General features: G+C 38.9%; 3 protein-coding genes across 7 annotated transcripts; 1 reads left to right on the forward strand and 2 right to left on the reverse strand.

Moving 5' to 3' along the window:
- Positions 1-27,595: 27,595 nt before the first annotated feature.
- Positions 27,596-36,114, forward strand: LOC130738848 (uncharacterized). Of its 4 annotated transcripts, none has more exons than XM_057591016.1 (12): positions 27,596-27,769; positions 28,019-28,213; positions 28,909-29,076; positions 29,859-30,039; positions 30,173-30,226; positions 30,315-30,386; positions 30,470-30,541; positions 31,174-31,227; positions 31,312-31,383; positions 31,467-31,538; positions 33,400-34,605; positions 34,724-36,114. In XM_057591016.1, the coding sequence occupies exons 4-12, from the start codon at positions 30,021-30,023 to the stop codon at positions 34,924-34,926; spliced, it is 1,824 nt and encodes a 607-aa protein (XP_057446999.1). In that variant the 5' UTR covers positions 27,596-27,769; positions 28,019-28,213; positions 28,909-29,076; positions 29,859-30,020; the 3' UTR covers positions 34,927-36,114. The 4 variants fall into 4 exon arrangements, with proteins under 4 accessions (XP_057446999.1, XP_057447000.1, XP_057447001.1 ...); XM_057591017.1 differs by having other exon boundaries at positions 28,049-28,213; XM_057591018.1 differs by lacking the exons at positions 27,596-27,769; positions 34,724-36,114 and adding exons at positions 31,794-32,232; positions 32,351-33,287 and having other exon boundaries at positions 27,776-28,213; positions 33,400-33,537.
- Positions 36,115-36,263: 149 nt separating this feature from the next.
- LOC130738849 (uncharacterized) lies at positions 36,264-42,057 on the reverse strand. Of its 2 annotated transcripts, none has more exons than XM_057591020.1 (5): positions 41,357-42,057; positions 40,879-41,093; positions 39,255-39,707; positions 39,093-39,182; positions 36,264-37,198 (listed from the first exon to the last, which is right to left on the reverse strand). In XM_057591020.1, exons 1-5 carry the CDS (start codon positions 41,642-41,644, stop codon positions 37,078-37,080), a joined length of 1,167 nt encoding a protein of 388 aa, XP_057447003.1. In that variant the 5' UTR covers positions 41,645-42,057; the 3' UTR covers positions 36,264-37,077. The 2 variants fall into 2 exon arrangements, with proteins under 2 accessions (XP_057447003.1, XP_057447002.1); XM_057591019.1 differs by having other exon boundaries at positions 36,264-37,212.
- A 466-nt stretch (positions 42,058-42,523) lies between these two features.
- Positions 42,524-43,833, reverse strand: LOC130736838 (uncharacterized). The gene is made up of 2 exons (XM_057588618.1): positions 43,084-43,833; positions 42,524-42,988 (listed from the first exon to the last, which is right to left on the reverse strand). Exons 1-2 carry the CDS (start codon positions 43,831-43,833, stop codon positions 42,524-42,526), a joined length of 1,215 nt encoding a protein of 404 aa, XP_057444601.1.
- Between the last annotated feature and the right edge of the window lie 28,256 nt (positions 43,834-72,089).

Raw genomic sequence — 72,089 nt, forward strand, 5'->3', positions numbered from 1 at the left:
CAGAAGTGCTATTGAATTTGTTGATGAAGAAGTGTCCATGGATGATGTTGCCAAGGAGCTTACTGCAGGTCATGTGAAGAAGTGGCCCAACAAGAAGTTGTTGTCTACTGGAAATCTCAGTGTGAAGTATGCTATCCTTAACAGGATTGGTGCTGTGAATTGGGTTCCTACTCAGCATACCTCTGGTGTTTCTGCAACGCTTGCCAAGTTGATCTACAGGATTGGCAAGTCTATTGCTTTTGATTTTGGAACTTTTGTGTTTGAGCAGACATTGAAGCATGCTGATACTTGTGCTGTGAAGCTGCCTATTTCATTTCCTTCACTTTTTACTGAGATCATTCTGAAGCAACATCCTCAGATTCTCAGGGCTGATGATGTGGCTATGTCTCGTGGTGTTCCAATCACTTTGGATCAACGTTTGTTTATGGAGCCACATGTTCTAGACATTGCTTTACCAACCAGCAGAACATCTGCTCCTCCTGTGACTGAATCTGGTACTAAGGCCATAATTGCTGAATTACAGGAAGTTTCCAAGGCTTTGGAGGAGACAATCAGGGTGAGCACAGCTAGGAAGCTTAAAGTTGATGCGTTGCTACACAAGCTTCAAGAAGAAGAACGTCAAGGTGGTGAGCACAGTGCTGCTGCTACAGCTACTCAGAAAGCGAGGAATGAAGAGGAGGAAGGATCTGAAGAAAGAGCAGAAGGGTCTGGGGAGGAGTCAAGTTCTGAAGACTAGTTTGCTCTGATCGTATGCTATTTTCCTTTGTTTTTGGATGCACCCTTTGCAAATTTGTGCTAAAAAGGGGGAGTAGTTGTAGTTGAGATTGAAGATTCTTCTGCTATGTGTGTTCTGATCGTGTTAACTCTGATTGTGTTAGCTTTGGTTTGTTTAATTTGAAGACAAGTTCAGGATCATGGCTATGTTTGTTTCAAGAGGCATTTTCTGATAGCAGGATTTCTGATAGCTTATGTGTTGCTAACTTCTGATAGCAGTAGTTCTGAAACGTTGCATCTGATTAGCAGTATTTCTGACAGCTTATGTGTTGCCAACTTCTGAAGGCAGTATTTCTGAAACGTTGATGTATTAAGCTGATTTATTTTGGTGTCATCATATGCTAAGGCCTGATTGTACTTCTGGTTGTGTGTTTGTGCAGCTAAGCGTTTTTGTTCCAACTATGTCTTCTGAAGAATGGTAGTTGGTTGTGTAGTTGCATCAGTTGAGGGGGAGATCTGACTAAGGGGGAGAATTGTTTCTCTAGTTTTTATCCTCTCTAATTGTGAGTTGTTTTAGACAAAATTTGACAAAGGGGGAGATTGTTAGAACATGTTGCCATGCATTTTGTCAAAACAACCGATTGTCGAAGCAGATGCCGTGGCATCTGACCTCGTGAAGCTAGGGCATCAGTCGTCAGCTTGTGTTTCTGTTGTGGGCCTTCTGAAGATTTACTGAAGATATGCTTTTGAGTTACTTGAGGAGCAAGTAGCTATTCCATAAGGGTTTATTTGTTGGGTTGTTATTTGTTGAAACAATCTTTGTTAAAAGATTGGTTTCTATCTTTACTTGTGCAATAAGAAACCGAATCTATCAAGATTGCGTTTTGAATTGCTGTTACTGCAATCTGTTTCTTCAGCCCGTGCCAACCCTAAAGCCCATGCTACCGCAGCTGAAGTCTATAAGAGGATGAAGACCTAAAACATGAAGGCGTCGAAGCTGATAGAGAGAGATCGAGTGTTTTAGGATTTGTTAATTGTGCTTTGTCCTTGTTAGTTGTGAATCTGTCTTTGTTCACTGATTCTATAAAGCAAAGAGAGATTCTGTGTGTTTGATTGCGTTCAAACTCTACTTGTTCATTGTGTTCACCAATCACTGTGGCAGTGATTGAGAGAAAGTGAGAGGGGCTCTCACACTTAGGTTGAGATTCTAAGTAGAAATACACTGGGTAGATTAGGAAGTGAACTATGAACTGAGTTGTTCATGAGTGTCTGTAATTCCTGAATCTTGAGATAGTGGATTTCCTTTCTTTGGGTGCAAACCCTCCAGACGTAGGTGAAAGTTTTCACTGAACTGGGTTAACAATCACTGTGTGTTATTGTTTCTGTTGTTAAGTTTTGTTTTATTGTTAAGCGATTGTCGAACCTCTTGTCCCAGCATCGTGCAGGACAATCGTATCAGAGGGAACCTGAATTACACAAACAAATACCAGTGGTAAAATATCTACCAAGAAAGTATACTGATGTTGGGATGAGATATTTTGAATTCAGTAGAAAGGGAACATATAATGATGTAGTGTTTTCCTGAAAAGTTGACATCAATGTACTCAAACACAACACCAACTGTCAATCTTGCATTTTTCTCCTAACTGTATTTGCAAGGAATTGTTCAAAGAGGGTACATTATAACTCCAACATGAGAACTATTTCAAGGGTGTGTGGTAGCTTAGAGTTGGTGAAACCTTGAGTCCTTGACTATACTATCCTTATTACCTTCACAAATTCTACTTCAACACTTCAAAATCAGAATGAACAAAAACGACATCTTGGGCTTAACCATACCTTATACCATCATTTACTCACATTTAGAAAATGAGAGCTTCGAACTATATTGTGAACTGTTTTGGTTTTTTTTTTCTTTTCAGCTTGGAATTGCATCATAGATATCCCAGTAAACATTTCCAAAATTGATTATGATAATTCAACAAAAGCAAGTAATTTGTGAGTTACCAAATTGGGTGTGCATTCACACACCCAATTTCCGAAGACAATCATAACCATAATGTTACTTCAATATCATAAAAAACTAAGTCATCAAAATGCTAAAATAAAACCTTTTCTAATGTCACAGATCTCAGTGTATCATTATCTGCATAAACATTACCTGCAGTGTTTAGAACTCAACATGTCAGTAAAATGCTTCTCAAATATAAATTAGAAATTTAGAACTACACATATCACATATTAGGCAAGAAAAACAATTAAAATTACTCAATTGAGTTGAAGTTTAAATTTTACCATTTATGTCAACCTTGCAGGTTTTTTTTTATTCCATTGAAGTAAATAAATAGTGATTCTTGCTGGATTCCTTGAGAAGACCTACAACCAAACATTCAAAAGCAAGAAATAAGACATGAATGGAAGCAGAAAGAAACCAGTAGACACAAAATGAAGAAAGTTAGCCAAAATTCTGAGGCTTGACTACGACAATGAGCATGAGGCTGAGCATCTAATTGATATTTGAATACACAACTAATGCAAACTTGACAGATAAAATAACTCCAATATTAACAGTAATCAATTAATCCTTGTTGGTTCAAATTCCTTTTTAAATGATAGAGTCGGTCCACCTTTAACAACTTTATATTACAACTTCCTAAAAATTAAAATATCTGAAAAGGGAACGAATTTTCTTCTTCATTTTCTGTTCTTCAACAGGGTTACATGAACAGACCTTATATTGAACCTATATGTATCTTTTCGTACAATACCATAAATGTCATATAGTATATTTACCCTTTTGGATGCAAATCAAAGAGCACTTAATGAAGCTTATTTAGTTCTTTTCATAGAGGACCTTGGGGTAATACAAACAAAAAAACAAATAAAAAGAAGGAAGGTAACAACAAATAGAACCTCCACTTTAAATTACATCAGACCCTTGAGAAGTCAAACCCCAACCCAGAATTATTTGCATCAGATCCTAGTCACAAATTGAATAACAACCTGTTAGCTAATTAAGGAGCAAAGCAACTCCCCACCATCCTAACACCCCGCTAGCTAACAGAGGGATAACAGCTAGAGGAGCTTCAACATAAAACACTCAGACCAGGTGATTAATTTAGGGACCAATGTTGCGATAATAAGGATAAAGTATTGACAACAATCACTCCTTTTTTCTTATATACAGAATGCTATCCACAACCACAACCCTTTATTAACAGTCCCCACCCTCAATCTCTTTACCACCTTATGGCCTTGATTACGAATTTAAGACTGTAAAAAGTGCAACCTTGTGCTTAACAATAATTCATATTGTCCCATAAATTTTTTTTAAACCAACATAGTTTACGTTAAAAACTTTGGCAAGTAAAACACATACACTTCTTCAAAACATTATTACTTTACCAGATTAGGTTTAAGATACTAATAAATTATAAAACTGGTTGGAAACAATAGTGTTCAACCTAACATGTTTTACCAATATCTTAACCAGTTATGAAGAAAAACTGGATATGTTCAGTAATAAAAAAATCATGTGGAAAAGAAGTCAACCCACATGCATGGAAGCGAATGCATAGCTGTGTTCCTTGCACTATGCTATTGGATGGAAGAGATATTTTCATACTTGATTGGTTCTCTTCAGCCTGATCTTGCTTAACTATGATATTCTTCCAGCCCTGTTTAGTCAAGCTAAAATGAGCAACCTTCTAGATTAAAGACTATAAGATATTGGTAACAACAACAACAAAAGTATACTTCGATTCGATGACACATACTCCCCTCCAAATAGGCAAACAAAAATCTTTGAATTAAGATAAAATAATTGAAATGAACACTCAGTTGATCAGAACCCAAATCAACAAAGATGAAGCATAAGAGGAGCAAAAGTTAAGTAGCAGAAAGAAAAATATAAAGTAATGAAGAACACTACAGTTATACTTATTAATGAAGACCCATAAAACAACAAAATATACTCATTTTTGAATGACATTGAAATAAAACATACCATCATTGATCTCTCAGTCTTGAAATATATAGATCTTCAGGCTGCCGAAGCATATGCAAGATGATTAGCATTAGACAAAGCTAACTATAGTTAGGAGTTGCAACAAAAGAATTTAGCAGATCTGAATATTAGCAGATTAAATAAAACTATGCTTAAGATTGAAAATCCAAACAACTTGTGTTAGGGAAGGAAATCATAATACAAACCCCTAAATTCAACAAAAGTTCAGTTTCAGAAAGCATGAACTGACCATATATGATGGAGTCCATAGTGCCATGTTCGAGATCCCTCCTTATCACAGTTCATTGATCTGCAATGTTCTATTACAGTGCTTTCAATCTGCCCATCTCCTATGGAAAACCCTGCAAAAATGAGAACAAAGAAATTAGCAAGTTTGAGAACAAAAAAAAAAGAAAAAAATGCATTGTTCAATAACAAAGAGGACATTGGAGTTCATGGGAAGGTTTAAGATAACAATCGTCAACAATTATATGTCACGGTTCTCATTCATAGTCATAAGAGAATAAAAAGGCTCACAAATTAAATGCTAAAGCTGAGGCTTACAAATTAAATGATAAAGCTCTGTGAATGACATAGGTAGCATTAAATTCAGGGTACAATATTGATAGAACTCACCTTCCATAGCTACGGTCATAATCTGGATCACTTCGATCCTTTTCCCTGTCTCTGAAAATGGAAACTCGAGTAGCATTTGCATCCTTGATACTCATGATTCTTTCTGAATCAACCATGAGAAAAATGGATTGTTCAAAAATAAAGAGGACATCTTACAGTTCATGGGAAGGTTTCACAATTCACCCCATTAAGAACCCAACACAGAGAAAACATGAAAAATCTTATTCTGGCCAACCGAAAGAGAAGATGGTGCAATGAAAAGAAGGAAAGCTAATACTTACTCGAGGAGGGGGGCAGAGGAGATCCAGAGTGAGGAGCGGCGGCAGAGGAGTAGGCAAGCGAGCGTTTCTACGGCCTCCATTTTATCGATGTAAAATGGTCTGAAAAGAAATCAGAGAACCGCGAGAAATTCAAAATTCAAAATCATCTCACAAAATTGGAGAATATCGCGCCATAGATCTAGCACCTCAGCGGATTCGAGCAAAACGCGTGTGCTTTTTGCAGGTGGTTGGGATAAAGCACACACTTTATCAGTTCTGTGATCCTTCCAAAGGGGAAATGGTCGATATCGTGGCTTATCGTTGAATAGGGTGTGTAGAAGAAAGGGGAAGGAAAGTGAGAAAAGGGTGTGTAGAAGGATTTGCTTGAACTTTGACACGTGGAAATGCTCTTAGAAGATGAGACCTCAGATTTTCGTCGTCCTTAAGCACTTGTGCTTTGTATCTAGTATAGATAGATGCTATCAACGTCACCATGTGGCGTAAGCATCTACATTTGGCCGTGATAACAAAAGTCCTTGGAATCCTCTCTTTTATTCACTCATCATATTCTGTTAGTAAGAAACTGTTAGAGAGAGTGCATCAGGAGAAGGCCCACAGGAGACTCTAGCCCAACATGAGCTGGTTGGGCCTAAGATATGGCGGGTTTATTCTAGAAGAGGTAGCAAGGGGAATTCTAAGGGGAATACTATGTAACTACCTAACAGCTAAGTGAGAGAAAGAGTGATTGTAATAGTCATCAATATAAGGTTAGTTAGAAAGGTTGAGAGAGCTTCTTAGATCATTGCTGAATAGAGATATGCGTAGGGAGCAATGAGCTTCCTATAGGAGCCTAGCTCTGGGTAGAATTCCGGGAACCATTTCTGTAACACCCCGATTTCGGTGGCGTCACTTTAGTAACCAAAAGTAAACTTAATGCGGAAAAACGTGAATATTTTTTTTTTTTTGATAATAACTAAGACAAGACTGAATTAAATAAAACCCAACACTAACAATAATCAGAACTAATATGCAATATATAAACAGCCCCCGCTGTAGTAGTAACCTCGTCACGAGTAAACCTCCAGTGACGGAAAGAAAAGTGTAACGCCCGAAGGCAATATGTACAGACTGAAAATGAAGGTGAAGTGTCCGCAACACCATCCCTCAAAACTGAGAATCAGCTGGCCCATCGGCCTGAAGCAAGACCTCCTAAGTCCAACCAACTCTCTGTGATTCCTGTAAAGAAACCACACAAAAAGCTATAGGTGGGAAGCTACCCTGTCCCAAAAGAAACAAATGATGTTCAGAGCTAAGACTCTACTCCTACACTAATCCCATCTTGAGGAGTTCACACCAGCACTAAAACCTACATGCTAGCATGATCGTCGTCCGAATTCGAAATCCAGAACGACCTAGTCTATGTACACCATCCGTCATCCTCTCGCTATCGCGACGCGCTCCTGTTCCAGCATCCCAACCTAGTTTCCCCCGAAGGGTGGACCATGGTGAACCAGTCCGCAATACTCATCTGACAAAAGGCGTTGTCCGCCAAAACACACACAGAAGACGCGAGGGTCAACTCTAAAGAACTATGTAGATAATAAACCCAATAGGTACAAGTAATAGATAGCCACTTAGGCTTATAGCTAGAGATGTCATTCCTAGGGTTGCATGTTCCACAATAACATAAACGCAATAATAACAATTAGCATGTTCCAAGTAAGTTTATCAAATAGCAACCACACTCATCAACTAAGTCAGTATGCATGTTGCGTGATATGTATGCAGGTTAACCCAGTCAACCAATATGCAATCCGGAACGGATGGGCATCAAACGGATCAATCCTAGCACCAGCAACGGTGGGACCATTTCTGCCCGCGTGCCTCTTACACCAAGCAAAGGTATGGACAACAACGAGTCAATCCTAGCACCAGCAACGGTGGGACCATTTCCGCTCGCGTGCCTCTGGGATGGACATCAACGGGTCAATCCTAGCACCAGCAACGGTGGGACCATTTCTGCCCGCGTATCTCTTACACCAAACCAAGGTAGCCAGATCAGCCGTAACCCGTAGGTCTGCCATTTCGGTCTGCTACAAGAGACGTTTACAAACGCTCTTTCACGGAAATCCGGGTCTTATGACCATTTTGGAATCCGACGAGGTCCAGAGTACGTCCTGTGTTAATACCCCATTAATGTTGCATGAATGCAGGATGATTAGTCAAACAACGTCTCCGTCCTCACTCGACACGTCGCCACGTGTTCTAGGTAAATTAAAGTCTCTCAAAGCTTACCCTAAGGTAAAGTCGATTCTGCGACAAAAGACACACTTCACAACACACATCGCTGCTCCAACAGCACAAGAGTATCACATACTCGGGAACTAACGGTTCCCCGGACTTATCCCCAGGATAGCCCAACAACATCGCTGCTCCAACAGCACGACAACAAACGCTGCTCCAACAGCACAACAACAAACGCTGCTCCAACAGCACAACAACAACAGACTCAACACTTGGATCCGACGACACTTCTCGTTTTTCCAAAACTATGATCTTCATCCAAAGCCTCCTTTCGAGATTATTACCCTTACTTAAAGATTTAGAGGTTGTTTAATGTCTTATGAATTTTCTTGTCAAAATAATATCCTTTTTAGTCTTATCGCAATTCCTATAAGTTCTCGGGATCTTCGAATCCCCAAATGACTCCAGAGAATGTCTCGATCCATAAACCCTATACAAGGCCCGAACCTCGTTCGTCCTATCAAACTTTCTCAAAACTCTCAAAATAAAATCGGCATGACCTGCCCGCTATTCTCACCATTCAGAATCTCAGATTCCAGTACAGAGCATATTTAAATCATCACAATCAACAACATGTCATATATCAAGAAATCTCAACATTAACACTTAGCACTTAGCATATAAAGCATGCACCACACATCCTAGATTACCCACATAGCACATAGCATGTAAGTCAATCTTCAAAAACATTCAGTAGATGAATCATCTACATTGTCAGCCGAAGCCTCAGAAAACATTTTCAATCACACACAATCTCAGTGCATAAACAGTAAACAATGTCGAAATATCGACCCTAAGCATTAACTAGAGATTCAGTGAGAAGCCCTCACCTGAAGGTTCTCCAGCAAAAACTTCAAACTCTTCTTCACAAGCAAGGTGTTGATCCTCAGGAAATTCCTCAAAATCACCTTTAGAACAAAACCACAAAAATCAATCAGAATCTATCGGAAACTAAGCTATCGATACTTACTAAGGTTACTCGAAGTAATCTATACTCTAAGGTACGATAATCTAGCGCGAAAAGACAAGTTTTCGGAAAAGGGAAATTTCCTCCTCCCCCCTTATAGCTCTCGGCCACTATAGGTAATTGTAGGGTTCGATTTTTCTTCGATCAAACTTGGTTCCTATGCTTTCATAAGCCGTAACTAAGGGTATTCTGAACTCGGAAAAATTATCGGGTCGAAAACTGTCGCAGGGGTATTTTGGTCATGATTTTTAACTTAGGATTTTCAAAACTGAAATCCCAAAAATAAAATTTTGCAGGGACGTCACCAACGACGTTTATGACAACTAATCCTACTAGCACTAAGCTAAGGCGATAGTTTACAGCCTAAAGATTGGAACTTTACTCAAAAACTACATAAATGGGTATTTTAGGCTCAAATTGATTCCGGCGGAATTCCGGCGACATAACGGAAAATCTAATCCGGCAGAAGTGATCTTGGGCATACATAGAAGAGGTTTGGAATCAGAAATGAAAGATTCAGGATAGTTTTGCAAAAACCCATAAACTATCCGCTCAGAAAACTCTACATAAAAGCTATGGAAAAAGCGATCAGAGGTAAGGATTAGCGACTATACCTCGAAGCCTTGAAGTAGCAACTAACGGATCAACGATCAAGCAAACGATGAAGAAAAACTCTTCTTCCTTCTTCCTTGTTCTTGGCCGCGGTTTAGAGGAGAGAAAATGGAGGAAAATTGTGTTTTTTCTTCCTTTATTTGCTATATATAGAAGGTGGAAATTCGCGGGAAAATGAAAGTTTCGCGAATCCGATTTTTCCGGCGTCATTCTCCATGAATTGTAAGATAGGTTTTGGCAAAGGAATTCCTAAGCTAAGAAGATGTCTCCTTGTATTTTTGGCAACTAATGCAAAGTCGGTGCAAAGTCGGTGTAAAACTATTTTACCCGATAAGTTGCTTTTTGCATCGAATGTCGGAATGGAAAACTTCCTTCGGAAGAAAGATTGAAATCATCAAGAGAAATAGGTGTACGCGTGTAGAATATCCATTTGAAGCTCTGAATAGATAAAGTCTTCATTGTCGAGAAATTCTAGGGTTTTGAAATACCAGGGATTCGGTTTCGGCAAACTTCCGATGATTGGAATCGGACGTTCGTAGATCCTAGAGTTTCGCCTCGAAACGATTGTGATAAATGGAAAAAGAGAAGTTCTAACATTTCTCTGAAGATTTTTGGAATTAACTGCCATCGTGCCTAAAAGTGAAAATTAGCTATATACTAGGGTTTCTGACCTAGGTTTAAGCGTATAACGATCGTGCTATAACTTTTATCGACTTCGATACGATCCTTTGACTTTTCCTGAACTTCCTCCTTCATAAATTTATTTCATTTAATAAACTTTCGTTCAGGTTTCCCTTCACATTACATCAACCCTAATCGTGAATAAGAAGTTTATTCACTTAGCATGAACTTAAAAACTCGGGCCTTACAATTTCCCTTTCTGTAAATCTTCCATTGACATTAATAAACAATCACAGTTACTACTCTTGAGCTATTCATTACATTTCTGAGGATTACATTGTTGCGGATCCCAACAATTTGGTCCGACCTACCAGATCATCGTGACAGAACTAGTGAATGCCTAACCAGAAAACCAAACAAGCGGCGACCCACATGGAGGCGAAGATTGATGCGATGGAAAATGAGCTTGCGGAGATGCGTTCTTCGCTAGTAGCGATCACGACGGCCGTCAAGGACTTACCAACGTCGCTGGTGGCGTTGATGGAGCGCTCGTTGGGGAAAACACTACAATCGGAAGATGCCAGTGTTAATCGCGACAAGGGTGAAGCTTCAGGAGCGAAATCAGGCACAACCGAGAAGACTCCATGGTCTTCTGAGGGAGACGACGGCGTACGCCGTACCCATTTGCTACAGGGTGAAGCGCTAACGGAGTTCCGCCATTCAGTCAAAAAGGTGGAACTTCCGCTTTTCGATGGCAGAGACCCTGCAGGGTGGATCTCGCGAGCGGAAGTGTACTTCCGGGTACAGGAGATTTCGCCGGAGGTGAAGGTCAGCTTAGCTCAGCTTATATGGATGGTCCAACCATTCATTTCTACAATGCTCTCTTGGAATCAGAGGAATCGCTCACGTGGGAACATCTTCGCGATGCCTTACTAGAGCGTTATGGAGGTCACGACGATGGAGATGTGTATGAGCAATTGACAGAGCTACGCCAGCGTGGTACCGTGGAATAGTACATAACATAATTTGAATACCTTAATGCTCAGATACCCAGGTTACCCGATAAGCAATTCCAGGGGTATTTCTTACACGGACTGAAGGAGGAGATTAGGGGAAAAGTGAGGAGCCTGGAGGCGATGGGGGGCGTTAACCGCTCCAAGTTATTGGTCGTGGCACGCGCAGTTGAGAAGGAGGTGAAAGGGGACTCTGGATCGGGTTACAACCGGAGTTTCCGGGCTGGAGGTTCGGGTTTCAAAAACGGGCCAAACGGGTCGGGTCGGACTGGTGGAACCGATTGGGCTTGGGTCAAGGGGTCGAAGGATACTGGGCCAGCGACCAAACCAGTTTTTAACAGCCCAAAAGGTGAACAAAAAAAACAAAACGAGCCAAGGAGGGTTGGGCCTCGTGAACGAGGTTTCTCACACCTCACTTACCTACAATTGCTGGAAAGGAGGCAGAAAGGACAGTGTTTCAAATGTGGTGGCCCGTACCATCCATTGCATCAGTGTCCTGACAAACAATTAAGGGTATTGATAGTAGAGGAAGGTGATGAAGATCCAGAAGAGGGAAACATCCTTTCCGATGGATGAGAAGGATGACGAGCTCCAAGGCGAGATGAGCATGATGAGCCTCAACAACATCACCAACCAACCTCAGGAGCATCCTCAAACCATGCGACTTCGAGGTTCCATCCAAGGAGTTCCGGTGCTTGTGTTGGTCGATAGCGGGGCAACGCACAACTTCATAGATCAGAGGTTGGTGCACCGAATGGGTTGGGCGGTGGAGGGCACTCCACGAATGTCCATTAAATTGGGCGATGGTTTCCAAACCTATGCCAGGGGGCGGTGCCGGCAAGTCGAATTGCAGATTGATGAATACCAGCTGAAGTGTTCCACACACCTCTTTGATTTGGGAGGCCCCGACGTTGTTCTTGGAACCGAGTGGCTCAAGACCTTGGGTGACACCTTAGTGAACTGGCAAGCGCACACGATGCGTTTCTGGAGCGACCAACGGTGGGTCAAATTACAAGGGCTCCAAGACTGCAAGGAATCAATGGAGGCGCTGCAAAGCATCCTATGCAAGGCTAGAGGAAGAAGTGAGGGAATTTTCTTGTCCATAGTCGATATCGGGCAGAAGAAGGCAGGAAATGCAGGTCTCTCCATGGAACAATAGGATGAATTGTAAGGGCTGTTGACGAAATATGGAGAAGTGTTTGAGGAAATGAGTGGATTACCCCCAAGTAGAGGTAGAGAGCACTGCATAAACATCAAATTGGGGCAGGGACCAATCAATGTACGTCCTTATAGGTACCCACATCTACACAAAAACGAGATTGAGAAGCAAGTCAAGGAGATGTTGGCTTCGAGGATCGTTCGCCAGAGCACAAGTGATTACTCCAGCCCTGTAATTCTGGTTAAAAAGAAAGATCAAACCTGGCGTATGTGCGTTGACTATCGAGCTCTGAATAAAGCCACGATTCAAGACAAATTCCCCATATCCGTGATAGAAGAGCTTCTAGATGAGCTGCATGGAGCACGGTATTTCTCCAAGCTTGACTTGAAATCGGGGTACCATCAGGTACGAGTCCGAGCTGAGCATGTGCACAAGACCGCTTTCCGCACCCATGAGGGCATTATGAGTTCATGATCATGCCCTTTGGGCTCATGAATGCCCCATCAACTTTCCAAAGTCTCATGAATGAGGTGTTTAGGACTATGTTGTGAAAAAGGGTTCTCGTATTTTTTGATGATATACTTGTGTACAACAAGGACTGGGAATCACACCTTTGGCACTTATAACAAGTTCTGCAAGTGCTCAAGCAACACGAGCTGACAACAAACAAGAAAAAGTGTCACTTCGCTCAATCAACCGTGGAATATCTGGGTCATTTAATATCTGGACAGGGTGTAGCCGTAGATCCTAGTAAGGTTGCAAGTGTAGTGAATTGGCCTGTCCCCAAGAACGTAAAAGGGGTAACGGGTTTCCTTGGCTTGATAGGCTATTACCGCAAATTTATTCGGGATTATGGTAAAGTGGCAAGGTCTTTAACTGAATTAACCAAGAAGGACGCGTTTAAGTGGGGATCTGAGGCACAGCAAGCATTCGACATCCTCAAGAGAAAGCTCACCACTGCTCCAGTCCTAACGTTACTAGATTTTGATAAGGAATTTGTGCTGGAATGTGACGCGTATGGGACTGGAATTGGCCTCATCTTGATGCAAGGGAGGAATCTGATCGCTTACTTCAGCTAAGCCTTCGGTGTGCGAAATTTAACCAAATTAGCCTACGAAAAAAAGCTGATGGCAGTTGCACTTGCAATCCATCACTGGAGGCCATATCTTTTGGGTCGGAAATTCGTGGTTTCCACAGATCAATGAAGCCTTAAAGAGTTACTCCATCAGAAAATCGTCACTGGAGGGCAGCAGTATTGGGTTGCAAAACTCTTGGGGTACAACTTTGAGATTGTGTATAAACCAGGAAAATTGAATAACGGCGTTGATGCTTTGTCGCGGGTAGATGAGGATGGAAAACTAATGGCCATAATGTCATACCCACAATGGAAAGACCACGCAGTAGTGGCTGAGGAAATCCGTGCGGATGCCAAACTCCAAGCAATTGTCACAGCACTCCAGCAAGATTCCACTGCGTATCCTGATTTCCACTACCACAAAGGAATACTCATGTACAAAAACATGTACGTTCTTTCCCAAACTTCTACTCTCATCCCTCAAATGTTGGAGGAGTTCCATACCACTCCGCAAGGTGGACATTCTGGGTTCTTGCGCACCTATCATCGGTTGGCTGCCAATCTCTATTGGATTGAAATGAAAAATTATATGCAGGAATTTGTTCGCCGTTGCGACATCTGCCAACGGCATAAATATCTAGCTTCATCCCCTGCTGGCCTCTTGCAACCTCTGCCGATTCCAGACCAAGTGTGGGAAGATGTGTCTATCGACTTCATCACCGGGTTGCCTAAATCTAGAGGCTATGAAGCAATTTTGGTTGTTGTGGATCGTTTATCCAAATACAACCATTTTCTTCCTCTAAAGCACCCTTACACCACGCGGAGCATTGCAGACCTATTTGCCAAAGAAATTATACGTTTGCACGGCATCCCGTCTTCCATTGTCAGCGACCGCGACCTGGTGTTCATGAGCCATTTTTGGAAGGAGCTCTTTCGTTTGAAAGGAACACACCTCAAGATGAGCTCCGCGTACCACCCTGAATCAGATGGGCAGACGGAGGTGGTGAACCGCTGCTTAGAAACCTATTTACGGTGCTTCTCCGGGGACCAACCCAAGACAAGGGTCATGTGGCTCCATTGGGCGGAGTATTGGTTCAATACTACGTTCCACTCCGCCACAAACCAGACCCCTTTTGAGGTAGTATACGGTCGCAAAACACCGGTGATGGCTCGCTGGAGCATGGGGGAAACAAGAGTGGACGATGTCCAAAGATAGTTGCTTGACAGAGACGAAGCTCTCCGCCAGCTTAAGGCTCAGTTGTTGCGTGCCCAGGACCGAATGTGAGTTCAAGCAAATGCAAAACGGGTCGACAAGTCTTTTGAAGTTGGGGAATGGGTGTTCGTTAAGCTGCGAGCCCATCGTCAACAATCGGTTGTGACTCGTGTCCATGCTAAATTGGCAGCACGCTATTATGGTCCCTATCCAATTTTAGCACGCATTGGTGTCGTGGCCTATCGTTTGAAACTACCAGAAGGGTGCGGGTGCACCCAGTTTTCAATGTCTCATTGCTCAAAAAGGAAGTCGGGGAATATGATGTGGCAGAAGAGTTACCCGAGCAATTGGAAGGGGACGATTCTACGACCCTCAATCCTGTAACAGTTCTGGCTACGCGTGTAGTATCTTCTCAGGGTGACAACATCCAACAGCTCTTAATTCAATGGCAAGGGAAGCCTGCGGAGGAAGCTAATTGGGAGGAAGCTACTTGCGATCTTACCGCAGATTAGCGGGTACTTCACCGCCAGATGAGCTGTTGATATCACAGCGCAGAGACGATTTAGCGTATTCCGGCCAATGAGGACGTTGTATGACGCCATGACCTGCAAAACCAAATACCTTACACGCAAAAGCCTAACGTTCTCATCAATACCAAAAACCGTGTCCAAATCCAGGTAGTCGTGCACCCAGACCTGTTCCCCTGAGAAGCCTACCAAAGTCCCGGAGTACGGCATCAGGTCTTTATCTTATAACCCCAACTGGTCAAATGCGTCACCATAGATGATATCCGCAGAACTTCTCTAGTCCAAGAGCACTCTTCGCACATTGAAACTATTGATCCTTACCATTACTACGACAGGATCGTCCTTATGTGTCTTAATCCCCTCAAAGTCTGCCGACGATATCACTATGTCTAGGTGCTGAAAACCGAATGGGGTTGAAAATTCTTGTACTGACGTCACCGCCCTCACATGCCTGCGTCTCGCCGAGGGCGTGTCACCGCCCTCCCGCTTGCGATCATCCTGTTGACGGTTTCCCTTATGTCGATTCCCCTATTGTCGATCGCATTGCCAGCGATCACCTCGACCATTCAGCTGTGAGCGACCCGCCCTGATTAGCCTTTCAATCTCGTTTTTCAACGTGAAGCAGTCTCCGGTGTCATGACCCGCCGAGCGATGATACTCACACCACTTGGTTTTATCTATTGCCGCCCGAGGCGGGTTGACTTCCCTCTCGCCCTCTTCGACTGCGTGCGTTGCCTTGACCTCCCGGAGTAGCTCTGTCAAATGTGCGCTCAGACTTTTGCCCGACTCCTCTCGCCGACGAGAATCGGCTTGATGCCACGGGCGCCGACGCTCAAAACTTTCATTCTTTGGATAGAGTTGCTCCTTTGCAAACTTTTCCACTTGCTTTGCTTTCTTGTCCCTTCGCTTACTACTTTCTCCTTTCTCCTGACTTCGTTTGCTTGCTGGTGATACGTCCCTCTGACCTCCATCTTTTTCCGCTTTTGCACGCTTTCTCTTGAAAGCGTCATCCTCCTCATCTCAGATGTAGGTGTTCGCCCGAGCGCGGACTTCCGCCATCGATCGAGCTGGCTTGCGACTCAGCTTACTGTTCAGCTTTCCCGGCAGCAGTCCATTCTTGAAAGCGCGCGCACAGGCATGTGGTTCCGACTCTTCGATCTTAACAGATGCTGTACTGAACTGCCTGACATACTGTTTCAGAGTTTCACCTTCTGATTGGCGAGTGTTGTACAGATCGTCGATCGTTACTTGCTTGATCTTGCTCGCGGATAACTGAACAAGGAACTTCGACGAGAAGTCGCGAAAATTTGTAATGGATCCACGAGGAAAAGTCGTGAACCAAGCCATCGCCGTGCCTTTGAACGTTGATGGAAACATCCTGCATTTCACCGCATCAGAAGCTGCACTTATCACCATTTTCGTGTTGAAGTAAAGCAGATGATCTTTCGGATCAGTCTTTCCACTATATGTCTCTAGAACTAGATTCTTCATATTGTCCGGTATGGCTACTTCCCTCACCGCCGCCGAAAACGGCTCAAACTCTGCTACGGCCTCTGCTTCCCGCTCTCCTTCGTCTTGCTGATCAAGGTGATAGTATTCTAACTGCTCCTGCAAGTAATCATTCCGCTGTCGTATGTCGTCAACGTTGCGGATCAAACGTCTCCAATCTCTTTGACTGATCGGAGCTTACGGCAACAACGGTCCACCTCCTGAGACCTCCGACGAGCGTGTTGGAGATCCTTGCTGCGAAGGTGAAGACGGTGAAGAAGGTAATGGAGGTGTCGGAGAAGGAGGAGGAGGAGGCGGCGGAGGCGGAGGAGGAGTTGGTTGCTCGGGTTGCTCGCGACGAACCTCCTCACAGCGCGACCTTCCCCTCACGCGGCGCGGTGGAGAACCGCGCCTCTGCTCCTGCGTCTCGTTGCGTCTACGACGGCGAGTTTCCATCGGATTTCGTTCGCAAACCAGAATTTCAAACCAAAACTCGAAAATCAGAGAAAATTGCACAAGATTTCAAACTTCTCTCAACCAAAATCACAATCCAAGTAGTTCGGGAAACGAAATCTGCCGATCCCCACAGACGGCGCCAAATGTTCCAGGCAAGAACATATAGATAAGGTATAGTACCTAGAGTGAGAGGATTGCAATGTGAGAATCTAGAGAGAGAGAAAGTGTGTAACCACTTAGAGAGAGAATGTAACTGATTTCCAAGTTTGTTATTTCTTAAATGAGCTAAGAGTCCCTTACAATTGGTAACTGCCTCTATTTATAGGCTCGGGGTTTGGACCTAATGTCCCTAACCGCCCTTAATGGGCCAGTTGAGCCTCTCGGGAAAAGGCCCAATTCCTGGCTCCTGCGCCGCCCTGAGGCCAGCGTCCCTGGGCGAGGGCCCCAGGGGTCTCGCCTAGTCCAACGTTCCTCAAGTTCCGAAAACCACCCAAACCCACGAACCCATTTTCACCTGCATCCCAAACTCCTCCTTCACCCTCCCCAAAATCCTAGAATCGGAGCCTGAGAACGGCGTGCTTTGAGGAGAGCTCGAAGGCGGAGCCGTCAAAGAAGAGGTTGTGAGGGTGGTGACTTGGCGGTGAGCTTCAGCGTTTGGGAGGCGGAGCTTGACCTCGACCTCCATTTCGGAAGGGGAGAGAGAAAGGGAGCGGAGGGAGAAGGGTTTATGGAGAGGAGAGGCCAATTCGATGCGCTTTGGAAGAGGGATCCTCGGCACGATCGAACTGACGAAATGTTTCGTGCTCTGTTTCTCCTATGTTTTCCTCGGTTTCTCTCGTCGTTCTTCTATGCTCCTTCGTCCATAGGGCTGGTGGATGAAGCTCGTCGGAACAGAGGAGGCTGTGGTGGTAGTGTGGCCGGTGGTGGCTCTGTTTTGTGCTTGCCGAAGACAGCAAAACTGCATCCTTAAGCTCTGCAGCGTTTCGGCTATGGAAGAAACTATGGTTAAGGTTGGGAACTGTGTGATGGTGCTTGTGTTTGGGAGATTCCAGTTTCAGAGAGAGAGAAATTATTTTTTTCTGCTTAAATAAATGAGTTGGAATTAAAAAATAAAATTTTCTAATTTTTCTAATTAAAAATGCCACGTGGAATTGCTGACTAGGAAAAAATTGAAGGCTGACATCATTTGGCCTTAATTGAATTAAAAAATTTAAAGAGACCCAATTTGATGTAAAAAAAATTTTAGGTTCTGAAACTGATTCCCTTTGTAATTTTAGGGTTCATTTGACCTTTAAGCCTAACTAAAAAGCCTAGATAAAATATTTTGGAACCATCTATTCTTTATATTATTGCCTTTTAATCTCAACTAAGACTATAAAGCCAACATAACATAGTTTATGATCTAAATCTTCAGTTACCCTCTCTATAATTGTACATGGATCAATATAGGTCATCTGCAATTTCGAAGTACTATAAGATTAAAAAAAAAAAACATGAATTCTATAACTAATCGGAAACCCCAAATAACACATTTTCTTGTGTGCAAAAATTATATAAATCAACTCAGATAGGCAATAAAATCCTTGTGCTCATGATAAGATAGAGAAACCTACATGTCTCTTGTTCTAATTAATCATATTTGTACTCTCCAACAGGGTGTAAGTATGCTTAAATGATCAATAGTTAGAATGAGCTCGAGATACATTCCTTCTTTCAAATAAATGGTTGTATAGATGACATCAAGATAAATAAATTAAAACTTCATACATCAAACTTTTAAAAGCCCGCACATGCACAGAAGAGTAATAGGGGTGTTAGCTCACAAAAAAATTTACACAAAATTGCTTGTTTACGATTCTTTTGCCATTGAATTAAAAATATGATGATTAGAATAGGTAAATGATACTACCTCTCTATACATGATTTGATAGCGTCGAAAATTTTATCAAATATATGTCTTCTCTGATTCAAAGGATCTCCAATGAATTAAGAAGTGATTTATAAACAATACAAGAAACTGCTGGTATGATTTTCTCAAATCACATATCTTCTATGCTATGACGCATAAATTTCCTGTTTGGAAGAGAAGAGATAGATACTACAATATCTTTTTGCTTTTGGTAGCAGAAGTTTAAAAAACACGTAAAAAGTATTGTCAAAAAATGTTTTAAGAATCGGTTCATGATTGTTGTCATAAAGGACTCATTTTAGACATGTATTTTACAACACTAAATAAGTGTTATGAATTTAATAATATGATACAATTATTACGTGATAATTGTTGCAATTTTTTCACAATAGACTATATTTTCTCATAGTGCTACCATCGAGTACGAAAAACTATTTCCAAAGGGAATAGATGACGTGGGAACATCAGACCATCGAAAACTATAGCATAAAGTATAGGAAACATTTTTTTATATCTATGGCTATGCTTTTGAACTGCTGCGGGAAAAAAAATTGTAGTGAAATATATGAAAACTGTAAAATACCATTTAATTTTAGTGTGCAATTTCTGCCTCACATAGTTGTGCCATGAGATGAGAACATACCTGTTTCCTAACTATGAGATATCTTTGTTTTCTAAGAAAAGAGACATGTGATCTAGATTCTTGAAAATATATATTTTCCCAAATTAACTTTATATACTTTTTTAATATAATTTGTCTTATCTAAAAAAACTACCCACCCTTAAAATTCTTGCAGAACAAATGTGAGTAAGTTGGAAGGACCTTTCTACTGCCACTCTTCCTCTTTATGATTTCTATTAATTATCATAGTTCTTCATCATCATAAAGATAATTGTCACATAATAAAATAACATCATGGAAAGCTTAGGGTAGTCCACCTTGATTCGATAAGTCATATTATCTACAGTAACTCTACTAGACACCAAACGACAAGAAACTTCATTCTCTGATTCTAGATTTGCTATCTAACCCTTGAGGCTAGAGATGGCATAAAAGTTGAAGTACTTTACAAGAGTTTCACACTTAGTAAAAGAAGTAAAAGAATTAGAAGTAGATATAATTCTTCTTACAAAGCATATTTTCATTCAACATTGCATTATCGCAAAGTCATTACAAAAGTCAAAGTATATATATTGGTCAATAATAAATTACAACAATATAAAAAACAAGTATACAACTAAAATAGTCAGCAGAGTACTCATTCCTATTCAGATAACGATTAAACCTTGAAATATGAAGTTAAATATATAAGATTTTTTAAGACTTGTTCTTCTCCCTTGACTCCAACCCTAGGGTTGTCCATAAAAAGCCAAACTGAGCGAACTCGCTCAAATCATGGTTTTTTGTGAACCAGGCGGTTCGGTTCAGTTCGCAGGTTGTTTGGGTGTAAAAACTCGGTTCTTGATGGTTTATACCGGTCAGTTTCGGTAGATGGACTCTATCTTGAAAGAACAAGGTATGAGGCGGTTAAAAAAACAACGCATGACCAATCCTTTTAACCCTAATATCCAGAACATATAAATACTTTAGCCTTCAGCCATCAACCTCTCTAACCCAACTCTAGGACGCGAGTTAGAATTGAGAGGGTGATGGCTAGAGTATTTGTATGGTATAGAGATTAGGGTTAGAAGGAATGGGCCTGGGCTGTTTTTTTCCTCAAACCTGGTTCGGTGGGGCTAGAGCCCAAACTGAAACCGACCAGTCGAAACCACCAAGAATCAAATAAGATTCAAAGTGAGTAAGAAGATGTTTTATACATGTCTGAAAGGGACACCCTAAATTTACACAGTGAAACTCTACAAAGCATATAAGATTTTCTTAACTAGGAATTGATAGCTTTCCACTTATATTCTCTTAGTTACACTCATTTAATTGTCGAGGCCTCTATTATTTTCTGTATCATTCTCCTCTTAATATTGTTGTTTGTAAAAACCAAGTTTAGTATTTTTTTCTTTTTCCTTTGTGAGGGAGGATAAATGTGAAATTTTACGTTGTGAAGTAATCATTTGAGCTTATCTTTGTCATGCACACATAAGTTCCTATTTTATAAACCTGAAAGCCGATGTTTATTCATCATTATTTTGTAACAATGAATGCAAGTAATTGAAGCTAATTCAAACATATACAGAAGATGCTTCGTACTTGCTTGAAACCTGTTACCCAAAATTTAGACAATGAAACTATATAAAGTATTTGAGAATCACATAAACCAAAAATGAGTAATTTCCTCTTCTATTTTCTTCGTTCCTACTCTCATTTGTTGCATGGATCCTATGTCTTTGTTTGCAACTTTCTCTTTTTATTTTACTATTAATTTCTTTCTTTCTTTTTGAAAATAATTTATATTCGGGTCAAAAACTCATCAACGGTGGCCGAGAAATCGTCGATCATCATTGTTTATGGAAATAGAGCTTTGAACCTCACTGCAAACACATAATTTCTATACGATATATATAATGTTTTATATCTCCTATTGTTCATAACAAACACATATAAACATACACGTTGTAGTTTCTTCAATTTTGTATACATGCATTATAGTGAAATCATCCACTTCAATTTAACTCTTTCTCTTTCTCCTTCTCGGTGAAATAAAACAATAATATAAGTTAAAAAAATTTTAAAAACACTTTCAAAATTTAATTATTTTATTTATAAACAAGAAAGTGAAAAATAATTATTTCAAACGTGCATGGCTGTGAGGGACCAAGATTTTCTAGCTAATTTTATGCATACATTTCAATATCATATTATTGCTTCATTTCATCGAAAAAGAGAAAGAACTAAAATAAAGATAATGATTTCAATATCATGCATGTCTATAAATTGAGAAAAACATAACGTGCGTGTTTATATGTGTGTAGCACATATTATACATGATATGAACAACAACAATTATAAAATATGATAATATTTTCAGGATATTTAATATGATGTATGGCCAGTGAGGCCCCAAAGCTCAATTTCTGTAAAAAAAAATGATGTTCAACCACTTCTTGGACGCCATTAATGAATTTGTGACTTGAAAATAAGCGAATTACAGAAAGAAAGAAAAAGTAAATGAAATGAAATGAGAAGTGTGAACAAAAGGTCAATAGGACGCAACAAATGAGAAAGAGAACTGACATAATATAAAACGAAATCACGTACTTTCGGTTTTATGTAATTCTTACTTGCTTTGTGTAGATTTATTTTGTAAATGTTGGTTATAATCAAGTTACAAACAAGTATGAAGCATCTTCCGACTATGTTTGAACTGGCTTCAGTTACTTGCATACATTGATACAAAATGATGATGAACATATAACATCATGTTTTAAGCTTTCTAGCACTAAATTTTATTTGTACATTGAAGAGAAAAATCCTAAACAATTACTTGTCAATGTAAAATTTCACGTTTCATCCTCTGTGACAAAGGCAAAAGTAAAAAAAACTTGGATTTACCAAATTAAAAATATTAAAGGGAGAAAGATGTGGTAAAGGATAGAGGAAATTAAAACTTGGATTTTTAAATTTTCTAAATCGGTAATCAAGATATACATTCTGGCTACGATTCATGATATATAAAAAGAACTCATACCTTGAAAACTCCTTAATCTTGACTCCAAATATTGCTACCACTATAGCCTCAAAATTATCATGTGAAGACATGTGCTTGCTCAGTTGTTCTGCATAAATACCAAAGAGGTCAGGTTAAACTTGACTAAGCATGAAATAAATATTAATAAGTTAACCAATAAGTGTTTATTTAACAGAAATAGGGTAATATTATTATATATAATTACCCATAATGTTCCAACTTGATGACATTTATCTTAGTCACACCGTCACCTTGTTCGATCTCCCTTTCATTTCAAACAATAGTTAGCTAGGATACCAATCACATCTTTATAGCAGACATGGAAAAAAAAATAAGGAAGGTTATGATCAAGTTAAGTAACAAACAGATAGAAAACTATAATCAATAATCATAAATCGTAAGATATGATTACCAATAAGATAAGATGAATCAAGCAACCATCCTACAATTTGGTCAAAAGGGTCAAATAGATAAGTAGGGGCAGAGGTCCCTTTTTCGGACACCAACATTGCCTTTGTGTCACCCTAAATACTGATTTTGTATTTAGAGTATCTCTATTGGAGTGTTTTATGGATGGATCTTATCTTAAGATCTTGTGTCTTAATTTTCATACATTGGAGCTTGATGTATGAAGAGTGTGAGACCTGCATTCCAGCTAAGACAAAAGACAAAAATCAGATCTTAAATAAAAAATTAATTTTTTCTCTTTCATTCATCTATCAACCATCGACAAAATCAAGAGAGAAACATGAAATAAATAGATCCAAATAATTAACATCATAAAATAAATTGATCCATACAACATATATTTTTTCATAAAAAAAAGAAATACATCCAGAAAAGTTTTTAAGATCTCGTGTCGTAAATTTCTTTGCATTGGAGCAAGATGATATGAAATGTGTCGGATCTTAATTTTAAGACCTTTATCCTAGCTAAGGCACGAGACCAAAACCGAATCTTAAATTAAAAATTTTTTTCTCTTTTATTTATCCATCAACCATCAACAGAATCAAGAGGGAAGAAATAACAGACATGAAATAAATAGATCTAAATCATTAACATCATAAAATAAACAGATCCATACAACATATTTTTTTCATTAAAAAAATGAAATACATCCAGAAAAGCTCTGATCTGAAGGGGAAAAGCTCCGACCTGAAGGGGGAAAACTCTGATCTTGCATGTGGGGAAAAGATCTGATATTGCACGAAGCTGTATATGAGAGGAGAGATTCACAGCAGGAGAGAGGGCTTTGTGGGTGAAAGAGAAGGTATTTTTGAGAGGAGAAGAAGAGAAGTGAGGAAAAAGAGGGATAAAGGCGGAGCGGCGACAGGTTTTTGTTGTCACGGTCGAAGACGGTGGTTGTTTTCTAGATAAAGAAGAGAAGTGGAGAAGAAGAGACGAGAGGAAGAAAGGAAGGGAGGTAGAGGGTTTCATTCGAAAGGAATAAAGGAAAGGGGGGATATGGTTTCGATGATAAGGAAGAAGGAAGAGAAGGCTCCGAAGGCGGTGGTCATTCATGCATGAGAGAAAGATGGCGAGATAGGGTTTTCAATTGAAGAGAGGAGAAAGATGATTGTGAATGGAACAATTAGCGAAAGGTTAAATACTGACATGTTCAGCCAGTCACGGTCTTGAACGTTGGGCTCTTTTTAACCAGTTGGGCCGATCTCTTTTAGCCCGTTTGAGTTTTTAGTTTTTAATTTCGAATTTAGCTATTTTTTGTTGTTATTGGAAGGCAATAGACCCTTTTTTGGCCCATTTCCCTTTTTTTTGTCTTTTTTCATCATAAAACGCATGAATTTCACACAATTAATAGTTCAAACTTATAATTTTTTTCAACACACCATTTCTAACACCCACAATTTCCTTCTTATCATAATTATATCTTTCTTATCTTGTTGACTTTTAATTATAGTATAAATTTATAAATATTATGTGGAAATAAATAATATAAATACGAGATATTGTGGGACTTAACCGAAGGTAATACGAGATGCTATCATTAGAGCAAAATGTGCATTGATACCTTATGGGTACCTTATGTGAGTTATGTCCTATGTAACATTTCAAGCCCGCAAAAGGAGTGACAAGATACTCACTAAAGGTACCAAGCATTGAAAATGCTCTAATGCTTAGTTGTATGGTATTCACCTTTAATAGCAGCTATTGAAAATTTCCGGAGAGAATAAATTTACCCTTCTCTAATAACCTTTCAAACTTATTATATATCATATTAAATCTCATATTATCTCTATCTTTTCTTTTTATCTTTCTTCTTCCTCCACCTTTTCCACTTTAATATGAGGTGTGAACAAAACATTTTAGATCGAAGAATATGAAAGTCGTGCAATTTATGAGTGGGGTTTGTAAAGCTCCACTAGGAGAGAAATTGAGAAGCCGTAACATACATATAGTGAGTTATTCAACAACTACCTTTAAACTCATTATTTAACACAAAGAGGGCTCAAGTCCCGCAAATCAATCACAAAATCTGTCAGTTCTAAATCATTGTTTGTAGAACCCGACCGGTTGGTTCCATCGGGAACCGGTGGCTAGGACAGTTCGGTTCGTGAGAGTAACCAGAGATTATGTAAACGGGTGGTAAATAAATATAATCATAATGCATTTTTATATTTTTAAATATATAAATATCATATTTGTTATAAATATTATTTAATATAGCATGTAAATAAATTTAAAGTATTCAACTAATAATCAATGATCAATCCGATTCTATAAACATTGGTTATGAATGATAATAGAGTAAAATACACTCACCCCCCTCAAGATTTGCAAGAATGACACTCCACCCCATTCTTTTTAAAAATCTACACTCCACCCCATTTTTTATAAAGGCAAAATTTAGTGACGAAAACAAATTCGTCACTACTAAAAACAAATTACTAATTAGTAAAAATTTAAATAAATTTAATGCATATACACTATCATACATTAATTTATGAAATTAATTTTACTGAATTAAATTTAAAAAAAACCATCCACTCTGTCTGTTAAGTCCACGTCCCATCTATCTCCAAATCATATTTTTCACCACAAACGGCCACCACCAAGCCTTTACTCCCTTTAACACGGCTCCACTGTCCCACAATGTGAAACCACATGGCACCACCATGCCTCAAAGTTTTGTTGCGACCTGAACCCCAGAACGTGAATCGCACATTCCTAAAGTCACTTGTTCAACTACTTCTTGTGAATTTCACCCCTTTAAGTTGTGAGCGAACGCTCGGTTGGTGGATTTCACCCCTAAAGATATTGTTGGATTTTGTTAAAAGCGATGCTCCACCGCCTCGTTGGGCTCTAATAACCTCAGATCCACTTCATATTTTCATAATTTTGTTTCTCTATTTTCTTCACCCATTTGTGTTGCTTTTTTGGCCTACAACCCAATTTTGAAAATTGGAGGTATAAAGAGATTATTTTGATTAAAATTGAATTATCACCAAATATGAAAACACAAGCATGTTTCACTATGTTCGAGATATGGTTTGTAAATCGGGCAGGTGTGCTATTGCATAATTTGCATTGTAAATTTACGGAGGAAAAACGCGATTGAGAGAATGAGGAGGATTGTGATGTTTTCATTTTTAAATTTATTGGATTATATTGAATTTTTTTTTGAAATTATTGATTAACAATTTAAATAATAACTAATTATTAATGAAGAATATTTTTCGTCACTAAATTTGCCTCTATATAAAATGGGGTGGGATGTAGATTTTAGATAAAAATGGGGTGGAATGTAATTCTAACAAACCTTAAGGGGGGTTAGTGTACTTTACTCATGATAATAACACCTTCAGGATGCATTTAAGAAAAAAATCTCCAGATAAGCTTTTTTTAGTAGTGATTCATTGTTGAAAGATATAGTTATTTAAACATTGTTTCTGAATGGTAACAAAATAACATATTTCGTGTCTGAATGATTGTTCAAGTGGTAAGAGCTGGGAATATATGGGTTGAAAGGGGGAGGTCTAGGGTTCAAGCCTTAGAAGGTGTCATTTATCTTTTCAATGTACCAAAAAAATAATAACACCTTTCACTATATCATGAATGAATTTAAAAATAAAAACATAAACATGTAAAAAAACTCAAAATTTCTAGAAATATCATTTCCAAGAAAACCTAAAAACACGATTTCTTTAAACTTTCAAGTCAAGTTTTTTTAAACTAATTAAAAGTTGATGCTACGTAGCCTTGATTAATCTTCATGGAGAATATGTAGGTTGTGAATCAATTCCTGTCAGATGCCTCAAATAAAAAACCATTTTTTTGATTCCTTTTCAAAATCAAGATTCAAGCCGAATTTTGTAAATAATATTTTCAACTTAATTAAAATCGAAACACAAACAAGATGAAATAACAAAAACAACAAAATACTCTTTGAGGGTGAAACAAATATTTTCATTTTTTTGGTACATCGGAAAGATAAATTGCACCCGTTAGGAATCGATCCCTGGACCTCCCCCTACCCAACCCATATGTCCCCAACTTCTACCACTTGAGCTATCTTACGGGGACGAAACAAATATTTTCAAAGTTATTAAAATTTGCATAATTAATCAAAATTAACCGTTTTCATGTGACCGTAATAAGGTGTTGCTGGGTTAATTCTCCACCCTTTCACAGACAAATCTCTTCTTAAATGGATTTTTTCAAAGTTTTCCCAACTCAAATAAATATGGGTGGAGATTCCATTTTCATCCTAAAATTTTCGGGTGCAATTGCTACCGTACGTTGTTTATGGTTTAAAGGCTCAATTGTGGTCCAAGTGTGGTAAACAAGTAATAATTAAGTTATTATTATTAACTGCATAATCTTCTAACTTAAATTTCAAGGTTTTGTTACTGTTCACCAGGTGCCATTTTTTTTTTGTTACAACTGAGGTTTCTTTTTGGGCCTGGCTCTTTCATGGGCTGCGTCAGGATACATGGATACTATCTTTTCAAGTAGGGTTAGCAGCTGTACTACTCTAGAAACCAGATTTCATTTTGATCAGAAAAAAAAAAAAAACAGATTTCATCTTCGCATGAATCCCCTCCCCCGACATCCCATCGGCCAGCTGTTGCCGTGCTGGTGCATTGAAGGACGATCCTTTAGGAGCTGGTCTACTATCTATGCTCAGGCAGCTCTTCCCCTAATCAATGGTACTTCCCCCTCAACAATCTTCTACTCATTTTCTCTGTTGCCTTATAGTCTGTTAGGCCCTGCTCTACCACATAGGCTATCAACTATTAGCTATAATCCATTTTCGTAGTCATTTACAGTTGTAATTTGGCTGGCCACAGCTTGCACTTCGCGTCTATAAATATAACCGCTCACACTTTGATCAGTTCATACGTTCATCAGTTCATTTTTTTTATTTGTTTCTGTTGTGTGTATTGTGTGGTTTTGAGTCTACTGTATTGATCTCAATGGGAGCATAGTTGGTGTGATAGCCCGCATTCAAGGAAGGCAAAGCAAAATCATTGCTATGGTCCTCTGGAACTGCAAGAGGTAGTAATAGCAGCAACTTAGAGAATGAGAAACCGCTCTTAGTCCCTGGTTTGCACAATCTCCGCAACAATTGCTTCCTCAACGTTGTTTTGCAGGTTAGGTTCGTTCTCTTCTTCTTCTTCCTTCAATTTGGATTCTGCAAAGGACAATACTGAATAAATATTGCTGCATTCTACTCTTATCCAAGTGCGTGCCTCGGTTTGCACGTAATTCAAATAACTTTTTCTCATAAGTCAAGTGTGTGTTAGGATCAATGTTGTCAAAATCGATATTGGGTAGAATTAATTTTAGTAAAATTGATTTTGGCAAAAGTGAGTTGAGGAAGCAATTTATGTTTAAATATGTTTATGAAAAAAGTGATTTTTGTAGGGTTGTATTGTGAAATCGTGTTACGAAATCCCACAATTGATTGTCCATTGCAAAAGCTACGCTCTCTAGCTTCTCCACATAATTGATTTTGGGACTAGAATCAATTATAAGTCAATTAGCGAACATCTACATAACCACCTAAAAGTGATTTTGGTCCATGAAAATTGATTCTAAAGCTTTCAAACGTGGAACCAAAAACACATTAAGACTTGTAGTTTCCAACCAGAAGCGATTTCTGAAACTAAACATGCTATCAGTCATTATTAAGTATCACTGTTTATTTATTTTTATCATGATTCAAGTTCCACTGTGTTTGAGCTGTTCTTTCATTTGCTTAATGGACATTTTAGTTCTGAACATTCTTCATCATAATACCACATTACTTTTCTTAATAAAAGAGCCAATATGTGAACTATGACAGGTTGTCTGTCAAAGGAAGGCGCTCTACTAGCTATTTGAGAGTTGCAGGTTGTCCAAAAGCTTCATCATTTTCTTCATATCACAAAAGAGAGATACTACATGGACCATATGAGGTGTTTTGGTCTCTTCCACCTGGTGTGAACATGGATAATATATCAGCTGAATTTTCGTAAGTTATATTATTGTGTTTAACTGATTTTTTTATTATGGCTTCTTCTTTTTAATTGAATTCACAAACTATAATATAAAGCAAAATCCCTATTAACTTGGTCTTTTGCTTTATATTATCTTAGTTTTTGCTTTTGGGCAGTCACAAGATTCATGAATGGTTATGTTACTATCAATGTTCAAAATTAACATTTTTCCTATTCAGTAGAAATTATAAAATTAACTTTCTGAAACAACTTTGAAGAGCCTATTCCATTAGTGACTCATGAAATTAAGTTTTGAGCCCATCTTGTAGTGTCACCTCTTCAAATTTTCAAAACTGTTATTAAAATACGTGAAGGTTCCAAGTTTCCTAACTTTACCCAATAATTTCCAGCAAAGGAGAACTGGAGGGGAAAAGCTATCTAATTAAGTAGTTGTTGTCAAGTGTCTTTAGGAAGAGAAGGTGAAGCAAAGGTTAATGATTTGTTTCAAAACTTCAATTTTTGTAGCAATACACACAACAAGCACCCGGCTTCCCTGGTTTATTTTTGAAGGATTTAAAGAGCTTATCTAATAGTATCAAATATTGATGCTTAGACAAGTAGTTTATGTAAATAGTTTATGGCCTACTATATATAAGTTGTTCTGAACTTATTTACATAAGCTACTCAGGTCAGCTTATGAATAAATGTTTATGTCTACCCATAACTATTTTGAGATTATTTCAAAAAGGTTATGAATAAGCAATGAATGCTTATTGACATAATTAAGCACCTAATTCAGCTGTTTATTCAAATGCAGCCTAAATTGATAAATGATGCATGTACTTGGAAGGACGATGTCTTTAAGTCCTCATGCACATGTCAAATGTTGATTATCAAGTCCATGGCAATTCATCTTTCTCCCACAAATTCTCTTTGTTGAATCAACCACACTCTTTCACAGCTGCTCGCTGCCAATAATATGGACTCACCGTTCACTGGTTTGTTTTTTATCTTCTACTCTGTGGCCAACTATCTGGGACAATCCATGTATTAGTTTGCTTGTTGACTCAACACCTATATCAAAGATCTTAATTACCCATGCCTCACAATTTGTTATCTTCTTGCATACAGATGTTACTAATCGCTTGGATTTCTCATCTGGCCGGCTATCTAACAGGAAACCAGGTTAGCGTTCATCATTCTTCTGCATACAAATTATTTACTCAAAATTTGGTATCATCATCTTCACAATTTGTTTGATGTTTTATAACAGCCAAAAGAGTTCGAAAATCTGTTTTTGTAGCAACATCCAAAACAAAACGATCCTGTAGAAGATCTGATTTTAGTAAGTTACATTTTGTTCATTTAATCCTCATCCTTAAATTACCATGAAGTTACTAATTATTCCTTTGTGTTTAATAATGACAGTGGTTCCTGGTGACCTAACTGCTCAGAGCTCAATTCATAACCCCACTCAACAGATCCCAACTATTCCATTAGGTACCTTGCTCATACTTGAAATTACTTGAAATTATGCAGTCTTCTTTTACACTTATATATCAATTATAAAAGAAAGAGTGTTATTTTTTGTTCCAATTGGAATGCTAAATATTAAGAATTGTTTGATTATGTTTTACTAGATTTGCATCTTAAATTAACATTTGCTTCATGTTGGTGCTTTTCTTGATGTTGTTACTTCACAAAGACGTCATTTTCTCATCCGAACTCAATACAAATGTACAATTAGTGTTCGTTGAATAGTATGTCTAATCTTAAGGTTTAATAGCCTACCCAAGCAAGCAACAATGCCAGTTTCATTTACTGTGACTTAGCCAATGCCAAATTGTCGACTAGGCTCTTTTCTCACACGTCTTCTTCTTCCAAAGCATCACAGCATCAGTTTTTATTTTTCTATCCCACACAAATTATCTTTGTTCAATGAACCACACTCTTTCCCAGCTGCTCGCTGCCAATAATATGCATTCAGCCTTAACTGATCTATTTTTATACTTATACTCTACGTCATGGGACAATCCATTGAGTATTTTGCTGGTCACATTCAATACCTTGATCAAAGCTTCATTAGTATCGATGCTTAACAGTTTGTTATCTCATGTTGTATACAAATGCAGATGTTACTACTCGCTTGGATATCCCATCTGGTCCTGTGACGTACAAGGAACCAGGTTAGTGCTCAACAATCTACTGTAAACGAATTATTTGCTTAACATTTGCAACCTCTTATCTCTTTGTTTGGCTTCGTATAACAGCGAGGAGAGTTGGTAAAACTGACACTGCAGTCACATCTAAAAGAAGACGATCTCGTAGAAGAGCTGATTTTAGTAAGTTACACTTTGCATATTTAATCCCCACCTTTCAATTTTCTTCAAGTCGCTAATTATTTTGTTGTGTGTAAAATTGACAGCGGTTTCTGGGGAGCTAAATGCTCAGAGCTCGATTCATAACCCCACTCAACATATGCCAACTATCCCTTCAGGTTCCTTTCTCATATTTGAAATCATGCAGGCTTTTGATACATTTATCTCTTCCCTGTAAATGTAGTGTTGATTTTGATTAAGAATGGGGTTGAGTGTTATATTGGCAAACCTCAAGGGAGGGGAGTGTATTTTACTCTTTGTTTTTCTTTCACCGGGAAGGCTAAATATGTACAATTCGTTGATGTTGTTTTTCGATTTATACATCTTAAATTTCAATGATTCATATTCAATGTTGTCCAAATTATGGTACACAGAATACGCAGATTTCGGTGAAATCAATTGTTGTTGTCAACATTGCGGTGCCCAATTTTGGTTTGCAGAAAGGGCTGAAAAATCAACTAACGCTACTCATCCTAAGTTCCCTGTGTGTTGTATCAATGGGAAAATTTCGCTACCATTCTTTCAGCAACCTCCTGAGTTATTATCAAATTTATTCTCAGGCAATGACCCTAGGAGCCGGAATTTCTTGGATCATATACGGACCTACAATAGTATGTTTGCTTTTACGTCCCTTGGGGGTAAAGTTGATGGCAATATGAATAATGGAGGGGGGCCACCTCAATTTGTTATTAGTGGTCAAAACTATCATCGTATAGGTAGTTTGCTTCCTAATGAGGGTGATGTGCCAAAGTTTGCTCAACTATACATATATGACACACAAAATGAGGTTGCTAATAGAATGGCTCACTTCGGGTAATAACCTCTATAAGCTAATTTTTTATAAATTAAGTATTGAATAATTACAAACATTTTATAATCTGGTTTATGTATGTCAATTATAGTTTTCCTTAACCCGCTGCCTTATTTTTAGTGATAACACTGGTAGATCCGGTAGATCCAACATTGATCCATCTTTAGTTGAGGACCTTATAAAGATGGTGGATGATTCTAATAAACTAGCCAAATCATTCCGAAGAGTTAGAGACCACCTTGAAGAAGGCGGTGCTCCAGATGTCGCTCTGAGATTGTTTAAACACGGTTCTCAAAACCGTCATACATATAATCTACCAAGTGTTGATGAGGTTGCTGCACTGATTGTTGGTGACTTTGATAGTTCCGATTGTGGTCGGGACGTAATCATCCGCACAAAAACTGCGTTTTTGCAAAGAATTTCTGAGAACCATATGGCTTTTTTACCCTTACAGTATCCAATAATTTTTCCGTTCGACACAAATGGGTATTCTGATGATATACCTTTTGCTAAAGAATCTGGTAAGGAAGGTGGGTGGAAACGCAATCATGTTTCACTAAGAGAATGGGCTGCTTTTAGGCTGCAGGAGAGGCAAGATGAGTTCAATGGGTTGCTACTAAGCAGACGATTGCTTCAACAATTTGTGGTCGATTGCTACTCCATGATTGAATCTTATAAATTGCTATTCTATAGAAGGAATCAACACATTATTCGTAAAGAGATCCTTTCTGGGATACAAGAGGCAGTAGATCGGGGGGACACAAATTCATCTACTATTGGAGCAAGGATTATTCTACCGTCTTCATTTACTGGTGGTAGGCGTTTCATGTTCAATAAGTGCCAGGATGCAATGGCTATTTGCAGAACATTTGGATATCCAGATTTATTCATTAAAATGACATGCAACCCCAAGTGGCCTGAAATTGAAAGACATATTGCTAATTTTGGGCTTTTGGCATTTGAACGTCCAGATATTGCATGCAGGGTATTTCGAGCTAAATTAGATCAATTTATGATTGATCTTAAGAGGGAGAATTCTTTGGAAAAGTGATTGCAGGTCCATATTCAAATGACTAAAACATGTTGTCGTTTTTTTTTAATTCTAATTTAAATTGATATATCAATTGATTTAATTTTTTCTTTTATCTCTTTTATGTTTCTTGCTACAGCTATGTACACTATCGAATTTCAAAAAAGAGGCTTGCCCCATGCACATATTCTCCTGTGGCTTCACGCGAACAATAAATTGAATTCTCCTGATAAGATTGATTCGGTAATATGTGCTGAACTTCCAGATCCTCGCATTGATCCTCAACTCTTCCTTGCTGTGTCTAACTACATGGTGCATGGGCCTTGTGGGCTTAGCAACAAACAATCACCGTGCATGAAGAATGGAAAGTGCTCAAAATTCTTCCCCAAAAAGTTCTGTAATTCCACATCTTTTGACCGTGATGGGTTTCCTATTTACAGACGAAGAAACAGTGGTATAACAACTACTAGAAGAAATATCCCGTTGGACAATGGTTATGTCGTTCCATACAATGCGAAGTTGTTGATGAAATATCAGGCTCACATAAACATCGAATATTGCAACAAGGCTAATTCGATCAAGTACTTATTTAAGTATATAAACAAGGGAGTTGATCGGGTTACAATGTCAATGTCCATGGGAGAAAATGTGAATGAAGTGGATGAGATCAAACAGTATTATGATTGTAGATATCTTTCTGCATGCGAAGCTGTTTGGAGAATTTTTAAATTTGAGATCCACCATCATTGGCCACCTGTGAAGAAGCTTGAATTCCACCTACCTGATAAACAACTTGTGATATTTAAAAATGGGGATGAGGCGGATCAGGTTTTAGAGCGTTCTAGAGAAAAACTCACCATGTTCATGGCATGGATGGCTGCAAATGCAAGATACCATTGTGGCAAGGATCTAATGTACGCTGAATTTCCCTCCATGTTTGTTTATGATAAACCTAAGCGTGAGTGGAGACCCCGGAAGCAGGGCTTCTCTATTGGGCGAATGAATTTCATCCCACCAGGTACAGGTGAATTGTTTTATATGAGACTTTTGCTAAACGTGCAGCGTGGTTGCCTTACTTTTGAAGAATTAAGGACTGTGAAAAACAACACATATGGTACATTTCGCGAAGCATGTGAAGCTCTAGGGTTACTGAAAGATGATGGAGAGTTTGTTGATAGCATACATGAGGCAGCCGAATTAGGATCTGGATTCTATCTTAGAAGACTATTTGTTAGATTGCTTCTATCAAATACATTGGCTAATCCAGTAGCTGTTTGGCTGAAGACATGGGGTCTTCTAGCTGATGGCATATTATATGAGCGACGGAGATCCTTCAACAATCCAGGTTTATTTATAAATAGTCTGTAACCTATCTATGGTTCCATGGTTCTATAAATTATAATACATAACATATCTATTTTGATTGTCTACCAAATTGTCAAAATTTTATGATTTTCTCGTAGGTCTTACAATTGATGATGAAAGATTACAAGAGCTTTGCTTAATGGAGATCGAAAGCATTTTATTGGTTAATGGGAAATCACTGAAGAATTTCAATGGTATGCCTTCTGTTGACTCTAGCATTCTTGCTGAGTATGGCAATTTGCTACTGTATAATGAGATGAACTACGATACAATTGAGATGGCTCGGTTGCATGCTCAATAATTGCACTTTTGGTCCCCCAACTATACCCTTCCTGCGAAAATCGTCCTCAAACTTTAAAATTAGCAAAAAACGACCCTAAAGTTTACACCCGGTTGCAAAATTGGTTTTCCGTTAGATTCCGTCTAAAAACTAACAGAATATTCTGTTAAAAATGTATTAAAAAATAAATAAAAAATAAAATTGAGAAAATAATAGTATTTTAATTGAAATCCAGAAATACCCAGAATATTACATCAATTCATGAGAGCATTTGAGATTCAAATGATCACAACCTGAAATTTTAATCCAAAAAAAAATTGTTCAGATTAAAAGGAAACCAAATCCAGGAAAAACAAATCCTGAAAAACTGAAGAGGTGAGTTTTATCGTTTCTTGTTTGTTATCCCTTTCCACCTCAACCTGCATTTTCTCTCTGCTTCTTCAATCGAAACCAAAATTCACCATCACATCCAAGCAATTGAAGCAGAAGATCAATTGACCCCCTTCAAATCTAGTACTCAAACCATAAACAACCATAAAACCCAGAACTTGAAAATGCAAGTGTGTTGGTGTTCCAAAATCGGTGGGTTTTCTGGGTTCTGGGGGTGAACAAAGGGGGATTTTTATGAGTTTTAAAGAGGAAGGAGTCGTGGAGGGAGGAATATATGAAATGAGAGAGACACAGAATCAACAGAGACCAGATCTGAAGAAGAAAGGTGGTGGCTTGAATCTGCCTCCTTCACCATCACCCGCCACTGTCGCCGAACCATTGACCGAATCAGCAACCTCAACTTCGTCTGCAAAGCTATGGGTATCTTCGTTCACCTTTTTCTCCATCTCTGCCACCTTTCATCGCTTCTGTTGTCGCTTCTGCCACCTACGCTCTTTTGAAACACCAAATGGAAGTTGCTGCTGCTCCTTTTAGTTTTTTTCTCCAATAGAATTTTGAATCAAAATAGAAGAATTGAGGATGATGTGGGAAGAAAATGACAGGGATGAAAATGAAGAAGAAGATGTTTGAAGAAGATGAATAATGAATGAAGGTTGTTGGGTTTCATTTTTTTAATTTTTAATTCATTTTTTAACCCAGAATCCGTTAAGTTTTGGATGGTTTTGGACGGCAGACCAGTTTTGCAACCGGGTGTAAACTTCAGGGTCGTTTTTTGCTAATTTTGAAGTTTAAGGACGATTTTCGCAGGAAGGGTATAGTTGGGGGACCAAAAGTGCAATTAAGCCTAAAAAATAATATAAAATTTGTAAGCTCACAAAGGCGTGAACACTGACAAAGTCCAAGAATCACAATAGTGATGCTGACATCTTCTTTCTAATTGTAGGAAGAGTCCCTGATCTTCAGGGATGTTTGAAGCATCACCAATCAATAAATTTTCTGCATTTAAGTTTCATAACATTTCTCAACACTTGCTTTAAATCCACTTCCACAATATCTACTTCTATTCAGGTGGTCAAATCCACCTCCATGGCAAAAACAAGTATACAGCAATACAACTAATGGTCAGATCAATATAACCAACCCTTCTATCAGGTATATGCCGATGTAGAGCCAGAAGGGTACCTTGCTATACAGAAAAGTCTATATATTTCAGCATCTCACCCATTATTTTCTAAATCACAACATAACTATCAGTAAACCTTTAAGTCTAAAAACTCAATCACTACTGATCTAAAAAAAAGGCTTGGAAGTCTGGCTGCATCCCAAATATGTTTCCTGTGAACTTGGAGAACTAGCCAGTTTTGCTGTATATTTAGCTCTTTCTCGCTTTCCATAAGGGTCTTCCACTTAGGTGGCATTTGTTTTTCAAACAATACTTATATTTTTTTCACTTTAGCAATCTGTATTTCATTCTTCGATGAGATCATCTCATCGTTTGTGCTACTGTGGAATGTAACAGAAGCCCACATTAGAAAGTCCCAACACCATCAGAGTCTTTACAGATGGATGGATCATACCAAGCTTGCATCGATCAACGAACATAAATTTAAGGCTAGTAGCTTTAAGATTTAGCCATGAAAAGGTAATGACATGTCATCTCATTCAGTTCACTTGTGGTATGTGCCATGTGTTACAAAGAACCGATAATCTGGGTGATTCACCTGATGTAGCCTTAACCAGTTATCTGCAGCCTGCAAGAGAGAATTTGCCACCTGATTGTCACTAACTCCATTTTGCAGCCATATAGATCCCTTTAACTTGTAGGCTGCCATTGCAAAAGTAGGTAAGGAAATCTTTGCTACACCATCCATAAGCAAAATTGGAGCCTGAGCACCCCCATTTCCTGAAAATTTTAATCTAAAGAAAGTTTAAAAAAAATTGGAGAAAATTGCTAGCTAGCTGAAATTAACTTCATATTTTTGCAAGAAGCCATTACTTTTACGTAATAGCAAGGATAACATCAGACAGCAAGTTCTATCACAATATGCGCTTCCCAGAGTGTCATGCTTCTAACAAAGTGTTTCATATTAAAATATGAAAGACAAGTAACTACAGATGACTTGGAGTAAATAAGTTCACAACTGCACAGTTTGCAGCATGAGTACAGTACAACTGGTCCCACCCAAAGTTCTGTACAACTCCATTTAGGAGATGTATGCAGTGTATTTGAAAGTGAGAATAGAAATAGAGTGACCATACAAGAGTGAGACACATGTACATACTTTAGATATTCAAAAATTGATCTAGGAAATACTTGACAGGAAAAAAGAAAAAACTCCCCCCCTTGCTTTAACCAGATAGAAGAATTATGATTAACAACAATCTCTCTTTCTGTTTTTCCACATCTCTTACTATTTAATCATAATTAACCAGTGATAATGATGGGCCACCTGTGCCCAAACCCGAGCACCACAAACACAAAATATTACAAGTCTACTCTAGGAGGCCTAAGGAGGCAAGTGGGTGCGGTTAATGTAGTGACTAAGAGGTTGGGAGTAAGAAGAGAGGCGGGCAGCGAAGGATATCAGGTGGGACTCACGTAGTTGGGAGCATCGGTATCTTTTCTGTTTGTGGTTTTGGCCTAGGTAGAGACTGCTCTACTAGGAGCTACATTTCCACTGTCTGCTAGATAGGAGATTGTTCTTATAAATTAGTGCCTTTTTTTGAGAGAATTGCTGCAGAGGACAGCAACCAGTTTATGCAAACCGTGATGGCTTCACACTGAATAGACACCCCTGGATGCTCGCATGATGTCTGTCGAGTTCGCTCTCAGAAATCATGATGTATTGCTGCATAATGATAGAGTTGGACCTTTGGTGACAACGGTTTATCAGCGAAAGGCTAAGAAGTGAATGCTAGCTCGGGTTTGAAGGCCCAGCTTGGTGAAGTTTGGTTCACAATTGTGAATACTAGTAGTTAGTAGTATAGCTGTTATTGGTAGGGGGGGAACTGCTGAGTCAGCTAGTTAGTTAGTTAGGTCCCTTATAGGGATGGGGAATTCTGTTAGGATCTTCATTCCAGAGTTGGGATCAGTTGGAGAGTAATAGCCTCTCGAACAGCTAGTGTTGTAACTCTTTTTTTCTCAATTTCTGAATAAGAGTGTGTTACTCAGTTTTCTTTCTCTGTTTATCCCTCTCCCTTGACCTAATTTGGTTCTGGTTCTATCACATAGCCACATGATACGAAGTTGAAGGAATAGGGATGGGATTCACGTAGTCGGAGCCATCTGGTATCTTTTCTGTTTTTGGCTTTGGACTGGGTAGGGACTGCTCTGCTTGGAGCTTTATGCTTTGTTCTTCTGTTTCTGTAACTTCCGTTCATGTAATACAGAACATTTCGCCTTTCTGCTGATAGGAGATCGTTCCTATCAGATAACTTGTGATTCCATGTTAATTCATTGTGCTCATTTCAACACACAAATGAGCACATAGAGCACAGTATGATAGTTTTATTGTCAGGGTTGGTTGTTCAAGCACTAAACAATTTAAGAAGGTCACTCAAAAAGAAAGAGGGGGAAAACTCAGTTTAGTGAATACATGTAATGGAAAATATGCCCATGTTTCCCATTTGATGGAAAAATATAATACTTCTCTTGGTCAACTTTGTGTACCTGAGATACACTAAAGGAGTAAAATGCATGAGTACATCTAATAATAACAAGGCCAAATGAGTACTGATTGATAAGCAAAAATTACAATGCCATAGTGGTCAAACATAGGATTAAAGTTCCATGATACCTGTCAAGGGTGTATGGAGTATGGTAAGTAAGAAAGCAGGCATCTAAATCTTTTAATGTTGGACCTGTGGGTATTCGATATATAGGATACCTAAAAGACACCATTGAAGAATGTAAGTAGACATAAAATCAGCAGTAAAGCAATAGATCAAGTTATTCTCACCATGCCACAGACAACCAACTGGATGGCAGTAAATCACAACTTCTCAATGATTTGAGGCTAGGATAGTGGTGTGCAAGATCTAGTATCTGTCCAAATATAATAAAATATAAGATGGATTGTTCAAAATAACGGTAAATAAGCCACACATTAATTAAGACCAGAACTGGCCTTGTCAGCCAATGGTTCACGGCTATAAGGAGGATCTTGATCAAAATACTCAAAAAGAAGATCTTGAGGGTTCCCAGATTCACTGTCATCGCTAGAAAACCCATCTTGCATCGCATAGTGTTTATCATGTACAGATAACTGCTCATTTGAAAAGAAACATTGCCTGGTCGATATTGACTACTTTGTGCTATAAAATTTTCAGTCCTTTTTCCAAATTCACTATCACTACTTGCATCGCTACTTGAATCCCTGTAGTAATCACCATCACTATCTTCACCAGTGTATCTGATGACAAAAGAAAATGAGATACCGTTACAAACTAAAGCACAAAAACACACTTGACTAAAACTTATTATTGCATAGAAATATGAACAATGGGTTAATAACAGACTATACAAATAGTAAAAGTAAATTCACATGTACAGAACCACATTGACAAGATACAGATATCAGTAGCCAGAGAGAGAAAGAAAAAGAATAAAGAAATAACAAAAGGTCTAAAAATTCACAATACATTGAAATTAAATGTTGCTATAGTCCATCAAAAGTCAAACCAATTGGTAGTATAAAAGGACAATTCAATGAATAAGATAAATTAACTTTTCTAATTTTCGAGTGCAAGTGATAAGTGTGAAAATGGATGGAATGAAGAGGAACAAATGAAAGTCGAAAAGAGATTAAACAAAACAAACATTTCGATACATAGCTCATCGGTGCAATAAGAAGAGTTCCATGAAGCAGTAAAAGCAGACAAATTATATATTAATCAAGTATGCACCATTTCAATATAAGTGAAATCTCATTCCCTCAAATGCTGCCTGTCTGCAAGTATCTCACACCCAACAGCCATTTGATTCACTTTCCAGCTTAAAGAAAAGTCTTTCTCCAGGCATTGAAAGAGAATTGAAAATGTAGCAAACAAAATCCAAGGAACTTTATGTGTAAAAAAAATGTAGCAGTGACCATGAAAGGTTTTTGCATAACCAAGTTCCAACGGAATCTAAAAATCAGAATTAAAACGCTATGACCCACAATTGAGTTCAACCCTTCCAAGACCACGCTTGGAAGAAGCTTTATAGAACCAGGTTTCCCTTAAGCCCATCTAACTGTATTATAATCAGTTTCGCTTTCATGTTATTCCAGTGTTTGCACATAAACTACTTTCCATTCTACATTTTCTATATCTAAGACAATGACAAATATGTTTTGTGAAAAACTAAAACATACTTTATTTCTCTCATTGATTTCATCTGTCAACAAGAACTGCTGACATAATCCAATACTTCATAAGATCAATTTAACCAGTATGCAAAACAAACCAATAGCAGGCAGAGAAAAAAGTTTCATCTTTCAACATAACAGTACCATGTTTCCAGGGGTCAATGCAGTCTCAAGTCAATGTTACAAATTCTTATGCATGTATAAAACAGAAATGCTCTACATAATATGCCAATACCTTGGCTTAGCATTCGACTTCTTAGCTGATTGACCATATAGTTGAATAGCCGACAAATAAGGAACATAATATTGGACAACAGATTCTCTTCCATCAAGTAGCAAAGGCACGCCTGCTCCATATGCACTCCATTCCCTAAATGATTCCCAGAGATCGTTCAGGGAGAAGTAAGATAGATACTCCACATCACAAGTCTTCCAACCTCTCATTGTTGTCTGCATCCACAACATAATAAAAACAAGTCCTAAAGTAAGTAAGGTGGATGGATGAAAGAGAGTGAAACTCATCAATCTTATGTCCTAAGTTAGTTAGTTGTTCTCCTATGAGAGGTCATACTCTATCAACAGTTACATATACTGAAAAAATTTACCAAATAGTAAATGGAGGTTGTTATACCCTACAAGTCGAAAAAAGCCAAAAACAACAGTCAAAAAGATAATCCATTTGCATAATTGTGTAAAAGACAGATGAGATCAACCTTAGAGAAATACTGAACTGGGACTATAGGTGTTGTTGACTCCAGGAACCTATCAATGTTACTAGAACCTACAGAAGGACAAGAAGATGGTTTGTTCGACGAATTCGAAGATTCATTGAGGTTCCTATCCTCAGAAGCAACAAGCTGGCTCTTCAAAGCAGCCTCATTTTCAACACTCTTATCTCTCTGAGCTTGCTTACGCTGGTTCTGGTTCTTCCTTGCCTTCACCGGAATGTAAAACCGATCCTCGCCACGAAAATCCCCAAATTGCAAGGCAGTCCCCAACATTTTCCAAACCAGTCAACGAAGTAACTACTTCCCCCTCGTTTGGTAACCGAGAAAATGAAGGATAGAAAAAAACACAAAAAGAGACAAGACCCAGATTACAAAATCTTGTCTTTCTTCGTTTTTCCAATGAAGGATGAACAAAACCCAGAAAAATTAGAACTGGGTCAGAGTGTCTGAACCTTAAAACTCCGAAAATACAAAAGAAAAAAATGCTCTGGGTAAACAGAGGATCAAAGACCAATTCCACAATGGAAAATGATCACAGAGTAGGTGATGATGAGATTGTACAGATGAAAGTGAATAAATTTGAAGGAATGAACAGAGAGAGATAGAACGAAACAAAAGCTTGTTCTTCAACCACACTGGTGTTACAGGAACAGAGAAAATGGATACGTAGAATATTTGGTACCTCGTGGGGGACATATGAAAATCACATTTTCATTTTTGGTGGGGTTAAGGAGTGTGGTTTTCGTGGGAAATATTTTATTATAAAAAATTAAAACCACTTTGGGGTAGGTTTGTTGAATTAGTTGGGCAATCTCACGTGCATTGCTACATAGCTAATTTCTTATTATGAGATCGTTTGGCCCAACTTATTTTGGACTTAAAAGCTACTTTTAAGTTAAAGATAAAAATAAGAGCTTTTAAAAAAAGGCAGAAGCTGTTTGTCAAATTTTATTTTTATACAACTTAAAAGCTACTTTTAAGTTAAAAGCTGTTTGGTAAAACTATTTTACAAAGTTTCATAAAGACATGCCAACAATAAATCAAAAGATACTAATCCATAAAAAAATCATAAGTGTTTAATAAGTAACACACGAGCAAAACATAAATCACTGAAAAATTATAAGCCACAAATCTATTAAAAAAATTCATAAGTTAACGATTTCTATTTTCTACCAAACCAACTGCTATTTGATTTCGAACTCTATCCATAGCACCATCCGTTGCTCTTATAGAATTATATGAACTCGTCTGTTCATCAATATTCCTTTCTTCTTCACACTCAGTCATGTATCCTGGAACACTATCACACTTGTTCAATTCTTCATCTTCAACACCACATATTCGAATAAAGTTATGGAGTGCTGTTGTTGCAACTATAATCTTCTGTTGTTTGATCAATGGATATGGTCTCATATCACATAGGATATGCCATCTTTTCTTCCATACCTCAATTGTTCGTTCAATGACATTTCTCAATGAAGAATGTGCATGATTGAATATTTCTTGAAAACCTTCTGCTTGACTACCAGCTCTAAAATCAGGAATGTGATATCTTTCACCCTTGTATGGTGCTAGATAACCTTTCATGTTTGGATATCCAGCATCCACAAGATAGTACTTTCCTAGAAATTAAAATATTTTATCATTAAAAAATCAATGTTAAAAAATATAAAAATAACAAATCAATGTTAAAAAGATAAGATCGTATATACCTTCAGGAGGGTGAGGAAAACAGTTCTCATTTCTTCAATAGCTGATGAAAGAATGCGTGTGTCATGTGCAGTACCAGGCCAACCGACAACAACAAAAGTGATCAACATGTCAAAGTTGCACACTAACATGACATTCTGTGTTGGATATCCCTTTCTACCGATATAGCGAACTTGATCTTTGGTGGGAACAATGGTTGGTATATGTGTTCCATCTATAGCACCAATGCATCCTTCAAAATAAGGCCAAAATTTACGATCGTCTTTAATTTTTGCTGGAACTTCAAAAAAGTTAAAATCCGGAGGCTTCACAATTTCCTTTGCTAATAAACATAAGTCATCCAGAACTTCACCAAACTTCCTACTTACGGTATCTCCTGACTTCCCAAATTTATTCTGGACATTCCTATTTGTCTCACTATGTGCACAACTCCAAAGAAACATGGCTATTGCCTCCAAGGATGTCATTTCCTTAGATGGATGTAGCCAACCATTACTCACCAATATTTTTTCAAGCTTTAGTACAGCATGAGACTCCATTCTGAACATGTTGTAACTTTCACCTGGAGTGTTAAGAGTTTCTCTAACCCACTTCCATCCTTGAGAATAAAGAAATCTATTACCTTGCTTCATCAAAAACTTCATGTGATATACACATGCAATAGCTGCTGCAGCATTACATATTTTGTAGAACTTTGCACATTTCCTTTTTTTAATTTTTCTTGAACATGCACTAGTTTGAATAGAAGTCATCTGTAGAATCATTTGAAAACAAGTTGTTAATAACGTCTTAAAATGTATATACATGTTCATAACCATAATCCAAATGCATAAACATAAATTTCAATGCGAAGTTGTAATGTTTAACATGAGAAAAACAAACAGAAAGCCAAAAATAAGTTGGGCCAAACACTACCTATGTGGTGATAAAGAAAGACCCTTTCCTTCCCTTTCCTAAGAAGGACAATGGCTACTTTGAACAGCTTGAAAGACAGGCCAGTATAAGAATTAGTCGTTAGAGCAATAGTTGAGGAAAGTAGATTAGTCGTTGGCACAACGTGTTGAAGCGGCTAAATAGAGGCAAGTGTGTATTTGGGCAAGGTTTGTGGATAGATATAACTTCTACCATATTTTCATGTGTAAAATAACCTCAGGTTTAGTTCCTTCATAGTAGAAAAAATAAATAGTAGAGAAGGTGGTTTGTCACTATTGAACCAACCGAAGTGAGGAGGAAGAACTAAACAAAAGCTTTTATGTGAGAGATTGCAAGAAGCATAACGTGGCTTTGTCAACTGTTGTAGTAGGCCGATTTACTCCCTAAAATAGGGGACCAACATTTATAAAACACACAACTCAAACAATTAATATCATCTACAAATTTCTCGCATTTATCTCTGTCACTTATTTTCTTACCTTTAGTTTTTCAGTAATTTACTTTATTTCAGCTTTCTTTATCCCTTTTCAGCCTTTATTTCTAACCTTATTTTCTAGTCATTTCAACCTTTATTTATCCACTTTAGTCATTCCCTTACTTAGTTAGACATACTTTATCATCAATCTCTCAATAGCAATCACAGAGAGGTTTTTAAAGTGGCTTAAAAACCTGCATTGAGGAACAAAATCTCTTCCTTGAGTAATCACTTGATTAGGGACTCATTATGTTGGTTTTTCACCAGCCGGCTCTCACGGATTCCCTAGACCCGAAATTATTTAAACGAACAAAAATTGACACACATGGTAAGACTTGTTTTTCTTTGAGAAGTTTCTATCTCCACCCCACGACCTAAATTGGCGTATATACGCAAAATGTATCCCACAAATAATTGCATAACAAGAAGTAGTCGTACCTCCTCACGGGTACAACTTCTACCACTTCGTCGCCAGTCAATTCTGAACCAACCTCAAATTCTGCAAGCCATGTCATATCTACAGTAGTCGCAGTAACTGTTTCTCCTAATGTGGAGATTGAGGTTGTTGGAAGAAGGAGGGGAGGAGGAGGAGTTGTGAGAGTGGGGTTGTTGCACATATGGGTATGGCTATGAGTATCACTTTCTTTCATAATGAGTTAATTTCTTTTTTTTTTTTCAAATTTTGATGCTTGTTCTTTGTTTTGCTCTTCTGAGTTGAAATGTCCAAGGAGATGAAGAAAAGTTTTTGGATTTGGGTGTGGTGTTGTTGGATTTGTGGTGAAGGGTATTTGTTGAAGAATGATGAGGGTGGTGAAAGGTTGTTGTTTGATGATGAAGAAGAAGGAGCATAATGAATATAAAGAATTGTTGTTAATGAGGAAAAATGGCGATGAAGATGAAGATGAAGGAAGATGAGATATTAGAATTGATAGTTTTTTTATTAACAATTTTAGATTAATTTTTGGCTTAATACATCAGAAGACCCCTGAAATTGTAAAGGGAGGTAGTTCCAGGGCTTGAAATTTTTTTTGCATCAAATTGGGTCCCTGAGAAATTTTTTTTAATTCAATTAAGGCCATCAATTTTGTCCTAGTCATCAATTACACGTGGCTTTTATAATTTTTTTTATTAAAAAATAAAAAAAATTAATTCCAACTCATCTAATTTATTTAAGGAGAAAAATAAAAATATTAAAAAATTATAATTTATTTAACTTTGATCCTAATTATATCCTTAATCCTTATCTCCCTCCATCTCCATGGAATCAACAACAACAAATTCAGAAAGAAAAAATCCAATCAACAACAAATCTAACATCAACCACCATCTTCATCTTCATCCTCAAACCACCAAAAACCTATTTCCTTCACCAAGAAATCAACCCCACAAAAAACAACTAAAAAAATCGAGAAATAAACCCAGAAACAACCACAAATTCAACATCACCCATCATCTTCATTTTCAGCCCCAAACCACCAAAGAGTCAAAGACTGATTTCAAATCAAGGTTTCTTCACATAAAAGCTCTGAATGTTAAAAAGTCACAACCTTCAAGCTGGACAATCCATCAAAATACAGGACACTTAGCACAGAAACATGGAGCAGCAAACTGAAAAAGGGAAACCCAAAAAGGCAAAGAAAAAACCCAAAATTTCAAAGTAAAAACCCATAAACCCAAGGGGAAACCAAATCGCAGATCTCTAATTTTTGCCAACGGATTTTGAAGCATCACCTTTAGATTTTGGAGCAGAGGTGTAAGAGCTGAACAACAAGTCAAGCGGTGGCGGGTTAGGGGTTTGGGTGATGCGGTTTTGATTGGGATTTGGGTTCCGTTGGTGGTTTGGGCGAAGGGGTAGGATTTGGATTTCGATGGAGGTGGTTGCGCCGTTGTGGTCGCGGTGGTTTCAAGTGCTAGGGAATCCGGTAAAAGAGAGGAACGGCGGTGGAAGAACAACTGTGAACGGGTCCAGGGAATGGAAGATGGTGAGGTTTTGATATTAGGATTAGGTTTAGTTTTAATTAGATTTAGGTTTTATTTTTTAGGAAATGAGTTGGAAATAAAATAAAATGAAAATATTAATTGGTATTTTAAAAAAAATTATAAAAGCCATGTGGAAAAAAAAATTAAGACACATCAGCGGCTAGCACACTTTGACCTTAATTGAATGAAAAAAATTTCTTAGGGACCCAATTTGATGCGAAATTTTTTCAGGCCCTGGAACTGATTCCCTTTACAATTTCAGGGGCCTTCTAATGTATTAAGCCTTAATTTTTTTTGTAATTTTTAAATTTAATAAATTCATATTAGGGCACTCGTTATAAAGAAATTGATTTTGGTCCTTCATTAAAACACGCGACAATATCACATAGGCAAGGTGGTGTGTAACGCCCCAATTTCTCAACTGAGGAATCACATTGGAAACCTATCAAAGTCTAAGGACTAATTTGCAATCCTAAAATGCAAGAGATTTTTTTTTGTTAAGAAATAAACACAACATCGCTAAAGCGAATACACCTGCCACTTGTTTGATAAAACACTTCAACCATAGGTTTGAAAACATAACATAACCTTAATTAAACATCCATTTCCCAATATATAATAATAGTGACTTACAATAACATAAGCATGGTTCCAAAATAAGTACGCACACTTAGACAAGTGGCAAACGCAGGGTTTTAGTAATGGAGTTTTCAGATAACAAAGGAGACTCAAATGCAGCCCTCAAAAGAAAATCAAACTTCTCCTTCTATCTTCACTCCGCCGCTTACTATCCCTTCTACATCTCGTGCATGACTAAGCATCATCGGAAGGATCTCCATTGCCTAATAGCGTTAAGCGCCCAAACAACAAGTAGCAAACATAAAGGGTTAACTCCCTGCAAATACTTCACATAAAAAGAGAAAAACATGTTATTCAAATTTTAGTGCATAACATGACATATGAGATAACAACTTAATTCAAGGTAGATGACAACGTATATCCACAACATGAAATCAAATCAGATATAAACATGATCAAATGTTAGTGCCCTATAATGCGACTATATGCTGCTACCAAGATGGATCGATCAATAACGTCTCACAAGACGGAACGATCACGTGGGACAATCACCACCACACCGCCACTTAGCGCCTCAAAGGAAGGGACAATCACGTGGGACAATCACCACCACATTGCCACTTTAGGACATCTCGAAAGATAGGACGATCCCGTGGGACAATATCCACCACATCGCCACTTTATAACGCCTCGAAAGACGGGACAATCACGTGGGACAATCACCACCACATTGTCACTTCAAGTTCAAGCCCTATATGCCAAAGTTAGTCAACAACATCTCATCAAGCTCAGTGGTCACTTAATCAACAATTCCAAGTCCAATAATCAAATAAGAGTAACCACATGTTATTCATATTTCCAACAAGCATAAGTCAATTCAATTATGCATACTAGCTCATCAAGTAGATCATTAAGCAATGAACAATAGCCTAAGCCCAAGAAAAACAAAGGCGTAAGCCTTAAGTTTAACAATGGCCGAAGCCTCAGAAAACATTTAGCAGAAGTCTCGGAAACAAAAACGTAATCAAATATATATATCACAGTAAAACATGTCAACTTCGCAATCAAACTAAACACCTTCATCTCAAACACATGCAGTGAAATTAAAGCATGCAAGACTCAAGGACACTTTTATACTGAGTTACCCTTACCTTAGCCACTTTCTTTCCTAAGTTGCGACTTCGATCCAATCAAGTCATCGCTCCTCGTACCGTCTAGCTTTACTTCCATTCTTTAACTCCGACACGAACGCATTATCGCACTTCGTATCCTTAGAAAATTAATCGCTTTCAAAAATGCTATGCTTCAAGATCCTAGCTTTCCAAAACTCAAGAATCTCCTCACACTCAAGACAACCACTCAAGAATTTGTTTCACTAAAACTCAAGCACTTTGTTGCCGTGAAAGAAAAAGAAAAGTGACTTTGCATAGAGTGAGTCATGGAAATGAAGGGAGAGGAAGAAATGATACTCCTACTGAAAGCAACTCGATGCACTCCCTGCCTTTTATAGGCTCAAAAAATGCATAACGTAATATGAATTCATGGAGAAGAAATCAGAATTAATGGATAAACATGAGGGGGACAGAATGCGTGAGCTGTGTGCATCATCACATATAGGTGAAGGTGTCAAATGGTGGTATGTTATAGGCTTGTGTTGTCAATTTTTGTTTGAGTAAATGGCTGGCGCGTGGCAACTGTCGACGTAATTTCTGGCAAGAACACTAACACAGGTGTTGCAACGAAAATAATAACTCTTTAAGTGTTAGTTCTAATTTTGATAGTGTAGGATTTAACTCATAGAACTATAGAAATAATATAAGGGAGATGAATCATTATCCTAAAAATTATTAGGAACTCTATGATATATTTCAAGATCACTTTGAGCAAGTTTAAATGATAAAAAAACAGAGTGTTAACAAAATATGTACACTCACACAATTTCTAAGTCATTCTCGTGATTTATATATTTTTGTTTCTTTCATTCTTGTACATATATATTTTTCTTACTAGTCACTTACGTGACTATTTCTTTCTTCCACTTTTTTTATTATCTTTTTAATTTTTTCTTCATGTACTTTTTATTTATTTCATATAATAATAATAATAATTGTAACAACGACGACACAATCATTTTTCACCAAATCAAACATACATCCTCATAAGGACGTAAGAGAAATCAAATTCTCGCTCTAACGCAAGTCGGGATTTGGTGATCTTCCTACGACGAAGCGTCGCTTCCAAACTTTTCAGGAAAGCGAACAAATCTAACGATGTCGTTCCGAAACACATCAACTTAAGTTTAATAGCGCTTATCGCCTTTAAACTGATAAATAACTAGTTAATAATCGTATAAATTATCCGGGTCTTACATGGTGACATATCAACAAGTTGGCTATAGCCACCACTCTGGTGAGGACCAAAACCAATTATTTTCTTAAATGTGGAATTCTTTTAGGAAGTTACGCGAGGGAGGGACAAAAATCAAACTTCGCCCGAAGCTCGGGAAACACAAACATATTTAACCCTATTTTACAATGAAGAGACCAATTTTAGCTTATTGCAATATATGTTAGAATAAAAAATTTATTTATATGAAAATAGTAGAGTATTATTAATAGATCAAAACTAATGTGACTCGTGTGAATGGACGGACACCTTACTAGTTATCGATAAGTCATTTGATGCTATGCTTTTGGGTTGTTGAAATTTAGTATGTGTTGGCACCTAAAAAACCTGTAACAGCTATTAGTTAAAGTAGCGTTAAAGTAGCTAAAAAATTTGTCAACTGACATGGCGAGCTTCAAGAAATTAAACACACATCATCATATAGATATTGAAATTCGTGCTCTAGTCCTAGTCAAGACTTTGTATCATCCCTAAAGCGAAGCGTCATTTTCAAACGTTTTAGAGAAGTGAATAAATCGAAAGATGTCGTTCTAAATTACACCATGGAAAAGATAAATCATTTATGATGAGTTGTGGACATATACTTAGTTACTTAAATAAGCACACAAACATTCAGTCATACCAATTTATACTAGCATTTATCACGGTTAAGCAAATAACGTAGTTAGTAAATTAAACCCATAAAATATCTAGGTCTTACACCCCAAGGTACTTTATGGCAAGACCTACACGGTTTCCAACCTGTGAGCCAACCTTGCTGCCCATTCTTTAGACACATTGCAACCAATAAGCTGCGATTTCCTCGTGTTAGTTAGTCCTCAATCCTGACGCCCAAGAGAAGACTACCAGCACATAATACAATATTTCCAATAATGATTCATCTTTCTTACAGACAATAAGTATGTCATCCGCAAACTAAAGATGGTTGATGATCAAACCTGAACCAATGTTTACTCCGCAAGTGGCTTCTTCAACCAGCAGAATATTTAGCAAGCAAGAAAGGAAGTTCACACCGCCCGAAGAGAAGAGGTGACAAAGGGTCTCCTTGCTTGAGGCTTTTTTCAATCTCAAAGAAGTCGGTAGGAGACCCACTTACCACTACCGCTAAGGAGGCTGATGAGATACAACTCTAGATCCAAGCTATCAATCTTGTACCAAACCTTATTATACTCAGAGTGTTCAATAAGAAGGCCCGTTCCAAATTATCATATGCTTTGGCAGAGTCCAATTTAGACAAATGTTACTTATTAATAGAAGTTATCAATTTACACTCACCCCTCTCAAGGTTTGTTAGAATTACATTTCACCCCATTCTTGTCTAAAATCTACACCCCACCCCATTTTATATAGATGCAAATTTAGTGACGAAAAATATTCTTCATTAATAATTAGTTATTATTTAAATTGTTAATCAATTATTTCAAAAAATATTTTCAATATAATCCAATAAATTTAAAAATGAAAACATCACAGTCCTCCTCATTCTCTCAATCGCGGTCTTCCTCCATAAATTCAAAATGCAAATTCTGCAATAGCACACCCGACCGGTTTACAAACCATATCTCGAACATAGGGAAACATGCTTGTGTTTTCATATTTGGTAATAATTCAATTTTAATCAAAATAATCTCTTTATACCTCAAATTTTGAAAATTGGATTGTAGACCCAAAAAGCAAGACAAATGGGTGAAGAAAATAGAGAAACAAAATTAAGAAATATGAAGTGGATCGGAGGTTATTAGAACCCAACGATGCGGTGGAGCACCTTTTTTAACAAAATCCAACGACATCTTAAACCAACAGAGCGTTCGCTTGCAACTTAAAGGTGGTGAAGTTCACAAGAAGTAGTTGAACATATAGCTTTGGGAATGTGCGATTCATGTTCTGTGGTTCAGGTCGCAACAAAACTTTGATGCATGGTGGTGCCATGGGGTTTCACATTCTGGGACAGTGGCCGTCGTGTTAAAGGGAGCAAAGGCTTGGTGGTGACCGTTTGTGGTGAGAAATATGATTTGGAGACAGATGGGACGTGGACTTAACAGACAGAGTGGATTGTTTTTTTAAATTTAATTCAGTAAAATTATTTTCATAAATTAATGTATGATAGTGTATATGCATTAAACTTATTTAAATTTTAACTAATTAGTAATTATTTTTTATTAGTGACGAATTTGTTTTCGTCACTAAATTTTGCCTTTATAAAAAATGGGGTGGAGTGTAGATTTAAAAAAAGAATGGGGTGGAGTGTCATTCTGGCAAACCTTGAGGGGGGTGAGTGTATTTTACTCTAAAATAAAAATTAAGTCAACACCTAACAAATTTTAAATATATGCATAGTAAAAAACTATTTCAAATGAAAGTATGATTTCAGAATGTTCCCATAAATTAATAAGATAAACAAATTGAAGTTTAAACACTAATATATTGTCGTGATAACAAATGCATTACGTGGTCATTGGTCAGGATTCTGATCACTTTCAGGAACCAATGAGGGTTCTAAACATCATATTAAAGCAGCAGGAAGCAAAACAACATGTCTAAACAAAGCGAAATTTCAGTTCATTTGCTTGATATTATGTGATGTTTTATTTTTTCACCAAGGAATGTTTCCTTATTCGCCAATTTATCTTTCATAGGTCCAGCGAATTTTAATTACATTAGAGGTGGTGCTCTCATGCTTTCAATTTATGCTTTGGAGGCACACAAGGGGGTTTATCCCTCAATGTTGGTAAAATTCTTAAGTGAAATTCTTTCAAATGTGTTGTTCCTTCGTTATGAACTTATGATTGGGTCTAAGCGCCATTAACTTGAGTTGTATTCAACCAGAGTTCTGGCTTCTTGCTTGTTTTTTTATATTCATCTACATGAGAGGATTGTTCTCATGAACATTTCTTTATCAATGAATTTCAGTTAGTTCTCAACAAAAAAAAAAAATCTTATAATTGATCTTTTTGTTGTTCTTTTCCTTATGAAGACAACATGTTGTGTCCTATATGAATCTTTTTTTTTGAAAGGATTCCTATATGAATTTTCACTCGATTTGGTAATTTTATACTCAATATTATTCCTTGATTCTCAGGCTTTACAACATTATTTTCAATCCTGCATGTTTAGGCTAAACTTGAGAATCAAGGCTAATAACATTGAGTACAAAATTAATTAACGGATCGAGTGAAAAGCCCTATGTAACGCCCCAATTTCTCAACTGAGGAGTCACATTAGTTACCTGACCAAAATCTAAGGACTATTTCGTAATCCTAAGAAAACACAATATATATATATATTTTTTTTCCCTTTTCGAAACAGCTGAACATAATTGCATATATAACATAGACTTTATTTAACAACCCATTCCCGACATAATAATAATAGTGTCTTACATCATCATGAACAAGTTTCCAAAATAAGTACGCTCACTTAGACAAGTGGCGAATATAAGGTTTAAACAACAGAGTTTTCAGAAGGAAAAAGAACTCAGACATAGTCCACCAAAAAGGGAGAAGCAACCGCTTCATCCACCTCTACTCGACCGCCTACGATCACGGTCTCCAACTCGAACAGCTAAGCTTCAGCGGAAGGCTCTCCATCGCCTAATAGCGTTAAGCGCCCAAACAACAAGTAGCAAATAGAAAGGGTTAACTCCATGCAACTACCATGTATAAAAGAGAAAATCATGCTATTCGAATTTAATTACCTAGCATGGTAAATAACCTAGCAACATAACTCAACTCATATATCAACAACTTAACATATAACATCAAATCAGATATCAAAAACTTCAACAGTATAATATCAATTCAGATATCAATAAACCAATAACTAAAATCCAACAACATAGGGTTAGGTGTTAGTTCCCTATAATGCAACTATATGCTACTACCAAAATGGATCGATCAATAACGTCTCTCAAGACGGGACGATCACGTGGGACAATCACCACCACACCGCCACTTAACGCCACTACGGACGGGACAATCACGTGGGACAATCACCACCACACTGCCACTTTAGGACATCTCGAAAGATGGGACGATCACGTGGGACAATCACCACCACACCGCCACTTTATAACGCCTTAAAAGACGGGACAATCACGTGTGACAATCACCACCACATTGCCACTTCAAGACCAAGCCTATATGCCAAGTCAGTCAACAACAATGCCCAAACCAATGATTTATTCGGAGTAACCACATGTTATTCCTTTTATCAACGAACATAACTCAATTCAATTGCATACCAACTCAGTTTAATGACAGAAACCAGTAAACGGCCGAAGCCTCTCAGAAAACAGAGACACACGTCTCAATAAGTTTACTCGGCCGAAGCCTTCAGAAAACATTTGGCACAAGCCTCAGAAACAGTCAATATAAGCAAGCATACAATATTGCAAGCATAATAATCATAATCCAATGCCAATCAATATAAACATCTTCATCTCAAACGCATGCAGTGCGATAAAAGCAGGCAGGACTCAAAGACGCGCTAAAACTGAGTTACCCTTACCTTCGTGAGTAGAAGTTGGGCATGGAAGTTGTGAACCTAGAACAAGGAAACACAATCATCAACACAAGCCCTACTAGAAGTAACACTATCTAATAACGCTAATCGAAACCGGAAAGAAAGCTTTTAAAGCTTTAGAGTTCCTCTTAAGGCACGAATTGACAACAGAACTTCGTTCGCTAAAACGAGCATAACTCGAGCTACAGAACTCGGAATGACACGAAACCAGCGCCAAAATTTCGACAATCGAAAGAGCTACGCAATGACTCAGGTCATAGAGACCCAAAAATTATTTTTGGACACGATACCCTAAGCAATAGGTTTCGGCCACTATGTAAAATAGGGTTTCCGAACTTTTTCTTCGATTTAAATCAATTCCTAGGTATTCTTAGGCGATATCTAGGCCAGGGAAACTCTCAGAAAAATTATCGAATCGAAAATTGTCGCAGGGGTATTTTGGTCAATATTTTTAGCTCGGAAACTCAAAATCAGAATTTCGAAAAACAAATTAGATGGGGTCGATACCAAAGACGATTATGACGACTAATCCTACTAACGCTAAGCTCAGTCGAGGGTTTTAAGCCCAAAGGTTGGAACTTTAGCCAAAAATGGGTATTATGAGCAGAATTGAAATTCGGCGGCAATTCGGCGAGAATCGGCGAAATGAAATCCGCTAAACATGCTCAGGGGCACGCAGGGAATAAGTTTAGATAGAAAGATGAAGTTATTTGGATAGTTTTGCAAAAAGCTCAAAACTTAGAGCACAGAAAAGCATAGAGAAAAGCCACAGAATTAATGATCAGAAGTAAGGAAAAGCATCAGTACCTTGAGACCTACGCGTAGCAACGAACTGTGGAATGATCAAGCAAGAATCGGCGAAAAACTCTTCTCCTCCTTCTCCTCTTGGCCGCGGGTTTGGGTGAGATTTTTGGTTTTTCATTCTTCAAGCTACACATATATATAGGGAATGAAATGGAAGATATTTATCAAAGATCGGATAAAGATGAATGGATATTTATCAGAGATTGGATAAGGATGAATAGATATTTATCAGAGATTGGATAAGGATGAATAGATACTTTGTAAACCGGTACAGATTTGTCTAGATATCGGAGGATTTAACTCATAGAGTTAAGATAAAAATATAAGAGTGATTACGATTTTTCCGGCTTCATTCTCCGTGAATTCTAAGATAGGTTTTGGCGACAGAATTCCAAAACTCAACAGAGGTTTCCTTGTATTTTAGGTGACTAACGCAAAGTCGGCGTAAAACTATTTTACCCGATAAGTTACTTTTTGCAGTGGATGTCGGAAGAGAAAACTTCCTTCTGAAGAAAGATTGAAAACATCAAGAGAAATGGGTGTTCGCGTGTGGAATCTTCATTTGAAGCTCCGAATAGAAAAAGTCCTCATCGTCGGTTGATTCTAGGGTTTTGAACTATCAGGGTTTTAGTTTCGGCAAACTTCCGATGATTGGAATCGGACGTTCGTAGATCCTAGGGTTTCACCTTGAAACGCTTGTTATATAAGGATTAAGAGAAGTTCTAACATTTCTCTGAAGATTTTTGGAATTTATTCCTATAGTGTTCCAAGGGTGGAAGATCTTTGGAATTAATCTTTTCCTAACGTTCTTGTCCTAGGTTTAAGCGAATACTGCTTGCGTCATAAGTTCCGTCGATTCAAATCTTGTCCTTAACCTTCTCGTGAAATATCTTCTCCTTTCATTTATTCCATTTAATAAACGTTTATCCAGCTTCCTTACTTCACGTTACATCGAAATTATTCGTGAATAAAAAATTTCACTAATTTATTCTAAGCTAAAAACTTGGGTCTTACAATACTACCCCCCAAAAAGAAAGTTTCGTCCTCGAAACTTAAGGCTCAGTGAAGAGTTCCGGATACTGTTCCTTCATCTTCTCTTCTAGTTCCCAAGTAGCATCGCCCGTGACTTGGTTCCAAATCACTTTTACCAGAGGAACCTGCTTGTTCCCCAGCTTCAGTTCCACTGATTGAGTAGACCCTTCCACCAGCAGTAGGCCTCCTTGTCCCAGCAACATTCGCAGCAACCTCAACCTTAGGAGCCCTACACTCTACAGCAGTGTGACCAGGCTTCTTGCAGTTCCAACAGATCCTCGTGCTCTCAGGACAACGATTTGCAAAATGCCCCGCTTTGTTGCACTTGAAGCAAGTCACATCCTCTAAACTCACTGCCAGAGGTCTTGGTGCAATAGCATTCTCACCCGTAGGATAAAAGGAACCAGAAGTTGTCCCCTCACCCTGAGGACGAACATACGGCTTCTTCTGGAAATGCCTACCCTTGTCACCTCTTCCTTGGTTAGTCCTAGCCGGACCTCCACTTCCTTGGTAAGGCTTGTTCAGACCTTGGAATTTGCCCCTTGCATTATCAATGGCCTCAATCCCCTTGGTCTTCTCCACCAGCACTTTGTAGCGATTCAGTCCTAGTGGTTGCACCGCCCTCTGAAGCTCATAGCTCAGCCCATCAATGAAGCGCTCGCACATATAGCCTTCATCTATCTGTCCTCTAAAGTAGCGGAAATGTTTCGCCAACGACTCCAACTTAGAAGCATACTCAGCTACGGTCATGCCTCCTTGACGGAGTCTCAGAAATTGTGCTTCCTTAGCGGCTCTAGCACTATTAGGAAAGTACTTGTCCAGGAAAGCTCCCCGGAAGCACTCCCAAGTGATAGCTTGATGGTCAGCCTCCATCATAGCCCTAGCCCCACGCCACCAATACTCAGCTTCACCCGTTAGCAGGTAGGTTGCATAATCAACTTTCATCTCTGAAGTTGTACGCAAGAAGGTAAAGATCTTCTCCAACTCTTGGAGCCATAAGTCTGCCTCTTCCGGGTCGAAGCCCCCAGCGTACTTCGGTGGATCCTGACGCTTGAAATCATTCAGACCCCTGGTCTGAGCAGCTGCTAGTTCACGTTCCTCACGCTGAACACGGCGAGCATTCTCTTCAGCTTGGTTTTGTGCAGCCACCAAAACCGCAGTAGCAGCACGTTGAGCTTCAGCTTCCTCCCGTGCCGCAGTGTTAGTAACTTGTTGTGCCATAAGGGCAGTTAGATTAGCAATAGCTTGCTCCATCGGATTCATGTTGTCTGAACCTTGAGTCTCGTCCAGTTGTGGAAACCTCCTGTTTTTGTTTTCATGAACAGTCAAAGACCACAACAGATACTCAGGCCAGAACAACACGAGGCTCTATAATAACTAACTATGTATATACTTATATCAAATGTATAATTAACGATAACTAGCATAAGGTTATTCACCTACAAACAACCTTCAAGAATAATTTATATAAACAGTAATCAAGCACACTCTTCCTCCGATTGACACATCATCACTCGGTCTCAGAGTTCAAACATCTTAAGCAGACACTCTACCCAAAAGCTCTGGTTTTCTAGACCAAAGCTCTGATACCACAATTGTAACGCCCCAATTTCTCAACTGAGGAGTCACATTAGTTACCTGACCAAAATCTAAGGACTATTTCGTAATCCTAAGAAAACACAATATATATATATATATATATATTTTCCCTTTTCGAAACAGCTGAACATAATTGCATATATAACATAGACTTTATTTAACAACTCATTCCCGACATAATAATAATAGTGTCTTACATCATCATGAACAAGTTTCCAAAATAAGTACGCTCACTTAGACAAGTGGCGAATATAAGGTTTAAACAACAGAGTTTTCAGAAGGAAAAAGAACTCAGACATAGTCCACCAAAAAGGGAGAAGCAACTGCTTCATCCACCTCTTCTCGACCGCCCACGATCACGGTCTCCAACTCGAACAGCTAAGCTTCAGCGGAAGGCTCTCCATCGCCTAATAGCGTTAAGCGCCCAAACAACAAGTAGCTAATAGAAAGGGTTAACTCCATGCAACTACCATGTATAAAAGAGAAAATCATGCTATTCGAATTTAATTACCTAGCATGGTAAATAACCTAGCAACATAACTCAACTCATATATCAACAACTTAACATATAACATCAAATCAGATATCAAAAACTTCAATTCAGATATCAATAAACCAATAACTAAAATCCAACAACATAGGGTTAGGTGTTAGTTCCCTATAATGCAACTATATGCTACTACCATAATGGATCGATCAATAACGTATCTCAAGACGGGACGATCACGTGGAACAATCACCACCACACCGCCACTTAACGCCACTACGGACGGGACAATCACGTGGGACAATCACCACCACACTGCCACTTTAGGACATCTCGAAAGATGGGACGATCACGTGGGACAATCACCACCACACCGCCACTCTATAACGCCTTAAAAGACGGGACAATCACGTGGGACAATCACCACCACATTGCCACTTCAAGACCAAGCCTATATGCCAAGTCAGTCAACAACAATGCCCAAACCAATGATTTATTCGGAGTAACCACATGTTATTCCTTTTATCAACGAACATAACTCAATTCAATTGCATACCAACTCAGTTTAATGACAGAAACCAGTAAACGGCCGAAGCCTCTCAGAAAACGGAGACACACGTCTCAATAAGTTTACTCGGCCGAAGCCTTCAGAAAACATTTGGCACAAGCCTCAGAAACAGTCAATATAAGCAAGCATACAATATTGCAAGCATAATAATCATAATCCAATGCCAATTAATATAAACATCTTCATCTCAAACGCATGCAATGCGATAAAAGCAGGCAGGACTCAAAGACGCGCTAAAACTGAGTTACCCTTACCTTCGTGAGTAGAAGTTGGGCATGGAAGTTGTTGTAAGATCAAGTTTTGATCTAGTAGTACAACTCTATGTTTTGATGATTACAAGTTAACCTTTTGATATGAACAATTGTGGTACTCTAACGTGTTTTTCTGAGTGTGCTATTTACAGGCTCTGACCTCAACTCAATCTCACACAAATCAGAAGCACTGTGTATAAAGAGCGACCCAAGCAACGCTTTCGCATTCACCATGTTCAGTATGAACAGTGGAAAAGCTTCAGAAGTTCTGAAGTTATACAAACTCTGATGTGGACTCAGTCACTAGAAGTTCTGAAGATCCAGAAAGTCTGATAACCAAGAAACACTGAAGGCTCAGATATTCTGATGGTGTAGAAGACTCTGAAGATCTAGAAGCTGATTAGTGAAATTCTGTTGTCCAGAAGCAAGATACTCTGAAGACCATGTTCTTCCCTCTGAGTTCAGAAACAGAAGAAACAATGGTCAGAGGATCTGGGCTTTCCCTCTGACTCTGATCAACCGGCTTCACAAGTTCCAATATGAAGCATTCCCCTGATCAGAAGTCTCCTAAGTTTAAAGGTCAAGTCGCTATCCAAGTATAAAAGCAACTGTACCTTTCTGACGACCTACCTAACAGTCTCAGACACAGCAGAAGTTGGATTTTCCAGAACTGCCCTCCAACGGTAGCATTTCCTATGCAACGCTCAACCCTAATCCTTGGAGTATATAAAGAGGCTGAAGACTGAAAGAAGCGGCTAGAAGCATTCACATACGCGCAAGACAAATTTAAATTCTTCTAAGCTTTCTTTCATCTGAAATTCATTGAGTTTACTATTAGCTTTTTAGAAGCAAATCTCTTGTAAACAATTCTTTGATAAACAGTTTGTTTAGTTCCTTCAGGAGATCAAGGCTGATCGGATCCTAGAGAAGACTAAGAGAGTGAATCTTAGTGTGAGCTAAGTCAGTGTAATTGTTAGTCACTTGTAGGTTTCAAGTGCAGTTGTAACTCTTACCTGATTAGTGGATTGCCTTCATTCTAAGAAGGAAGAAATCACCTTAACGGGTGGACTGGAGTAGCTTGAGTGATTTATCAAGTGAACCAGGATAAAATCCTTGTGTGCTTTTCTATCTCTTATCTTTAGCACTTAAAGTTCTCGAAAGATTTGTCAAAATCTTTAAGGTGGAAGCTTTATACTGAAAACGTTATTCAAACCCCCCCTTTCTACCGTTTTTCATACCTTCAATTGGTATCAGAGCGCAAGTTCTGATTACCACACCTAACAGTGTTCAGTGATCCGGGCCGGTGTGAAAAACAATGGCTGCCACCACCAGTGAAACTCAAAGAGATGGTTACAATGCAAAGCCTCCTATGTTCGACGGTCAAAGGTTCGAATATTGGAAAGATAGACTGGAAAGTTTCTTTCTGGGTTTCGATGCAGATCTCTGGGATATTATTGTGGATGGCTACGAGCGTCCAGTTGATGCAGATGGCAAGAAGATCCCAAGGTCAGAGATGACTGCAGATCAAAAGAAGCTGTACTCACAACATCACAAAGCAAGAGCAATTCTTCTAAGTGCTATTTCCTATGAAGAGTACCAGAAGATTACAGATCGTGAGTTTGCGAAAGGCATTTTCGAATCTCTGAAGATGTCTCATGAAGGAAACAAGAAAGTCAAAGAATCAAAGGCATTGTCTTTGATCCAAAAGTATGAATCCTTCATCATGGAGCCAAATGAGTCCATTGAAGAAATGTTCTCCAGATTTCAGTTGCTTGTAGCTGGCATACGACCTCTCAACAAGAGCTACACAACAAAAGATCATGTCATAAGGGTCATCAGGTGTCTTCCTGAAAGTTGGATGCCTTTAGTGACTTCAATAGAGCTCACGAGAGACGTTGAGAATATTAGTTTAGAAGAACTCATCAGCATTTTGAAATGCCATGAGCTGAAGCGCTCAGAGATGCAAGATCTGAGGAAAAAGTCCATAGCCTTGAAATCTAAATCTGAAAAGGCTAAGGTTGAGAAGTCAAAAGCTCTTCAAGCTGAAGAAGAGGAATCTGAAGAAGCATCAGAAGATTCTGATGAAGATGAGCTGACTCTGATCTCCAAGAGACTCAATCGCATCTGGAAGCACAGGCAGAGCAAATACAAAGGCTCTGGAAAGGCAAAAGGAAAGTCTTAATCCTCAGGTCAGAAGAAGTCCTCACTTAAGGAAGTCACATGCTTTGAGTGCAAAGAATCAGGGCACTACAAAAGTGATTGTCCAAAATTGAAGAAGGACAAGAAGCCAAAGAAGCACTTCAAGACAAAGAAGAGTCTGATGGTGACATTTGATGAATCAGAGTCAGAGGATGTTGACTCTGATGGTGAAGTCCAAGGACTCATGGCTATTGTCAAAGACAAGGAAGCAGAGTCAAAGGGAGTTGTTGACTCTGACTCAGAATCAGAAGGAAATCCTAACTCAGACGATGAAAATGAGGTATTCGCTTCTTTCTCTACCTCTGAACTGAAACATGCATTGTCTGATATTATGGATAAGTATAACTCCTTATTGTCTAAGCATAAGAAGCTGAAAAAGAACTTATCTGCTGTTTCCAAGACTCCTTCTGAACATGAGAAAATTATTTCTGATTTGAAAAATGATAATCATGCCTTGATCAATTCTAACTCTGTGCTTAAGAACCAGATTGCTAAGTTAGAAGAAATTGTTGCCTGTGATGCCTCTGATTGTAGAAATGAATCTAAGTATGAAAAGTCTTTTCAAAGATTCCTAGCTAAAAGCGTGGATAGAAGCTTAATGGCTTCAATGATCTATGGCGTAAGCAGAAATGGAATGCATGGCATTGGCTATTCTAAACCAATTAGAAATGAGCCCTCTGTGTCTAAAGCTAAATCCTTGTATGAATGCTTTGTTCCCTCTGGTACCATATTGCCTGATCCTGTACCTGCTAAAGTTGCTAAAAACCCTCTTAAAAAGGGATCCTTCTCTATGACTAAATATCATGCAAATATTCCTTTAAAATATCATGTTGAGACACCCAGGGTGATCAGAACCTCTGGGGTAACTAACAAGAGAGGACCCAGAAAGTGGGTACCTAAGGACAAGATTATCTATGTTGCAGATATCCTTGATAGCTCCACTGAAACACCAATCATGGTATCTGGACAGTGGATGCTCGCGTCACATGACGGGAGAAAGGCGTATGTTCCGAGAGCTGAAACTTAAGCCTGGAGGCGAAGTTGGCTTTGGAGGAAATGAAAAGGGTAAAATTGTTGGTACTGGTACTATTTGTGTAGATAGTAGTCCATGCATTGATAATGTGTTATTGGTAGACGGCTTAACACATAACTTATTGTCTATAAGCCAATTAGCTGACAAGGGTTATGATGTTATATTCAATCAAAAGTCCTGCCGGGCTGTAAGTCAAATCGATGGCTCTGTTCTGTTTAACAGCAAGAGGAAGAACAACATTTATAAGATCAGATTATCTGAGTTGGAGGCTCAGAATGTGAAGTGCCTTCTGTCTGTTAATGAAGAGCAGTGGGTATGGCATAGACGGTTAGGGCATGCCAGTATGAGAAAGATTTCTCAGCTGAGCAAGCTAAACCTTGTCAGGGGCTTACCCAATCTGAAGTTCGCTTCAGACGCTCTTTGTGAAGCATGTCAGAAAGGCAAATTCACAAAAGTCCCTTTCAAGGCAAAGAATGTTGTCTCAACCTCAAGGCCGTTAGAACTTCTGCATATCGACCTTTTTGGACCAGTGAAAACTGAGTCTATAGGTGGCAAGAGATATGGGATGGTTATCGTTGATGACTATAGCCGCTGGACATGGGTAAAGTTTCTAACCCGCAAGGATGAGTCTCATGCTGTGTTCTCTACCTTCATTGCTCAAGTGCAAAACGAGAAGGCTTGTAGGATTGTGCGTGTCAAAAGTGACCACGGTGGAGAGTTTGAGAATGACAAATTTGAGAGTCTGTTTGATTCCTATGGAATTGCACATGATTTCTCTTGTCCCAGAACTCCTCAACAAAATGGTGTTGTTGAGAGGAAGAACAGAACTCTTCAGGAGATGGCTAGAACCATGCTCCAAGAAACTGGCATGGCTAAGCACTTTTGGGCAGAGGCAGTAAATACAGCATGTTACATTCAGAACAGAATCTCTGTGAGACCAATTCTGAATAAGACTCCTTATGAATTGTGGAAGAACATAAAACCCAACATTTCTTATTTTCATCCTTTTGGCTGTGTTTGTTATGTTCTCAATACTAAGGATAGATTGCATAAATTTGATGCTAAGTCTTCTAAATGTCTATTACTTAGTTATTCTGATAGATCTAAAGGTTTTAGATTTTATAATACTGATGCTAAGACTATTGAAGAATCTATTCATGTTAGATTTGACGATAAGCTTGACTCTGACCAGTCAAAGCTAGTTGAAAAGTTTGCAGATTTAAGCATTACTGTTTCTGACAAAGGCAAAGCTCCAGAGGAAGTTGAGCCGGAGGAAGATGAACCAGAGGAAGAAGCTGGTCCCTCTAACTCACAAACTCTGAAGAAGAGCAGAATCACTGCAGCTCACCCTAAGGAATTGATTCTGGGCAACAAAGACGAACCAGTCAGAACCAGATCTGCCTTCAGACCCTCTGAAGAGACCTTGCTCAGTCTGAAAGGATTGGTGTCCTTAATTGAACCCAAGTCCATAGATGAAGCTCTTCAGGACAAGGATTGGATTCTGACCATGGAAGAAGAATTGAATCAATTCTCCAAGAACAATGTTTGGAGCTTAGTGAAGAAGCCTGAGAGTGTCCATGTTATTGGAACGAAATGGGTATTCAGAAACAAGCTGAATGAGAAAGGAGATGTAGTCAGAAACAAGGCAAGGCTAGTTGCTCAAGGCTATAGCCAGCAGGAAGGAATAGACTACACTGAAAAATTTGCTCCAGTAGCAAGACTGGAGGCAATCAGACTGTTGATCTCTTTTTCAGTAAATCACAACATAGTTCTACATCAGATGGACGTGAAGAGTGCCTTCCTAAATGGTTATATTTCAGAGGAAGTCTATGTTCATCAACCCCCAGGTTTTGAAGATGAGAAGAAACCAGACCATGTGTTCAAATTGAAGAAATCACTCTATGGTCTGAAGCAAGCTCCCAGAGCATGGTATGAGATACTTAGCTCATTCCTTCTGGAGAATGAGTTTGTAAGGGGTAAAGTAGATACAACTCTTTTTTGCAAGACTTATAAAGATGATATCTTAATTGTGCAAATTTATGTTGATGATATTATATTTGGTTCTGCTAATCAATCTCTATGCAAAGAATTTTCTGAGATGATGCAGGCTGAATTTGAGATGAGTATGATGGGAGAATTAAAGTACTTTCTGGGAATACAAGTTGATCAGACACCAGAAGGAACATATATCCATCAGAGCAAGTACACTAAAGAACTTCTGAAGAAGTTCAATATGCTGGAATCTACAGTGGCCAAGACTCCAATGCATCCTACATGCATTCTGGAGAAAGAAGATGCAAGTGGTAAAGTATGTCAGAAGCTCTATCGTGGCATGATAGGTTCACTTCTATACTTAACTGCATCTAGGCCAGACATACTATTTAGTGTTCATTTATGTGCTCGTTTCCAATCAGATCCAAGGGAAACCCACTTAACTGCTGTTAAGAGGATCCTAAGGTATCTGAAAGGCACCACTAACCTTGGCTTGATGTATAAGAAAACATCAGAGTATAAGCTTTCAGGTTATTGTGATGCTGATTATGCTGGAGATAGAACAGAGAGAAAAAGTACTTCTGGAAATTGTCAATTTCTGGGAAGCAATCTAGTCTCATGGGCAAGCAAGAGGCAATCAACCATTGCACTATCAACTGCAGAGGCAGAATATATCTCAGCAGCAATATGCAGCACTCAGATGCTCTGGATGAAACATCAGCTGGAGGATTATCAGATCCTTGAGAGCAATATCCCAATCTATTGTGATAACACTGCTGCAATCTCATTGAGTAAGAATCCTATCTTGCATTCAAGGGCAAAGCACATTGAGGTAAAGTATCACTTTATTAGAGATTATGTACAGAAGGGCGTACTTCTTCTGAAGTTTGTTGATACTGACCATCAATGGGCAGATATCTTTACAAAGCCCTTAGCAGAGGATAGATTTAATTTTATTCTGAAAAATCTGAACATGGATTTTTGTCCAGAGTGATGATGGATCAGAACCTCTGACTATGATACTTCTTGATCAGAAGATGTCTAGTCCAGAAGGTAACTCAATCAGAGTGTGTGTACCCACTGGTACTGACTCTGAAGCTGAGTCAGCAACACGTGTGTCAGTATTTCTGATGCATAGTTCCTTGTGCCCGTGTGACAGTCTGTTATGATTGCGTGTAGATGTGCTTCTCTCCTGTGTGTGATTTGTGTATTTACTGTTACTATCTATCTTTAATTTTCAACCGTTGATCTTAAATTGCTTTTTGAATCAACAACGGTTATTTGTCAAAACCCACTATACACACACGATCTCTTTCACTTCCGGTTTTTACTCTCTCTCTCTCTGCTATTTCAAAACCGCTTATCCTCGTTTTCTCTCTCGATCTCTCTTCATCTTTCAACCTTCATCTTCTACCTCAAACCTTCAACCGCTTCAAAAATGGTGAGTCAAACCAGAAGAGCTACTGCAGATGCAACCCAGTTCCCTCACATGGTAGTTGGTCTAGCAACGGGTCAAAGGGGCCCTGGGAATTCGACACAAGATCAAGGTCAAGCTCAAGAGCAGATTATTCCAATTGCAGAACGGGGCTGTGCCGTTCATTGCGTTTATGCTCCTGAGGAACTTCAAGTACTGGCAGAATGGAGATTCGACCTCGACAACCTTGCTACAAATGGGTATGATCTTCGTCCTGAAGTCCAAGTTCAAGGTTGGGGAAATTACTTCAACAGACTTCGAGGACCGGTGTATGATAAACTGATCAAGGAATTCTGGAAGCACGCCGACTGCGATGATACTCAGGTGGTATCTCACATTCTTGGAAGAAAGATCATCATCACAGAGAAGTCTTTCGTGAATTTGCTGGGTGCAGACACTGCTTTTGGGTATCGTTTCCAATTCACGGAATCGAAGCTGAAACCCAAGACGAAGGATGAGATCAACAAGGCCCTGTACACCAATTACAAACCGGGCAAGACGAATTACAAGGTGATGGATCTTCATCCCAAGCTCAGGATCTGGCACAAAATTTTGCTCCACTGCATAAACCAGAGACCAAAGGGCAGTTCCCCAGACTACATCAACTTCAACCAGAAGGTGATGTTGTTCTTCATCCAAGACCAGAAGAAGATCTGCCTTCCCTACTTCCTGTTCTCCTACTTGAAGGAATGTATCCGGAAGTCTCGTACCACTGCCTCCATCAAGTCAGCGATCAAGTATATTCCCTTCGGGAGACTTTTGTCTGATCTCTTCATTGAGAGTGGCCTCATTCAAGATCTGATAAATGCTGGATGCACAGAGGATCTGACCACCATTGTCAGTGATGTCTTCACGGAAAATTCTCTAAAGAAGATGGGCCTAATCAAGAAGAAGATTGCTCCTGCCCATGAAGACACATCTTCTGAGATCAGAAGTAGAAGGATGCCTCTGAATGACTACCCTCTGTGGACACAGGCTGACAATCCTGAAGCCATTAGGTGCTATGTTGAAGACCTAAGGGCCCAAGGATTTGAAATTGATCTCGATGAATTCTTCAGCAGACTGCCGCCAGCTCCAGAGTTTTCTTCTCCTCCCAAGAAGAAAGTTCAGAGGAAGATGATCCTAGAAGAATCTTCTGAGGAATCAGATGTCCCTCTGATAAAAAAGAAGAAGGCTGGTCAATCCAAGAGAAAGCAAGATGAAACCAGCAAGCCCGATGATGGTGATGATGGTGATGATGGTGATAATGAGGATGGTCCTCCTCAGAAGAAGAAGAAGCAGGTTAGAATTGTGGTGAAGCCTACTCGGGTGGAACCAGCTGCTGAAGTGATCAGAAGGAATGAACCTCCTGCCAGAGTGACAAGATCATCAGCACATTCAAGTAAGTCTGCAATTGCTTCTGATGATGATTTGAATTTATTTGATGCACTCCCCATATCTGCCATGCTCAAACACTCTTCAAATCCCCTCACTCCTATTCCTGAGTCCCAACCAGCTGCACAAACCACCTCTCCACCACATTCCCCAAGGTCTTCGTTCTTTCAACCTTCCCCTACTGAAGCACCTCTCTGGAATTTGCTCCAGAACCAACCCTCTAGGTCAGAAGAACCAACCTCTCCCATTACCATTCCGTACAACCCATTAACTTCTGAACCCATCATTCATGAACAACCAGAGCCTACCCACACAGAACCTGGACCCAGAACCTCTGATCACTCTGTCCCAAGAGCATCAGAACGTCTGGCTCTCAGACCCACGGATACAGACTCTTCCACAGCCCTTACACCTGTATCCTTCCCAACCAATGTTGCTGACTCTTCTCCCTCCAATAACTCTGAATCCATTAGAAAATTCATGGAGGTCAGAAAAGAAAAGGTGTCTACTTTAGAAGAGTATTATCTCACTTGTCCAAGCCCTAGGAGATATCCTGGCCCTAGACCTGAACGTCTAGTTGACCCAGATGAACCTATCTTGGCCAATCCTTTACATGAGGCAGACCCTTTGGCTCAACAAGCTCACCCTGCCCCAGACCAACAAGAGCCTATTCAACCAGAACCTGAACCAGAACAATCTGTGTCTAACCAATCCTCGGTTAGATCACCCCATCCTCTGGTTGAAACTTCAGAACCTCACCTTGGAACCTCTGAACCCAATGCTCAAATGTTTAACATTGGCTCTCCACAAGGTGCCTCTGAAGCTCACAGCAGCAATCACCCAGCCTCTCCTGAAACCAACCTCTCCATAATTCCTTACACTCACCTCCGACCCACATCTCTCTCTGAGTGCATCAATATTTTCTATCATGAAGCCTCTTTGATGCTACGCAATGTGCACGGTCAGACTGACCTAAGTGAGAATGTTGAACATGTGGCTGATGAGTGGAACAATCTGGGCACTTGGCTAGTGGCTCAAGTTCCAATTATGATGCAGCTCCTGCATGCAGAAGGAAGTCAGAGGATTGAGGCTGCAAAGCAAAGGTTTGCTCGAAGGGTGGCTCTTCATGAACAAGAACAGAGACATAAGCTTCTTGAAGCTATTGAAGAAGCTAAGAGAAAGAAAGCTCAAGCAGAAGAAGCTGCACGTCAAGCAGCAGCTCAAGCTGAACAAGCCAGATTAGAGGCAGAACGACTTGAAGCTGAGGCTGAAGCTCTTAGATGCCAAGCACTTGCACCAGTAGTGTTTACTTCTGCTGCTTCTGCTTCCATTCCAGCTCCTCAATCTGCTCAGAATGTTCCTTCCGGTTCTACTCAGTCAAGCTCGTCCAGACTCGACATCATGGAACAGCGTCTTGACACTCATGAATCCATGCTAATTGAAATGAAGCACATGATGATGGAACTTCTGCGTCTAACTGATAAACCCTAGTTTTAGGATCTCTTCGCTTTTCTTTTTCTTTAACGTTGTTTTATTTTTGTTAACTTCTGTTTCTTTTTCTTTAATTATTCTACTTTGTTTGTTTGTGATTATCTATGCATATCTATATATTTTTTGTCACATGTGTTTGCAAAAATCTTTTTATTCATACTCTCTTTATGTTTACATCATACATTCTTTCCATAGAATCTAGAATGGAGGATCCCTCCTCATTCTTCTGCACTCCTGGCGCTGCTCTGACCTATCCTTCTCCAGACGCTCCAGTGCATACTGGATGTTGCTGAGCCTGTCCTTTAGCTCATCCCTCTCCAGAATCTCTTCTGCAGTCTTGAGCTTCTCTTCCAAACTCTCTTTTTCTTCCAGCAGCTTGAGTTCAAGCCTGCTGAGTTCTTGCACCTCCTCCACGAAGGCAAGAAATTCCCTCAGGTCTCTCTTCAACTCTGGACGCAGGTCCTCCTCCAGCAGTGTCCGTGTCAGCTCCGAGATGGTCGTTGTACCCTCTGGATGCCTGATGTTCAGGAACAAGTCCTCCTCGAAGGCCTTCTTCCTCAGCTCTTCTAGTGCTACGATGTATGATGCCATTTTTTTTTCCTTACTAAAATTTGTTCGAGTTGTGAAGCTTACCTCTCTCTCCCACTCTTTATATAGGCTTCACTTTCTCTCTGAAAGTTAATGCTCCTACAGTTTCTCGAGATTAAATTCTTGGTAACTGGCCCTTCTCTTTACTCCCTTGACCGGTGGTAAACGTTCTTCTCTTGCATTAACTCTTCTATTCATTTCGCCTAACTCTGGTTCTTGCATCGTTTTCATTTTCTTTAAACTTAGACCTTCTCTAAGGGGGAGTACCTTGTACTTCAAGCTAAGTTTTTCACACCCCAAGCTTTTTGCTTATGACAAAAAGGGGGAGTAAACCCATTTTTTGATGTGTAAGATGTGTTAGTGTGATTTATTTTTCTTTTGGAGAATTTAAGAGTTCCACCTTCATGACCATAGATGTGTCACTGGGCAAATACAAGGAATACATTTCACTTCTTCTGAAGTGATTCCAAGTTGACTCTGATACCCAAGACTCTGATACCTTGTCCGTGACTCTGATTACTTATGCGCTCTGATTACTCGATTTTCATCTATGTCATAAGTTTTTCACTCTGAACTCTTATATCATTTAGCTCAGAATCTAGACTTTACTAACGTTTTTGTAAGGCCCAAGTTTTAACGTTTTGGATAAGTGAATAAAATAAAGGAGTTATTTGATTAAGATAAATTTGGGAAGGAAAGAGGCTCAGGAAAAGTCCAAGAATGTATCGAAAAACCGAAAGGGTTATAGCACGATTAACATACGCTAAATCCTAGGTCGAAGGTATTAGTGAATAGTTAATTTACGCTTTAGGACACGATGGAAACTAATTCCAAAAATCCTCAGAGAAATGTTAGAACTTCTCTTTTCCGTCCTTAAACAACCATTTCGATGCGAAATCCTGGAAAGTACGAACGTCAAATTCCAATTCTCGGAAGTTTGCCGAAACGGAATCCCTGATAGTTCGAAAAACCTAAGATCGACAGACGATGAAGACTTTTTCTATCCGGAAACTCAAATGAAGATTCCACCCGCGTTCTCCTACTTCTCTCATCATTCCTAATCTTTCTTCAGAAGGAAGTTTTCTCATCCGACGATCACTGCAAAAAGTAGTTTTTCGGGATAAACCGACTTACACCGACCTATGCCGATTTTGGATCTTTTGGTTTAATTCCAAGAATTCTATTTTGAGTTCTGGAATTCTGTCGCCAGAACCTATCTTAGAATGCGCAGAGGAACGCGCAGGAAAAATCGGAATCGCAAAAAAATCATTTTTCCGTTTTTTCCAAAACCTATAAATAGCTTGAAAAATTAGATTTTTTTCACAAAACCCATTTTCCCCACCCCTCCAAGCCGCGAGTTTCTAGAGAGAGAGAGAGATCCGGATCTTCGTCGTTTCTTGCCCGTTTGCTTCACCGTTCGTCACTAATCGAAGACCTCGAGGTAGGTAATCTATACTCTCCTTCGAATCGTCGTTTCTGTCCATTTCTCCTGCGACTTTCTGAGTTCAAAATTTTGAGGTTTTTGAAAAACTGTTCAAATCAGTTGATTTCAGCGTCTAAACTTCTTCCCTGCATGCTCCTGAGCGTGTTCTGCGGATTAGATTTTGTCAAATGTCGACGAAATGCCGCCGGGATCAATTTCTACCCTAAATACCCATTTTTCGCCAAAGTCGCAACCTTTACGCTCTAATCTATCGACTTGGCTTAGTGCTAGTAGGATTTGTCGTCATAAACGTCGTTGTGGACGTCCCCATCCAATTTGTTTTTCAAAAATCCAATTTTGAAATTCTGAGCTAAAAATAATGACCAAACTACCCCTATATCAGTTTTCGATCCGAAAATTTTTCCGAGCCTAGAACCGTCTTAGTTACGGCTTATGTTAACCTAGGAACCAAGTTTGATCGAAGAAAAATCGACCCTCCCAATTAAGGAAAGTGGCCGAGAGCTATATCAAGGGGGGAGGAGAATCCGATTTTTCGAAAACTTGTCTTAACGCGTTAGATTGTCGTACCACGGAGGTAGTAGTGTACTGTGTAACCCTAGGACTCTTTGATTGCTGAGTTTCTGACTCTTGGTGTTGATTTCTGTGATTTTTGCTTAAGGTTCGTTTGAGGAGATTCCAAGAAACCAAGGAGAAGAGCTTGAAGAACATTTGGAGGAGGAAGCTGGAAGACCCACCGGTGAGGGCTACTCTCTGAATTACTAGATAATGCTTTAGGTGTCGATGAAATTCGACTTGATTTATGTGTTATGCACCTAATTGCTAAATGTCTGAAATGATTTCTGAGGCTTCGGCCGAACTTGTTGAGTACTTGATGCCATGATATTGTGTGCTAAATGATTCACATGCTATGTGCTACATGGTTAACTTAGGATGTGTTGGAATATGCTGTTTATGTCTTTTGGTTGAGCTGTTTCAATGATGCTATTACACTTGTACCTGAGATTCTGAAAAGTGAGGATTGCGGGCAGGTCATGCCGAATTTTTATGAGATTTTGAGAGAGTTTTAAAAAGGACGAACGGAGTTCGGACCTTGTCATGCTCCAATGGATCGAGACCTTCTCAGGGAATTACTTGGGTTTATGGGAACTTTGAACTTATAGGGAATACGATAAGACAAAAAAGAGCTATTTTTATAAAGAAATTCATAAGATATTAAACAACCTCTAAACCTTTAAATAAAGATAACAATCACGGATGCAAGCTTTGGATTGAAGTTTAGTTTTGGAAAATGAGAAGTGTCGTCGGATCCAAGTGTTGGGAAGATTTCGAGTTTTGGGTATGTTAATACTCATTCGCTCTGGGAGCAATTGTTTAGCCATCCAAGGGATGAGCCGAGAAGCTTCACGGAGGTGTGAGACCTTGTGAATGCGTGATACTCCACTGAGGCGTGAGACCTTGTGGAAAGCATGGATCTTCACTGAGGCGTGAGACCTCGTGAACAGCATGAAACTTCATTGAAGCGTGAGACTTCGTGCAAGTGTGTAAATTCACTGAGGCGTGAGACCTTGTGAAAGCATAAAACTTCACTGAAGCGTGAGACTTTGTGAATGTGTGAGACTCCACAGAAGCGTGAGACTTCGTGAGAGCATTGATGACTCGAAGAGTTGTCGTGAGTGGCTGCACTCTTTTGTTTATGATTAATTGTATTTTGTCGCAGAATCGACATTTACCTTAGGGTATATTTTTAGAGACTTTAAGTTATCTAGAACACGTGGCGA

This window comes from Lotus japonicus, chromosome 2 (genome assembly GCF_012489685.1).
Source record: "Lotus japonicus ecotype B-129 chromosome 2, LjGifu_v1.2".
Taxonomy (NCBI): domain Eukaryota; kingdom Viridiplantae; phylum Streptophyta; class Magnoliopsida; order Fabales; family Fabaceae; genus Lotus; species Lotus japonicus.

Excerpts from the sequence above, each read along its gene's own strand:
- LOC130738848 (XM_057591016.1), top strand. Across the intron at positions 30,387-30,469 it reads CTGTAGAAGATCTGATTTTA|TGGTTCCTGGTGACCTAACT; the intron begins GTAAGTTACATT and ends TAATAATGACAG. Across the intron at positions 30,542-31,173 it reads GATCCCAACTATTCCATTAG|ATGTTACTACTCGCTTGGAT; the intron begins GTACCTTGCTCA and ends ATACAAATGCAG.
- LOC130736838 (XM_057588618.1), bottom strand. The coding sequence starts at position 43,833 with ATGACTTCTATTCAAACTAGTGCATGTTCAAGAAAAATTAAAAAAAGG. Across the intron at positions 42,989-43,083 it reads TTTTCCTCACCCTCCTGAAG|TACTATCTTGTGGATGCTGG; the intron begins GTATATACGATC and ends TTTCTAGGAAAG.
- LOC130738849 (XM_057591019.1), bottom strand. The coding sequence starts at position 41,644 with ATGTTGGGGACTGCCTTGCAATTTGGGGATTTTCGTGGCGAGGATCGG. Across the intron at positions 39,183-39,254 it reads AGTTGGTTGTCTGTGGCATG|GTATCCTATATATCGAATAC; the intron begins GTGAGAATAACT and ends GGTGTCTTTTAG. Across the intron at positions 37,213-39,092 it reads ACTCCATACACCCTTGACAG|ATTAAAATTTTCAGGAAATG; the intron begins GTATCATGGAAC and ends AACTTTCTTTAG.